At 40.4% G+C, this 71,511-nt stretch overlaps 6 protein-coding genes across 14 annotated transcripts in view; 4 read left to right on the top strand and 2 right to left on the bottom strand.

Moving 5' to 3' along the window:
* Nucleotides 1-30,521, bottom strand: part of hivep3b (HIVEP zinc finger 3b) — a 48,282-nt gene extending 17,761 nt beyond the window's left edge. For 3 of the 6 annotated variants that reach the window (XM_074654089.1, XM_074654093.1, XM_074654094.1), the window contains exon 1: nucleotides 30,217-30,521. The gene's annotated coding sequence lies outside the window, so the exon portion shown is untranslated. Of the gene's footprint in view, nucleotides 1-3,572; nucleotides 3,598-4,664; nucleotides 4,711-29,855; nucleotides 29,880-30,216 lie in introns of those variants that run through there. The other 3 variants (XM_074654090.1, XM_074654092.1, XM_074654091.1) reach the window with 3 other exon arrangements.
* Nucleotides 30,522-36,893: 6,372 nt separating this feature from the next.
* Nucleotides 36,894-44,632, bottom strand: serinc2l (serine incorporator 2, like). Its single transcript, XM_074654087.1, has 10 exons — nucleotides 44,498-44,632; nucleotides 42,587-42,748; nucleotides 42,235-42,422; nucleotides 42,043-42,122; nucleotides 41,741-41,878; nucleotides 41,402-41,571; nucleotides 41,225-41,315; nucleotides 40,139-40,313; nucleotides 39,843-40,052; nucleotides 36,894-38,599 (listed from the first exon to the last, which is right to left on the bottom strand). The coding sequence occupies exons 1-10, from the start codon at nucleotides 44,534-44,536 to the stop codon at nucleotides 38,461-38,463; spliced, it is 1,392 nt and encodes a 463-aa protein (XP_074510188.1). The 5' UTR covers nucleotides 44,537-44,632; the 3' UTR covers nucleotides 36,894-38,460.
* A 6,937-nt stretch (nucleotides 44,633-51,569) lies between these two features.
* Nucleotides 51,570-55,166, top strand: LOC141779327 (chemerin-like receptor 1). The gene is made up of 2 exons (XM_074654098.1): nucleotides 51,570-53,116; nucleotides 54,010-55,166. Exons 1-2 carry the CDS (start codon nucleotides 53,044-53,046, stop codon nucleotides 55,131-55,133), a joined length of 1,197 nt encoding a protein of 398 aa, XP_074510199.1. The 5' UTR covers nucleotides 51,570-53,043; the 3' UTR covers nucleotides 55,134-55,166.
* On the top strand, nucleotides 53,145-71,146 carry LOC141779326 (chemerin-like receptor 1). 3 transcript variants are annotated; one of them, XM_074654095.1, is made up of 2 exons: nucleotides 53,145-53,642; nucleotides 69,959-71,146. In XM_074654095.1, the coding sequence occupies exons 1-2, from the start codon at nucleotides 53,585-53,587 to the stop codon at nucleotides 71,107-71,109; spliced, it is 1,209 nt and encodes a 402-aa protein (XP_074510196.1). In that variant the 5' UTR covers nucleotides 53,145-53,584; the 3' UTR covers nucleotides 71,110-71,146. The 3 variants fall into 3 exon arrangements, with proteins under 3 accessions (XP_074510196.1, XP_074510197.1, XP_074510198.1); XM_074654096.1 differs by lacking the exon at nucleotides 53,145-53,642 and adding an exon at nucleotides 67,230-67,358; XM_074654097.1 differs by lacking the exon at nucleotides 53,145-53,642 and adding an exon at nucleotides 69,671-69,815.
* On the top strand, nucleotides 56,770-59,429 carry LOC141779329 (chemerin-like receptor 1). Of its 2 annotated transcripts, XR_012596260.1 has the most exons (3): nucleotides 56,770-56,839; nucleotides 57,246-59,039; nucleotides 59,213-59,429. XR_012596260.1 is itself a non-coding variant. In XM_074654099.1 (2 exons), the coding sequence occupies exon 2, from the start codon at nucleotides 57,260-57,262 to the stop codon at nucleotides 58,367-58,369; it is 1,110 nt and encodes a 369-aa protein (XP_074510200.1). In that variant the 5' UTR covers nucleotides 56,770-56,839; nucleotides 57,246-57,259; the 3' UTR covers nucleotides 58,370-59,429. The 2 variants fall into 2 exon arrangements, 1 of the variants encoding a protein (XP_074510200.1); XM_074654099.1 differs by having other exon boundaries at nucleotides 57,246-59,429.
* On the top strand, nucleotides 60,655-64,069 carry LOC141779823 (uncharacterized). The gene is made up of 5 exons (XM_074654858.1): nucleotides 60,655-61,122; nucleotides 61,849-61,958; nucleotides 62,046-62,192; nucleotides 62,752-62,853; nucleotides 63,761-64,069. The coding sequence occupies exons 2-5, from the start codon at nucleotides 61,887-61,889 to the stop codon at nucleotides 64,067-64,069; spliced, it is 630 nt and encodes a 209-aa protein (XP_074510959.1). The 5' UTR covers nucleotides 60,655-61,122; nucleotides 61,849-61,886.
* Nucleotides 71,147-71,511: the final 365 nt, after the last annotated feature.

The raw sequence follows: 71,511 nt of genomic DNA, 5'->3' as shown, positions 1-71,511 counted from the left end.
TCTTGTATCGCGGCCAATCAAAGCACATTCTGGGAATGGATGGGGCCAATCATAACATTTTCCCCGAGAAGCCATGCCCAACTGCTGACAGTTCCGGCACAGACTCATCCAGAGTATCAATCAACGCTTAAAGACACTACTTGCACACCCCCACCTCTCTGACTCTGCAGATCACTGAGGGAGGACGCCGTGTGTGTTCACCTTCTCTGCTGTAGATCTCTGTGATGGTGTAGACAGCGTGCACCACCTCTGGCAGCAAAGAGCATACCAGGAGAGAAGATAACAAGGAATTGGTACTGATACACAGCAAATGAAGGGAGATGAGAATGTATGGATGTTTTATAATATTACAGATATGCATATGAAGTGGGAGTGCGAGATGATGTGAGAAGAGGTGGGAAAGACTGAATCGGTGATCCGGTGGCTGAATAAACAGGCCCAGCAGAAGACTGCAGCTCAAGGTGCCAGCGGTGGCAAGGCAGCACTGACAGTTTTTTTTAATGAGCCACACTTTTGCTCTCTCCATGTGTCTAAAAAAAAACACCGTGCACAGTCAGCCTTCATTAGCGCCAGTTTACAGTGGGGGAAAAAAAAAGAAAGCGAATCAGTCTTCCTCTTGGAAACAACTTGACAGATTCTCGGCTCCGTCTTCTCCACGTCCCCCCCACATCTGCTGAGGGCCGATCATCTGTTTAGCGTGTGTTTCTCCAAGCAGACCGACGATGTGATTACGGCAGACTTTTACCATCAACACGCAGCAATTAGGCAGCACAACAAGCCGAATCAACACCAATTATAATTCTGTTTTCATTTGTTTGTCTTCCACCTTTTCAGCTGTACAGGCAGACGTTTCTGTCTTGAGTTGTTGAGCCAGAGAGACACATTACTCTCAGCCAGTGGGCTATCTCCAGGTGTGAGAAGTGAAGCCAATGTGGAAGTGCCTTAAACTTGCATTCTTTCTAATAGCCAGCAGGGGGCGACTCCTCTGGTTGCACAAAGAAGTCTGATTGTATAGAAGTCTATAAGAAAATGAGCCTACTTCTCACTTGATTTATTACTTCAGTAAACATTGTAAACATGAGTTTATGGTCTCAATCGCTAGTTTCAAGACTTCTTCAATACAGCATGATGTTCATTTAGTAAATTATGTTCCCATTTAGAGAAAATAGACCATAAAGCAGGGGATGCTTTAGGGTCTGACTACCTTGTGATTGAAAGGTTGCTACCACGGCGTTGTCCAGTCTGGGAGTTGTTTGTGTTTTCGTCTTAGAACTTTAACCCTTTCACAGTGTTTTCAGTTCATGAAAGATAATTATAACATTTTGGTCGCCTGAAAAGGTCTTATTCAGCGTTCGGTTGTACTTAGCTCCACCCCCTTGTGTCACTTCAGGTTGCAAAAGTCCAACATAGCAATGACCAAAATGTCGAACTCGAGGCTTTAAAACGGCAGTCCATGTCCACTTCTTATATAGCTTTCAAAGGTGTTCCATACACACTTGAATTTTATAAAAACATAAGAGAGGGCAACCAAGTTGGTTGTAAAACGTGAATGCAGCTGGGTGTGAAGAAGAAGAAGAAGAAGAAGAAGGACGATGCTGTGCATAGAAAATAGGAGGATTGAGCAGGAGGGAAAGCACAAAGAGCAAGACAAATTGTCTTCCTCGACCTCCCCTGTAATAAATGTCTCTGCTCGTGTAGGGTGCAAGTTTAATGATCTCTGGCGTAGCTGTTGATGCAGCCCTTAAACAGGGCGATTAGAAGGTTTTAAGGTTGGAGAGAGCGTTGCTTACATTATTCATGGCAGTCTAGACGTGCCAGCTCCGAGCGGGGAAACACACAGGCAGGGCCCTTGCCAGGAAGAAGGAAAGCCAGAGTCTAGCCTACATTAAGCCAAAACACACACACACACACGCACGCCCTACAGCACACGTACAGTGTACAGTATTACTCTCCCCAGAGCTGCTAACACACAGCAGATCTACTCCGACACATCGGACCAGCCAATCCGCTGCAGCGCCCTGAGGTGACCCCGGTTCCACTCTGACGATCCTGCTGCTCTCTGACGCGGGGTTTTCCTTTCTCATCATCCTCATTCCACACAGATGACCTGTTATCAGCGGCGCCTCTTACATGCAACACGGGGCGTATACAGTATAAACACACACTAATAGAAACAATGATAAGACCTCTGGTAAAACACACAGGTTACGTAAATGTGTCTAACCTTATCGATGAGGGTGGGGCAAGGGCGTTCTTCGCTCTGCTCTATTTTTAGACCGAGGTGCGAGCAGGAAGCCACCGATGCAGCTGTTAAACGGTGTCACATCAAAACCGCAAAGCTAATATTAGTAGCCAAACAACAAACACGGGAGCATTTCATCCCCCCTGGTTTTCCACCTCCAGTCCGTCATGACCCCACCGTATGATACTCCACAGAACAGTCTCATGATGGCGGGATTTGTTGTGTGAGTGAACTAGTTTCTGTGCCTAAATCGTGATTAACGACTGGTCCACCGAGAGAGGAGAAGAGAATGAGTGAGGAGTGTGTGTGTGTGTGTGTGTAAAGGGGCTTTGTCAGCAGAAACAGGCACTGATGATGCAGGTACCTGAGGGAGCCCTGACACGTGGAAGAGCTCACACACATCCACACACACACACACTGTCTCCTTCCATCATCTCTGCTCCGTCTATTAGCAGTTCTATATCTAAAACCGTAAATCCCATAAAACGAACATTTAGCTCAACTCCTGCTCGATAAGTAGCGCAGCAGCTTTGCAGCAATTTTTACAGTTAAAACTTCATTATCATGCACAGGAGGGTACGGCCAGGCAGAGTTTGTGCTCATTTCCTCATCAATACCCAGACACATTCATGCAGCTGGAAATGACGGATACAAAATATGGGCTAAACATTAAATTACCTTGTGCCCTGAGAACAGATACACTGTGTTGTTGTTTTTTTTGCTGTTGTACCCCTCCAAATGCACACACACACACACACACACATCTCCCCGTTCTCTCTTACTGGCGGTAGCCTGGTGCAGGTTCCCATGGAAACCAGCCTACTCTGAGCAACGGCAGATGGAGAGGGAGCTGGAGGTCTAAATTTATCTCCCAGCATCCTTTCTGACTACAGACGCACACTGGCAGCAGGAAGTGAGGAGGGGAAATGCTTGGCCTCGGCGCGCATTGACAAGCTGGCGTGACCTCTGACACGTAACCGCCTCCGAGTGACGACGGGTTGACATCACAGCAGATGAATGTGTACAGTAACGTCTGCTTGAACCGCAAGGGGTCATAATCTCAATGAAGCGATGCAACATTTGATACTGTGCAGGAGGCTCTGCAGCATTCCCTAAGTATAAGGTAAACGGAAAGTCAAATCACAGTCCTCCCCCCTGCCATCGCTGCCAAAAACAGAGCTGTCAATCAAGCTGCAAATCCTAGACAGTCGCACGAACCAATCACAGAACCACATCAAGAATTGGTTTGATAGTAAACGACTGGAACGGAAGACAGAAACAGACGCCGGAGAGAGCGTAAAAAGCCTCAGAGGCCAACGCTCACACTCACCCGGGGATATCACTGCTGTCAGTAGGAGCTGCTCGCTGAGGAGGACGCCGTCTGAAAAAACACCACATACCAGAGCTCTCACTCACTCCCTCTCAGCTCTGTGCACCTCTGCGGCGAGAGGGTGTAGAGAAGGATTTCACAGGGCTTTGATAAGACTGGCAGTTCACAGCCGTCGCAGTGTTCACTTTGATTAAACACAAGCCAGTGAACTGCGGGTCAATACCGGCCATTAAATCAAACACGGAGTGGCACGGCGGAGCCGGGTAATGCACACCTCCACGGCAGGAGAAGATTGAGCTGAGTGTTTTAATAATACCCCTGGCTGGCAGCGGAAAATCTGGTCCTTTTGGTGACATAATCAACTGTAAAAACAAACTGACCACAAGTCGGACTAAATTGCAGGTTGCTGGGTTTTCCATCATTTTATTTGCGGTCAGGACCTTTCACGGGTGGGAATCATCTTTTCGTAGTCACTTAGTTTGTCAATCTAAATGATATGGTCCAGAATTTGTTTCAGAGGGCTTTACCTCTGACTGGAGAGGAGCTCTATCCTGACACCCTCGATTCGGATAAGGAAGAAATTCCATGAAATTTCCAGAAATTCAGAAAAAAAGGCACAATCGACAGAGGAGGGATCCCTCTTCAAGAACGGACTTTCAACAGGAATCTCAAAGGAGACTCTTTCCAACTTTAAATAAATCTGTTCATTTGAATCCTGGCATCATAACGTCCATACAAAACAGTACAATTTGACGTGCTAAAACAACTCAGTTATGTTGTCCTTCAACAGAGTTTATGACATTCATAAACTTCAATCCTTTAACTTACAAAATACTCCTCTGGGTGCTAGATTATCACGTACCAAACAATCAAATGTACACACACTTGGAACAGCTGATGCAATAACTAAATAACTAATTTACCAGCTGACAAGTAAAGTAATGATAAGGAGGGAAAGAGAGAGAGAGAGGAGGGTGAGGAGAAAGACAGATGGATCTAAATAAGAGAGGAAGACAGAGAGCGAGAGACAGAGAGTGAGGGGAGGGGAGCGCCGAGAGAGAGAGAAAGAGAGAGAGAGAGAGTTTAGATTACCTGACAGAGCAGTCTGGTCTTCCCCCTCAGAGACGCTTCACAGGCACTGTGAGACAAGCAGGGAGAGCCAGAGAGTGAGAGCGGATATGACTGTTTGAGTGGGTGTGTTGCCGAGAGAGAGAGAGAAAGAGAGAGAGAGGAAGAGTGAGAGAGAGAGAGAGAGAGAGAGAGGCTGGGGGTGAGGCAAAAAAAAAGAGTGATGGAGAAAGAGGGAGAGGGGAAGACAGTAAATGAATGTTTCCACTGTACGGGAGGAGGAGGAAGAGGAAGATGCAGCACGAAGAAGAAACTAAAAGCGACTCAGCATGAGTAACATCCCCGAAAATATCACCCCATCCTCTGTGAAACCACAGTTATGGCATCAATTGTAACGTAGCAAAGTGCACGACAAAGCAGGAAACCAAAAACATGCACCTCACACACACTCGGTGGCTGGTTGCACTGCCGACAGATAGGGTTACAAACAGGTCTTACATGGGGTTTTCCCCTGTCACACACACACACACACACACACACACACACACACACGCACACAACCCTCAGGGCGATTCCTTGCAATTATCACCTCCTTATCAGCAAATCTATCTCGTTGTAGTGATGACAGCATTCTTCGGCAGTGACAAACCCTCTTAGCCGACATGAACACGTCTCAATTACGTAAACCTTTTCCAGCTCCAGCCGGCGTGCTGCATGCATCTGTACATGAATTCCAGAGTGGCATCCATTCAAGCAAGCCCCCGCATTACGCAGAACTCGGGCTGGGCCTATCAGCGGTGCAACACGAGAGAGAGAGAGAGAGGGAGGGAGAGAAACAGAAAGAGAAAGAGAGAATTGAGAATGAACGGAGGTCCTGCTGTTCCATAGAGCTTTGCCTCACTGGCAGAGCACAGGAAGTGTGAGTCACACGCTCTAAAATAAACACACTCGCACAGCGACGAGTGGATGGCTGGGCTGCTGATCAGAAGGCAGGCAGAGGGGAACATGGATCCTCACCGGCCAGCAACACGTGGTGGCCTGGTGGGACTCACGGCCAGATGACGGGAAAAGATGTTTCTATTACGGATGCACCGATGCCGGATCGGATATCGGGCCGCTGCTGACTCAAATAGCTGGATTGGACAATGGAGGCGATCTATTAAATTCAATTCTATGTTTATATGCTAAATACATTATATACTGGAAATTCACAAAATTTAGAGCGAGTTTGGAGCTTTATTTAACCTCCTTTGCGACAAGCTAGTAGGACATGGTTGGTACATGGATTCCTTTTCTAGTTTCATATGATGCTAGTATCCTCTCTTAGATAGCTTTAAAACTGAGCCGCTACAACCTCCGAAAGATCGATTGCGTTAATTTTTGCGTTAAAAAAACGATTTTGCATTAACTTTGACAGCCCTGTGTATGTATACATTACAATAAAAATGGAATTTGAATTTGTGTTTCAATTTTGACCAGTTTGTTGCTGCATTAAAATGGTTTACACCTGAATTTTAATTCCTGTTAATTTTGCCGATTTTTTTTTTCAAGTTGCTATAAAGAACAGTTCACTAAATTTGTATCTGTGTATTTTATTTGTTACATTTTAATTTACAAAGTTAGGAAAGCCTGTTGCATTACACATAAAAGAATGATCCCATCACTTCCACACAGTGAGGAAAACAGCTTATTAATTAAAGACCGGTATGGGATCTGTACTCGGTATCGGCCGATGACTAACGCCCTGGTATCACTATCGGTATCGGGCCTGAAAAAGTCGGATTGGTGCATCCCTAGTTTCTCTCCTTCTCAAATTGATCGATTATGTTTTTGTTTGTCTTTTCAACCTCTTCAACCACGCACCTGCTCATTTGCTCTTCTTCTCCTGCACTGTTCCTGGGTTGTCCCCCCCATTCTTCCTCCTCTGCTCTGTGTTTCCTCTCTTATTTTATTTGGTCCCCAGTCAATAGGAGTGTTGTTCAGGACTTGGTGATTACCCCTGGCTCCGTGCGGCTGCTGTGCTGGCCTGATGCTGGGCTTTACTCTCACAGGCTGCTGCTGGCTTTGCGGGCCGAGGCACTGTATTGTGTCTGCCTGAATGTGCTCATTGTCGCCCCTTACAGCACGCACCTTCTATACTGTACTTCCCTGCGAGGGACCTTCACCCATCCGTCATCCCTTTGTCCTCTGTTCCTCAGACTGAGAGGGGTTCTGACGGGAAGGTTGGAGGGGGGGGGGGGGGGGGTGAAGCAGAGGCCCGGGAACAAAACTGCCACTGTGGCGATGATTGACAGGAAAGTTGCTCTACACAGACGTAACGATTAGCGAGGCCGGGGACCGGGCTGCAGACACACAGTCTTGAACCAGAGAGAAAGCTGGGAGATATTAAGTTAAACAACCCTGCAAGCGACAACAGAGAAGATAATTTTTTGAAGAAAATGGGAAGTGCAACGATCATGAAGGTGTGAAAGCAAGCTTTCATAATGCTATAACCATATGTCAGGCTCACAATATGCAAAACTCTTCTCATTTACAGTAAATGGAAACAAGGGCTCCCCTGTGGTACGGTCACGTGAGGCAATTTCACGTACATGAACACACACCTCATATAATGCAGAGGCAAGCAACACCTCAAATGCACACATCATGCTTTATAAGAAACTTTGTGTTGTTTTGGAGCAGCCACAGACTATAATTTAGACCAAATGAGTGGTTTGCAGATTTACACACAACCATACAGATGACATATTTTCGGACTTTCACCCCGTAAACTGCAGACACAGGCAGTAAAACAGGCAAATACGGTAGTATTCAGAGAGGGTTCTCTCTGTTCTGAGGGAGTATTTCAGACGTGTGGTCTTCCAGTAAACTGACCCCCGTCCGTCCATAAGACTGTGGTATTATGATAGAAACAAAACCCATTTAAAGAGGGAGCCCACCTATGGTAGAAAAGCCACTGTGGCCTGCAGTGTTGCTCTACCTGTTTGCATTTATTTAAAAAAAAAAAAAAAAAAAACTGGGGTAAAACAAGACGTCCATCTACCCGAGTGGGCTGAGTCTTCTGGGAACAGCATGTCAAACCACTAAATCCAAGTCATTATGCGGGTAAATGTAGCTTTATCATCATTTCACGACATAAAACTTAAATACATACTTATCTGACATAAAGTTCCCAAAGTTTGACATAAACCTCGCCACTTTTCTCCCGAGGTAGCTACAGCTTTCATTTTGAGAGAAGACCATGACTGGATGGCACCAGCATAATGAGTGTGTGTTACTGAGCAGACAAGTGAGCATTGTGCAACTAATGTCAGATATAGAGCTGGAGAAATGTCCAAATGTTGTTGGCTGCCAATATGATCCCTATGCAACCAACAACCTTGTTTTTAGCCATGCTAACGGCGTGACTCTAGGTATGTCAATGTCAGTTGGGTGGTGCACCACTTTGGTCCCGACTGAAATATCTCAACAACTATTGGATGGATTGTCATCATTTTGTACATTTACTTTATGTTTCTCAGAGGATGAATCCCAATGACTTCAGTGATCGTCTGACTTTTCCTTTAGCACCACCATGTAGTAAACATTTGTGTTTTTTTCAACTATTGAATGAATTTCCATGAAATTTGATGCAGCATGTTCCTTCTCAGGATGAAATGTAATAACTTTAGTGATCCCCTGACTTTTCACGTAGCGCCATCATCACATCAACATTTCAATTTGTCCGAGACTTGTGTTTAGCAATAATTAGCATGCTAACACACTAAACTAAGATGTAGGATATGGTAAACATTATACCTGTTTAAGCATGTTAGCATGCTGACATTAGCCTTCAGTGCAAAACACTACTGTGCTTAAAAGTACTCTACTGAATTAGCATTACACTCCTATTTCAACCCGATCTCACAGGAAGGCATATATACATGTACAACATGTTTTAGGCTTTTCGCATGTTATTTGTATGCTTTGTACGACAAAACTAGTTAGGTTGAGGCAACAAAACCACTTAGTTAGGTTTAGAAAAAAATACGTCATGGTTGTGCTAAAAGTAATTAGCCTGCGTAAACTAAGTAAAATACATACGGAAAAAATGTAACATATGTACGGAAAACACGTCACAAACGTCACTAACGTCACTAACGTCATTAACATAACTTACAAAACAAAACACTGGTCTTGACCACAGGTCTCCTGGTTAAAAGATGTGTCTTTGTTGGACACTTCCACCTCAACTCCCTACGCTGTCTTTCTCGCTTTTTATTCTACGTCACTAGCTTTGAGCGTAGCATACAGTATTTACGCGGATGCGTTTACATTGCAGTCAGTACAGACTACATGGAGTACAAATGCCACGCCAAAAACTAGAAAGGCGTCCTAATTGCACGTTAAATGCAAACAAAACTATTTCTCAAATCAGGAAAAATTAGATCAAAGAATGAGCCAGGCAAAAAATCAAAAGTTATCGATGTCAACTTTCAGCACACTTGTTTGTGTATTTGGATTTGGCATTCAAATATAAATATGTACATCCATTTTCACACAAACATACACAGGCAGATATAATACAGCTAGTGGAGAAGAGCGGTCTTAGACATGCAACCAACCCGCCTGCTAATGGAGTCGAGCATGCTAGTCTTTTGTTAATGCCAATCGATAAGTATCCTCAGCAGATGTGATATCTGATCCTGTAAAACACTGAAAGACTGACCACCCTGTTTCACTCAGCAGCTCTCTATTCCTTTTTTTTTTTATCTTGAGGGGTTTCTCTGCCTCTATTTTCTCTATTTATCTCGCACAGAAATGCACAATTCCCTTTTTGCAGCCACTCTCCCCCCATTTAGCTCTCAATTTCAGCCTCGCAACCCACTCTCATTATCTTTTCCTTCGCCATGGCGCTGGAGCATTAATAAGCGCCACTGTCATTATTTGCGGCTAAGTAAACTTCATGTATATTATGAGGAAGGCTACCAGGAAATCATGTCTCCAGGGTCGCTATGGGTAGTGATTATGGAAAGTAGCCCGGCCCTGAGTAAAGTCACTGATTGGTAAGTGATACCTTGTACAGAGCTGATATATCATTAGCAATTTGTGACAGTATAGCGCAGGTTTTATGGTTTATACAGTATTTGTGTTTTTCTAAGTCTTAAGCATTAGGTTTGATTCACTGAAACAAATACATTAGGGACAGCAGCGGTGAACAAACAGACTCCGGGGCCTCGCAGGGAGTAACAAAAGTGAAACAGATACAGTGTGTCTGTCAAAGAAACCTCATCTGCCTTTGGACAGCTCGACACCAAACATCAAAACGCAGCACGAGTGGTGTGCAAATGAAACAAAAGAGTGACAAAGCATGGGGTGGGGTGGGCGGGAGCGGGAGCGGATAAATATAGAAAGAGGAACTGACATTTTCAAAAGCTGTCCTCCTTGCACCCACAAGTTTCAGTGATGCGTGGATGTCGAGATCACAGTGCAAATTCTCCCACGCAGCTTATTGGACCCGTCGTTCACAGTCGGCTGCTTTATGTTTGCTCTCTCAAGTCACGGTGCAGCTGAAGAGGAAGGGCTTGCGATGAGATGAACATCTTCAGTTAAGGTGATTGGAGAGGGGACAAATATGAAGCTCAATCTTTGTTGGTAGGTTAAAGAGAACGTTTTGCTATTGAATCTGCCTCTACATGCTGCTAAATGACAACTGTCTGTGCACTTGTACGTCAGCAGTCGTTTCAGTGCAGCTATTTTTGTTTCCATTTATCTATTTTTCTATGAAGTGAACCCATGTGGATTCCTCCCCAGCGATGATGGGAAAGCCTGTGCAAGTTCCTCTTTCTGCAGCTGCTGCTGTGCTGCATCCTGTGTGAAGCTGCAGCAGGTACTGACGTAGCACTGTGCATGACCCTGCGGCGCCATGCCTTATCTGCACATCTCAGAAACCTGTGACTATGTTCATTCGAGCTGTTAAGTTGGAGTTGCTGGCGCTTTCAGCGCTGCCTGCGCAAACACGGACACGGGGGAAGAGTCAACAGGTGGAAGCTCAGTCTGAGTATGTTCAAACACGAGGACCAGGCCGCAGAATGTATCAACACGGCCTCCGTCCCCGCCTCAATCTCGCGGCCTGGCAGAGGAGCACCCTTCTGATCAGGGAGTTTACTCAAAAAGCCAGGCCGGTCCGAGTAATTGCTACCCACCATGACAAACAACTCCATTCAGCCTAAGTGTCGGTTTACAGTTTACTCTCCCTCCTCCGCTGCGTGCCCCCGCTGCCCATTCTGCCCGGTGCCGCGCTGCATTAGTGGCCTGTCAACAAGAGGCTCTCCTGACGCATCAACGCCTCGTCAGCTGCCCTTCAAAACCCGGCGCACATATACAAACGCCATGTGCCATAACCCGTCTGTTTATGTGTTGGTTTCTCTGAAAGTGGAGGTGTGTGTGAGCGCATGTGTTAGGGAGAGAGTGCGAGACGGAGAATAACAAGATAGAGGAGAAAAACAGAAATAGCGTAGGAGAGACACAGAGAGAGATGGACGTGGTCATTTGGTTTTCTCGGTACATGGCTCGGACCTAGTTGTGACTCTATCTGCCAGCTGAGACAATCTTATAAAAGGCTATCAAATGTGCACGCGGTGTGCAGCCTCTACATCATGAGACGGCAGCTCCGAGGCTGAGTAGTGAGACGGCTCATCAATCACACACGACAATCAAGTAGCAGCTAAAACAGTCTCTTGGTAAATCTGTGTGTGTTTGAGTGGAGTTGTGAAATGCTGAATCTACAGAATACATGTCAACCATAAACTACACTGCTTATACTGTAGGTTTCTGTGTTTCTCTAAATTAATTGCGGACATCAATACAAAAGAGGGATCTGGTTCTTGTTTTTTGTTGCTGTACTTGCATAATTCCCCCCAAACCCCTGAACGATCATGTTCCCAATATTTCCACTGGTTATACCCTTAAAAGGGCCCAATTGCACCAGAACATATCTTCTAACTTGTGGTGTCTGGTCCTGCAAATACTTTTGGCTTGATTGGTCCAGATTTTGAGATATCCGTCTGAGTCCGTCAATATTAACATCTCTTTAGAGAAACAAGGTCCTGGTTACTCTGGATCAGCGATTCTCAAAGTGGGGTCCTTGGCACGACAGCGATGGGAGACCAAAATCCATCATGTGTCTTCAGGTGCTGGCGAACAAAGCCATGAAGCCGACCAAGCTAAAGCGACATCTGATTACAAAGCACCTGGAATATCTGGGCTAAACAAAGTGGTGTCAAACAGGTCTGGAGTATTTAGGTTGAAATGTTTTAGAATACAAATTATTCCAATGGCATCTAAGAGTAGAAATGGTAGTAAGCATATGTTTGAAAATATGTTCGAAAACTGTTCTGATTTTTTTTTTTTATGTAACTTTTCAATGCTTTGAGCGCCACAACAAAATGCACCTCCATTGTATTGAGATGTCTCAGAAATCTGTTAGACAGATATCTCAAAACCTGCATGGGCAAATACAAGTACAACTTTCTGCATGGATAGACACCAAAACATTGTAGTTCATTATGTGGGTGAACTGACCCTTTAAGTAGCTTCAAAGTTACATGACATATGTAGTCTTTATCCAGCTTGTTTCTCAGCCGAACATGTTAAATCATCATGCTGCTTTCACTGCGCTAATCTTATCTTTACAGTAACAGTTGTCAACAACAGAGTGCTAAAGATACAGAGCCTTACTGTACTGTAAACACAAGGTCAAGAAGGATTAAGGTGTCAAGATGAGTGTCAATACCTGCATGCTGCTTAGTAACAAAGCACAAGGGACAAGCAAACATACGCTGGCGTCCAATTTCTTTACCAAAACTCTGACTACAGGGAAGTCGAGTTACTGTCAAAGGAAATTATTTGATATGACAAAAAAGAAGGGATGCACCGATCTGACTTTTTTAGTCCTGATACCAACAGCGATACCTGGGCTTTGGGTATCGGCCGATATGGAGTATCTAGTACTAGTGTTTAATAAATAAGCTGTATGCCTCACTGTGTGGACGTGACTGGGATCATTCTGTTATGTGTAAGGCAACATCAGGCTTGACTTTAGGGCTGCAACTAACGATTATTTTCATTGTCGCTTAATCTATTGATTTTTTTCTCGATTAATCGATCAGTTGTTTGATCTATAAAATGGTGAAAAATGTCTTGTATTTTCACAACTCAATGATATCCAGTTTACTGTCATGGAGTAGTCAAGAAACTGGAAAATATTCACATTTAAGAAGCAAAAATCTGAGAATTTTTCTCTTTTTTTTCTCTTAAAAACGACTCAAGCCGAATAATCGATTATCAAAATAGTTGCAAAATAGTTGTTGATTAATTTAATAGTTGACAAAAATCTATTATTAACAAATAAATACAGATATTAATTTAGTGAATTGTTATTTATTATTAAAATAATAAATTGTACACCAACAACTTCTTCAATCTTCAAATTTAACAGGAATTACAATTCAAGTGTAAACCTTTTTAATGCAGCAACAAATTGGACAAAATCTAAACAGGAATTAGAATTCTAGTTTATAATAACATAGAACTGAATTAAATAGATCAGCCCCATTGTCACCAATACCCGATCCAGCTATTTGAGTCAGTATCGGCCCGATATCAGTATCAGTGCATCCCTACAAAAAAAGTACCAACACCTTCATAAGTCTGTGCTGTAAGTCCAACTTGGCCCACCATACTGCAAACCAAGTGGCCCACTTTACATCAGCAGACAGACAGAAATGTGTCGCTGGCTGCACTCATTGTTGCTGGGAGGTGCAGTCTAGTCGGGTCACTAGGGAAGGCCACACACAGCCACGCCGTCGGCTTCCAGCAGGCTATACGGTAACAAACCCATATTCCTGCACGCTGCTTCTTAATGAGATCAAATCATATACAGTATACGACACACACATTATAGATGGACCTTTTTCTCCCCTCTGACCAACCAGACCGTTCAAATTGCGCTGTAAGGTAAGCGAGCCCCGAAGGTCGCATGACCCGCGTTAGGGGAATTAGCGGCGCATTCCTCCAGCTGTCATCACCTCATAAAGATCTGGTTAGGAGAAACCCGACTCTGAAAGCCGGCCCGCCACCTCTTTCTCTTTCACTCTCTTGTTTCTCTCCCCGCCAACCTGCTCGTCCTCAGACAGAGCTGCATCCTCCTGCCTGAGTGAGCCCGATCATTTGAATACAAAGCAGAGAAACAAAGACGTCCTTAAAATAGAGATGCTGTGGCTTTCAAAGAAGAAACACACTGCAGAGACACAGCCAGAAAACACAGAGAGAGAGAGAGAAAGACATGGAGATGAGCAGGCTTATGGCGAGAACGTGAGACACTGTATTGATGTAGGATAGGTGGCTGGATACATTGATTTCCTGTTAGTTCTTGCCCGGTTACGTACGGCTGATTTGTCATCCAATACAGGTTGAAGCACTGTCTCTGAACATGCCCTAAACCAGGCTTCACACACATCGGATCATTATGTTACCTCAGAGAATGTTTCCCCACTGACGTTGTTTACTGTAAAAGCTTTCTGTCATGCCAGGTTACCAGATATCTCAGTGTAACCTCAGGTACAACATCAGCGCTGATCGGGTAATACCTGTTTGATCATGTTGTAAAACAATATAACTGACACCTGAAACCACATGCCTATTAATTTAATATGACGCTAACCTGAAATTACCTTAATTTGACCACAATCTCATAAAGTAATTTATGAGCTGCTTATCAAACAGGACTATCTTCTCTTCAAGCCAAACCTTCACATTTTTTATTTTATGATGAAAAATAAAGGGTTTCCCCCCATGGCAACCTGCGGGTCTGAAAAGTGAAGCCAATGCTGAAGTGCCTTAAACTTGCATTCATTCTAACAGCCAGCAGGGGGCGACTCCTCTAGTTGCAAAAACAAGTCTGATTGTATAGAAGTCTATGAGAAAATGCGCCTACTTCTCACTTGATATATTGCCTCAGTAAACATTGTAAACATGAGTTTATGGTCTCAATCGCCAGTTTCAAGTCTTCTTCAATATAGCATAATGTTCATTTAGTAAATTATGGTCCCATTTAGAGTCAAATAGACCATAAAACAGGGGATGCTTTAGGGCGTGGCTACCTTGTGATTGACAGGTCGCTACCACGGCGTTGTCCAGTCTTGGTGTTGTCCGTGTTTTTGTCTTACAACTTTAACCCTTTCACAGTGTGTTTTCAGTTCATGAAAGTTAATTGTAACATTTTGTTCACTTAGAAATGTCTTATTCAGCGTTCGGTTGTACTTAGCTCCACCCTCTCGTGTCACTTCTGGTTGCACAAAAACCAAGATAGCGCCGGCCAAAATGCCGAACTTGAAACTTCAAGCACGTAGTCTACAAACCAATGGGTGACGTCACAGTGACTACGTCCACTTCTTTTATACAGTCTATGGTTTCCCTACAAAGTTCTGGTCTTTCTACCACTTCATAGTAGGGGTTTCACAGAGTAGTCGACTATCAAAACCTCTTGTCGACACTGAGCATCAGTGTAGACTAATCATTCATCTGTAGTTTTAGCACAGTTCCGAATTAAAGCAGAAGCAATGCCTCCCACTATCCCTGCAAGAAAGGGTCATGTCTAGGTGGCCAACCACAAGTTGCAAAACCTCTTGCGTTGACTCACTGCCCGATGTGATGACTTATCCTAACCATAACTATTTGAGGTCAATGCCTACCCCAACCACTGAGAGTTTCACAACTTGTGTGAAAGTAATGTTACTCTTCTCCTCTAACTCTCCACCAGAAAGCCAACAAGAGTATTTTCCAAAATGTGGAACTACTTCTTCAAGGAAAGGAAAACTAAACCTGAAAAGTTGCACACAGCCAGAATGTAACATCTATTCAGGCTTTCATGTAATGACAGCAAACTGACATGTTTTTATTTCTTACTGGGTGAGCATTTGTACCATGGAGATATTCGGGACAGAAACACCTTCCTATGCAGACAGATTTTCTGGCACAGTTTCATTTTTGTTGGTGGGATTTCAATAGTTTCCATGCTTTGAATTGACTGTCTCTGTGGTCAGCGCGGTCCAATTCACCCTGCTCCAAATGATTCAGCTGCAGCGCTCAAAACACAACAGAAGTGAATTGGAGAATTGGATTTTATAGGAATCTGTACTGTATATGAGTATATTTAAGTATTAGAGATTTTCCCTTTAACCACAAACCTTTCAAACACACTGTACAGCTTGCTGTTGATGGGAAAAACTCCATTTTCATGCAGTATCATGTAGTCAAGTGTTCAAACATAGTGCCTGATTTCTTGCTTTGCTCAGCCAACTGAGGGTAATTGAAACCACACTGATGTTTGCCAAAGTAATAATATTTTGTGGTCGGAGCACAATTTTCTTTAAAGCCATTAAAACAAATATGTGGACGCGAATAAAAAAAAAGTGGTTCACGGCTTTTGATTTCCTCCGGATTAAAAATGCCTCTATATTCCTGTCACAAATAAGTCTCTGAAACACTGACTATACATCCAGACTGTAAGTTATATAATCAACAAGTCACTATAGAGGTTAATTAATTTCCTAGAGAGCTGACTGATGAGGGAAACCTGGATGACATGTGTGGTTAACAAGCTTGTCAGCTTACTTTTTGTGGTCTGGCACAATCAAAGTTTTCCACGTCTCCACGACAGTTTGGAGAAAGCAGTATCTATAGAGCAGCTGAATCTGAATGAATGATTGAAAGTTTTGTTTTCAGTAAATTATTCAGAGTTATTTAGTTTTTTTCAATCAAGCTATTTTAACTTAAATATGATAAAAAAAAACAGCAAAACAACAGAGTATGAAATCATACAGCTACAACCGGCCAGGTACTTCAGTAAAAACCTACAGCTGACGGACTAGCAGCAGAACTTTCTGGAAGAATAGAAATGTGTTTATAGTACATTTACATAGCAGATGAGGCTGTCATAAGTTTGAACCCACAAAACTTAAACAAATGGCAATATGTGCCCTCCAGTGGGAGTGGGAATCTAATAAAGACCAAGGAAATCTAATCTGGGGACTGGCAAGTAGGATAACTTTCATCGTCTGACTACAAATTGAAGAAAAACTCAAAACGGTGCATGCCATCAAAGTTAACCAGCATCTCAACAAATGAACAAACAGTGAAGAGCGAGCTCACCGGCTGAGGTTTGCGATTATGGAGAGAAGGAATTCAGTGATCAGATCAGATCAGATTCAGTGAGAACATTCCCTGGGTTTCATGGTCCGGCACACATATATATGCACACGCTACCAAAAACACCAACTGCCACAAACACAACAAAATCACTTTAGGCAGGTCTTGGCAGACCCGGTCTCGTCAGCCCGCAGTGTTCACTCGGCTCATTGTGGTCTGGCAAGACTCAACAGGCGTTTGGTTGGAGACGTCATTTAACGTTGGCTGTACGAAGGATGACTGACAGGTCTGGCCTTCACACATCAACATAAGCCATCTCCATTTAAGGGTAAAACGAGGACATAATTCACCTGTCTGGCAGTACTGTATATTGGCTTTGTTGAATTCAGTATCATACTGATGATGTGAGAAAAATGCTATAAATTTACCAGTGTTGAGTAGCTACAACAGAAAGTATGTTACTAGAAAGAATGTCTACGTTTCTGAACCAACAATACGTTGCATGAATATGTTTCATATCAGCCTTGTATCACGCTTGCAGAAATGCACAATGCCGTGTGGTTAATGTTGTGAAAGGATTGGTTAAGTTCAGGCAACAAAACTACTTGGTTAAGGTTAGAAAAAAAATCATGGTTTGTGTTAAAATAATAACATAACTACTGTAAATAAATACCAACCACCCTTAGCGCTCTATATATACTACGTCGCTTGCTCTGACCGAATGTACAAACGTAGACATTCAACGTATCTGTGGTTTGCAGTAACGGACAATGCCAATATTTTTTTCCTGGCAACTGGGTTGCACTATCTTAGTTTAATCTTGCTAATTAAACACAAAGTCCAACTCATTAGCTATTTGGTAATTAACCAAAGTAATGGACAAATCGAACGTTTGACATGATGATGGTGCTAGATGAAAAGTCATCTGCAGTGAATCTGAGGGCAATCCATCCCATAGTTGTCAAGATATTTCACTCAAAATGAGAAATGTCAACCTCATGGTGGAACTAGATCAGGGGTGCCCAAACCTTTTCCTTTGGAGGGCCCAAACTGGAACTCAATGGTTGGCCACGGGCCAAAAGTTAACACCTATTGTATTGTACTGTTAAGATGCAAAATGGTACGAGGATCCCAAGTTCCCCTAATTAAGTATTATTTTAGCTTTTACATAGTTAACCCCTTAAAATTCACATGCTGAATACAATTGGGCTCATTAACAGTCATTTTCATTCACATATCTTGAGGTCAGAGGTCAAAGGACCCGTGTGAAAATGGCCATGCCAGTTTTTCCTCACCGAACGTTGGCCTAAATTTCGAGCATTATTTAACCTCCTTCCCGGCAAGCTAACATGAAAACCAAGCATGCTACAGCCTCCGAAAGACTAGACTAGATGAAAAGTCAGGGGATCACCAAAGTCAGTAGGATTCATTATTTGGAAACAACACACGTCTGTATAAAATTTCATGGCACTTCACCCAATATTGATATTTTAGTCTGGTCCAAAGTCGTGGTATGACTGAAAGAACCAAAAAAATGACTGACATGAGATAGAGGATAGAAATAAGTACATCATGAAATTTGACCCTCACACTAAAGGCCTAGTCTGGCTTTAGAGGGGTAACATTTTTGAAAATCCTTATACAAGCTTGTTTGATGTTTGTTGTCACACAGACTAGAGTGGTAAAGACTTGGCAGAATACAATGAAACACAATGTTCACCATGAAAAACGGCACTGAGGATAATCTGATAACTCTGTAGTTACACAGAAAAGCAATAAACAGTGCATTACACAGATTGATGGGATGAAACACTGATACTCTCTGCAAAGCAAACTGCAGCTCGGGAGTTTTGCGGCTGCACTTGAGCAACAAAAGCAGAAAACGTTGCCCTTTTCTCTTCGTCCTATGCTATCCAACCTGTGACTTGTATATCCGTAATGCTGATAACAACATGACCAATCATGCAAAGCCAAAACAAACAACTGTGACCAATGAAAGAAATACTGTTGCAGGCTTAGCAACAGGGACAGCTCGCTCTCACAAAATCGGAAACGCCATCCCTCCCCCTCGCTGACAAAGAAACATTATGCTTTCACACTGACAAAAAAAAAAAAATCTACCATGGAATTTAGCTCATGAAGTTAAATTCAATTCAATACAAGTCAATCTTGTTACACCGCTTGTTATGAAGACAATTTCGAAATAGGGCTGTCAAACAATTAAAATATTTTTTCGCAATTAATCGCATGATTGTCCGTAGTTAATCACGATTAATCGCAAATTAAGCGCACATTTCTTTTCTGTTCAAAATGTACCTTAAAATGGAGATTTGTCAAGTATTTAATACTCTTATCAACATGGGAATGGGCAAATATGCTGCTTTATGCAAATATGTGTATATATTTATTATTGGAAATCAATTAACACAAACAAATGACAAATAATGTCCAGAAACACTCACAGGTACTGCATTTAGCATAAAACAATATGCTCAAATCATAACACGGCAAACTGCAGCCCAACAGGCAACAACAGCTGTCAGTGTGTCAGTGTGCTGACTTGACTATGACTTACCCCAAACTGCATGTGATTATCATAAAGTGGGCATGTCTGTAAAGAGGAGACTCGTGGGTACCCATAGAACCCATTTTCATTCACATATCTTGAGGTCAGAGGTCAAGGGATCAAGTTTGGAGCATTATTTAACCTCACACAGGTATGACATGGTTGGTACCAATGGATTCCTTAGGTTTTCTAGTTTCATATGACACCAGTATATTCACTATTATACTATATTATACTCTTTATACCATATTCACTACAGATTCAGTATATTCTAGCTTCAAAACTAAGCCCACTACAACCTAAAGATCACAAAGTTGTGTTAACGTGTTAAAGAAATGAGTGGCGTTAAAACAAATTTGCGTTTTGAGATCATGTAATTGCACACACAAGGCATTGTTTTTTTGTCTCATCCTCTTCTCGCTCAGAGACAAATTGATTTCACCCCCCCCCCCTCTCTCTCCAAAACTCTCAGTAGGGTTTCTCCTGATCTCCCTCTTCTGTGTAATTTAGGCACTCCCACAGTAATGGACACCCTACTCAGGGGCAGCGAGTGGGAACCAAGCCCCGCCGCTCCGGCTACTGTACTCTCAAAGAATCTTGATCAGCTTCTCAGATACACACTACTACAGCTTGGTAGTGAGACAAAGGAAGAAAGAGAGAGAGAGAGAGAAAGAGAAAGAGAGAGAGAGAGAGAGAGAGAGAGAGAGAGAGAGAGAGAGAGGGTCTTGGAGAACGAGGAAGAAGAAGAGTCGAGGGAGCTGAACCTTGTATCTCCTCAGCTGGTCACATGCTACCAGCCGTGCAGCTCCTGCGGTCTCCCTATGGGAGCGGGTGTCAGAGTGAAATATGGCGTTCACCCTGGAGATGCACCAGAAGCACTGTGCACCCACACAGCCTCTTTCTCCTCCCTCTCCCTAGCCCCCTTCACTGGCCTGTCAATCAGCTGACATCGGGGCAAGACTCCGGGTGTCCTCGGAGGGCGAGCGCGGTGCCATTAAGCATATTAGAGTTGCAGAGTGTTGATGAAAAATCAGAGTCTGCAGTGACTAAGCTGGGGTTGCTCCGTAGCGCCGTGCTGACGGTGCAAAGCAGGGAGAAAAAAAGAGGGAGGAGGTGGTGGGGGACTACCTGGTTGCAAACACTGGGACTGCTGACTGTATGAGGTTGTTGAGGACACGAGGATTACATAATAGAAATCACTGTAACACCTCCGACGGAGGAAGAGCTACCTACAGCGTTCTCTGTCCTGTTCCCCAAAATATATATATATAGACCATGTAGAGCTGCCACGATAAGTAGATTAATCGATTAGTTGTCAGCTATTAAATTAATCGCCAACTATTTTGATAATTGATTAATCGTTTTGAGTAATTTTTTTAATTAAAAAATGCTTCTTCAATGTGAATATTTTCTGGTTTCTTTACTCCTCTATGACAGTAAACTGATTATCTTTGAGTTGTGGACTAAACAAGACATTTGAGGACGTCATCTTGGGCTTTGGGAAACACTGATTGACATTTTTCACCATTTTTCTGACATTTAGACTAAACAATTAATCGATTAGTCGAGAAAATAATCATCAGAATAATTGACAATGAAAATTGCAGCCCTCCATCATGCATTTCAAAGTCAAAGCTTTTGTCTTGGTTACGGCTGCAAATCCTAAATTCATATAAAATGTATAATATCCAATTAGTTTATAACTTTACTGTTATGTGCCTCTATCCCAGTATGTGCTGGGAAACGCTGCAGATTCTGCACAGGATAAGAGGTTAGAAACTGGATTGATGGATGCACTTTCATGTGTTAGCCTCAACCGAGCGGCACCATCACCTGACCATTCGTCTTCCAACTGTTAATCCACCGTGACAGTGTGACAAATGTGACACGGGATTACTTCACTCAGGCTGCAGTGTGTTGTGGAGCTGGATGATTCACCTGCTGTCATGCCTTTTGTTTGACTATGAGTCTGGTGGAGGAACTCTGTCTCATAGAGGATTATTAGGGGTTTTCAGACAGACAGTTAAATAAGCAAATACGGGTTTGTCCTCACATGATCTCAGACTCACGCTAAAGCAGTCTGACTCGTCGCCTGACTGCTCATGTCTGCTGCACAGCTGGAGATATGAGATCTCAGCAATTACTTTTGCGAGTATAATGTTATCATAAATAAAATGATAGAATCAATGAACAGAACTACAAAAATTAAACAGAGTTGTAATAAGCCATAGTTTTCCCTTAACTAAAAATCATGTATACTTAACATTTCACTGACCGCTTTTGAACACTATGCAGTTTTAAATCTTTGGATGTATTTTCTCTTAGTTGATTAGTCGACTAATCGGCCGTTTTGTCTAGTCGACTGAGATCTCTTTAGTCAATTAGCCATTTCTTATGCTTTTTTCATGCTGAATGACGTATTTCCGATCCGTTGATTAAATCAACTATTCAATTAGTGGACAAAATCATTCGAGTGTTACTCGACTAACAATTTCTTTGGTGAAGGACATTCCTTTAACCAAGTTACAAAAATTAATGCAGATCTGATTAATTTACAAGGATGAATTACACAACTCAAGCAACACTCTGCTAACATAATCATACTGCACAGAAATGAATGGAAATAAGTGCATACCTAGATTAGTAAACAAAATACATGAACATTTCTAAAACACAGCAGCATAGTTTGCAGAATGGAGAGTTGTGATGTAAAGTATATGTGGTTTGTAGTAAATGAGCGAAACATGGAAAAACTACAGGTATAGTCTAGAGCTGCAACGATTAATTGATTAGTTGTCAACCATTTCATTAATTGCCAACTATTTTGATAATCGATTAATCGGTTATGATTAAGAATTGCAGTTCTTGTATAGTCCTTTATGGGCCTTTGTTTCTTGTATCTGCTGCTTTACAGTAGACCCAAGTAGGACTGATACTGGCGATTATTCTTATCTGACGATGATTTGTTTGGTCTATGAAATATCAAAAAGTTAACACAACTTTATAGAGCTCAGGGTTTTCGTCTGACCAAATGTCCAAAAATCACAAAGTATTCAGATTACTATAATATATATGACAAAGAGAAGCAGCAAATCCTGCCATTTTGAGAGGCTTGAAACACAGAATGTGTAATATTTTTTGCCATTATTTTTGCTTGAAAAATAACAAAAACAATCCCGATCAGTTATCAAAAGTTATCATTTTTCTCTCAATTGACTTATTGGTTAATCAACTTCAACTTATAGAGTCAAGCTACTCACAAACTTTGACTTATCTGATTCAAAAGATGTGGACCACAGGAATAGGCATCACTGGCCGACACTTGTTTTCCGTTTCCTGTCTTTTCTCTCTTCCAGTCACTGTTGCCGTTATGTTATTAATGTATTATCAAATAGGGAAATTCCCATGTATGCTGAATTTAATTACCCTCTTGCTATGTTTCTCAGAATCATTCACCAGCAGTATTTAGCAGGAGAACCAGAGTGCTTTGCAAAGTTTAGGCCTACACTTGGTTACACATTAGGCCTTCCCCGTCTCTTGCAGAATAATAGCGGGCTATGAAAGACCTTTCCACTGCTTTGGCACAGTACAAATGTACCGTAGTGTCGAGAGATAGGTTTGGCAGTGCTGGACTAGAATATGACAGGCACTCTGATTTTATTGAAGTACAGTGGTAGCCTGTGTTCTGTCTAGACCGAGCTAGGAAAGTTGTCTGTAGGAATGCTCATGCAAATATTGACCTTCAATTAGGTGAAACAGACGCCCTCGCTTAGGGGCTGCAGTATGGAAGCATCAGCAAAAACATCGTACACAAACAGTCACGGAATATATATAAACACGCAGAGACATACCTACACAGCGTACACAAACACGTCTTGGGTAAATACGTCTTCGTTTGCAGCGTGACATCAAATGGAAGACAGCTGCAAAGTGAGTTTGAACCTCAAACAGGATGTCAACACAGCATCGGTGGCAAAAACCACAACAAAAAATGAAAAGTTCTATCCCAACGCAACACACACACACACAGACCGAAATCTGTAGAGATTTGTGCCCTTTAATGGGGTGAGGAGCAAATGACCTTCCCAAGTGATGGCAGTCGACCACACTCCTGCATAATTAACAGCATCTAAAACGAGGTGTTCTTTATGTGACCTTACCTGACAATGTCAGGACGCAGCTTGCCTGCAGGGACTATATGCGGTAAATAATGTGCCGCTCACACATAGACCAACTTGTTTCAGATGTTTTGTATATTAGATTATGGATCGTAAAGCAGAGTATATGGCCCTGAATATAAAAGGGAGCGTGCCTCAGAGAGCGCCACGCGAGCCAACACATCTCAAAGCACGAAGGCATGCCAGGTAAGAGAGCGTTCCTCAAGGCTGAACATGGTACACCGCAGACTGACAGAGAGACAAAACACATGTGGATTGTACTGAAGGCTGCTCCACCGACTCCACAGGGCTTTTAAAGAGTGCGGCTAAAAGGAGGAGGAGGGGGCCGGGGGGGTCCAGGGGTTAGTTCAACCGCTCTGCTTCAGTGACAGTGACATGGCTGGGGAGGATTGTGCTGGAGCATCGCCTGCTGCCTTGATTTGCTCGGTAGATCCGCGGCAGGGTTGGAAGGATTTTCCTCCCAAAGCCCTCTTACCCTCCCGCAGAGCAGAAATCCCCTCCAATCCTCACTCGCTGTTACTGCGGGGGACGCCTTACACGCTGAGACAAAGGACTCCAGAGAAGGAGGAGAGGAGAGGAGAGGAGAGGAGAGGAGAGGAGAGGAGAGGAGAGGAGAGGAGAGGAGAGGAGAGGAGAGGAGAGGAAAAGGAATAAGAAGAGATTAGAGGACAGGATAGGAAAGGAACTAGAGGAGAGGAGAGGAGAGGAGAGGAAAATAAATGATAATAGAGGAGAGGAAAAGCGATGAGAAGCGAGGAGAAGAAACCTTAAGACAGGAGAGGAAAAGAAATTATAATAGAGGAGAGGAACAGAGAGGAAACTAGAGGAAAAGTAATGAGTGGAGAGGAAAGGAGAGGAGAGGAAACTAGAGGACAGGAGAGGAAAAGAAACAAGAAGAGAGGAGAGAAGACAAGCGGAGAGGAAAGGAACTGGCAGAGAGGGAAAAATTAAGAAAGGAAGCCAGTATAAGGACATAAATATCATTAGAAAACGTTATCCATTAGTAAAGTATACTTTACTGTCTCTCGCCATGGCACCGGGATAAGCAAGCAGTGGTGCCCAACATTTAAATGAGAAACACATTTTGGAGGAAGTAAAGCAGAGATTAACCACAAGTTCTCTCTGGAGGTGTTAGTTAATCAACACAGACTAGTGTGATGAGCAGACACCTGGAGGCTGCTGTGTGTGTGTGTGTGCAGATGCAGTGTGTGTGTGAGTGTGTGTGCTGAGGGGTGTGGTGGTCAGGAGGGACCCAGAGAGAGAAAGCGAGAGATTTGGAAGAGGCAGAGATATCTAGTCGTGAAATGCGATACATCGCCTGTGTCACCGATCAATGAGCACACACTGGGCGACGTGCATCTAGAGCCAATCTTTCAAGGCAAGGAGAGCTGCATGCCCGACCTCCTGAGGCTGGGTGAGCTTTAATTCCTTCATTCAAATCTGAATATATCCAGTGATTGATAAGCTGCCACTTGTGTTATCACTTTTTTTCGGGCAGTTGCCTGGCAGCCTCTCCCCAAAAAGCGTTACACAATGAGATCCTGGCCGAGCCCTTCACAGACATACCTGTGGTAAAAGCTGCGCAGAAGCTCACTATCACTATTGCACAACTCTGGCCACTGTGGAAAGTGAACACCTGCACAAAAATGCCCTAAATGTTCATACAAGAAGAAAACAGATTACACACAGAAGAGAACAATAGAAGTCTAGTCAGAGTGACATTTTATGTCCCAGTGAAAACTTCATGTAATAAACCTATTCTGAGGGAGGATTACCCCCTCCACATTCCACTTGGCTACCAACTTGTGCCGAAGCAGCTAATGATTAACTCTTATACGAAGGGGAGTGTTTGAATGAGTAAACCCCTCTGCTGCGCGTCCTCTCCTCTCCCTGTCGAAACCTGCGCCGCCTATCATCGTCCACACACATCATTATATAACCTGCGGGCTGGCACACATGGGAGCGGGGCCAGACAGAAGGCACACTAACACACATATACAGGACAGACTCTTGCTCTCTGGCAAACACAAGGAAATTCTATCTGCGTTTGAGAGGGGGGCAGCCAACACAGCGGCCTGGGCGAGAGGTTGAGTCGAGGCCAGACGCTGACAGGCAACCGCACCCCCCCCCGACACAAACACACACACTGACCCAAATGACACCAAAACTGAACTCTGACTACAGCGAAAACTAAATAACATCTATTCAGAATTAGGGCTGACAAAGTTAACGCGATAATAACGCGTTAACGCAAATCCGTTTTAACGCCACAAATTTGTTTAATGCATTAACGCAATTGCTCTTTTGAAGTTTGATGTGAAGATAGTGGTGTCATATGAAACTAGAAAACCTAAGGAATCCATTGGTACCAACCATGTCATACTAGCTTGTTGCGAAAGAGGTTAAATAATGCTGCAAACTTACGTTACATTTTGCGAGGAAAAACTGCCATGGCCATTTTCAAAGGGGTCCCTTGACCTCTGACCTCAAGATATGTGAATGAAAATGGGTTCTATGGGTACCCACGAGTCTCCCCTTTATTGACATGCCCACTTTATGATAATTACATGCAGTTTGGGGCAAGTCATAGTCAAGTCAGCACACTGACACACTGACAGCTGTTGTTGCCTGTTGGGCTGCAGTTTGCCATGTTATGATTTGAGCATATTTTTAATGCTAAATGCAGTACCTGTGAGGGTTTCTGGACAATATTCGTCATTGTTTTGTGTTGTTAATTGATTTCCAATAATCAATATACACATACATTTGCATAAAACAAGCATATTTGCAGACTCTCATGTTGATAAGAGTATTTACACTTGACAAATCTCTCTTTAAGGTACATTTTGAACAGATAAAAAAAAAGTGTGATTAATTTTTGATTAATAAAATATTTGAATCGAATGACAGCCCTATTCAGAATGCAACGGATTGCATGCAACTAAATTATTAGGCTAGTGGGGCATTTGTGAAGTTGCCAGACTGACACTCCTGGCCTCCATTTTGCATGTGTTGTATGTGTGTGAGTGTGTGTGTGTGTTTGTACAAGTGTGTATCCAAAGTCTTGTTCCTGGTTCACTCCGGTCTCCAAGCACTACAGTGGCTCTATTCTTCTCGGGTGCTTCAGAGAACAGAATTAATAGCCATCAGCAGGGACATGAAAAGGTTGTGTCCACCAGCCACCAGGATTTTACAGCCTTCAGTGGGTGTGTGTGTGTGTGTGTTTGTTTTCTTTGCAGGAGACTGATAACAATGCCATGCTTCTTGCAAAGAAAACTTTAAAACATGCTCGTACATGCCATTTAATACTTTGTGTCATCTGCGGAGCCAACAGCCGTGCGTGAAGCAGAACGGGATGCCAACTAACACGCTTGTTCACTTTTTTTTTTCTCTACAGGGTCACACCATCCGTGTAACACCTAAGAATTTCACATCAAGGGGTCAGACTAAACTGTCGCTCTCACTCGTGGGAGAAAAAAAAAAAGAGAAAAAAAACTGCAGATCATCCCCTGATCCTTTGCTCCAGCGTGGCCGCGGTTATCAGGCCGCGATTATCTGCAGGAGGTGTGTCTGAAGGCCTGAGCAAGGAACTCCACACGACCCTCTTGCTGCCCATGGCATCTCGTGAATTTAGACCAACAGGTCGCCACCTGCAAGGCTGACTCAGTGTGTGAGAGATGGAGAAGTGGAGAGGGAATGCCACGTGAATGAAAGTAGGGATAAGTTGTTGAGTGGATCTGCGTTAATTGGCTGAAAACTTTTCCCATGTGGCGTGTTGCCTGTGCCAGGGGAGAGACACACAAGCACACACGAACCAGCCTGACTAACTGACTGAGGTCTTCGGTAATCAGTTTTAGTGCTGACAGATTTGCTTTTATTGTACCAGAACAAACTCATTGCGCAAGTCCACAGCTACGATACTAAATACCAGAGCTTTTCTGTAATGAATTGGCACCGCTAAACGAAAACAGGTTGTGCAGCTATACACATAATAGCGCATTCACTTCCAGCTTTAAAAAATACTAATTATCCTCTTTACAAGCCACCTTCTAACATTTCAGCCAAGTTACAATGGTATAAAGACATCAAAGCAAGTCTGACTCGCAAGCTTTTATCCCCGTCCATGCCGAAACCATAAATGGCAGCGAGTTTTTCAACGATCAAATGCTTCACGATGTCAAACAATCTTGGAAATTTTGCGAGGAAACGGAGCGGCGCTCTCCTCGGGTGCCTGCTGAGCTGGTGCCTTTCTTTAGCCAGCAGCACCACAAGTGGTCTTGATCCAGGCCAGAGTGGAGCACTGTGAGGCTGCCACTCTGTGCTGATTCAATAAGAAGTAATTGCATATTGGCCTCTTTCCACTCATGGTGTGACACTTTACTGTATGTAAGTTACAGTACGGACCCAGAGTGAGGGGGAAGGAAGGACACTGCAGCATTGCTGCTATTGTTATGGCTACATTCTTTGGATTGCATGGGGGGTTGCATTGAGGAGATATTGAACCTCCACTTTGGGGATGTCCTTGACCAAAGAAATTCTTCGTCGACAAACACTCATACGATTTTGTCAACTAATTAGTTGATTTTATCGCCAAATCTGAAAAAAACTGAGTTTCTCCACAAGGAATCACACAAAAACACCACTTTAAATCCACACATGTGCTCATAAATTCCTTGGAAATAAGTCATTCAGCATGAAAAAAGCATAAAAAACGACTAAGCCACTAAAGAAATCTTAGTCTACAAGGACCAAAAAGATTGACTAAGAGGGGACAGCAGTACTCCACTGATATAAAAAAAAAGTATTTCTCAGCAGCACCTGGCTTTTGTGGTCTTCATCTGCAGAGAGCAGCACACTTCAAGTGCTTTCCGTACCTCACTTCCTGCCAAACTGGCATTAGAGACACAAAAAGTGCAATGACTCATGACAAGCATCTTATTTATTTGTGATTTCTTCACCTGATGTAGGCCTAATATCAATATAGACTATATCAATATTAGGGGTGTGAGAAGATATTGGAAATAGTGAGTATCGCGATATTATGTTTTGTGATACTGTATCCATTCTCAAAGACACTAGGCCTATAGCATGTTTTAATCAATGGCTTGCATGCAAAGATTAACTCAGTCAATACTTTATTTCGTTGGCAAAGAGAAGCACCCTCTCGGTGTATGTGCCGTCTGAAAGTAGTGCTATGATGTTGGATGTTACAGTTACTGTGATAAATGCATATCCCGCTGCTCTGATTGCATACAAAAGTAAACTTTTTTGTTTTTTAACTCTGATTATATGCATATGGTGGTGTATTCTTTATACTATGACAGTTTTCCTAAAATTATATTTTAAAAAATCACAATATATTGCCTTGTTTACAGTATCGCTACACATCACAATATATTGAATCGTAACCCCTGTATCATGATACGCATCGTATCTGCAGATTCTTGCCAATACACAGCCCTAATCAATATATCCATACACTCATGCTTCGCAACTCAAAGTACTGACAGTTATGAGCTCATAGATAGATAGATAGATAGATAGATAGATAGATAGATAGATAGATAGATAGATAGATAGATAGATAGATAGGGCTGGGCGATATGGAGAAAATCAAATATCACAATATTTTTAACCAAATACCTCGATATCGATATTGCGACAATATTGTAGGGTTGACTTTTGGTGCTGTTACGATGACATTTTTGAGAAATATTCGTCAGTAATGTGGATATAATGACTAAGTAAGACAATAAAACAGAACAGTCTGTAAGTTCAGAAAATGACATCACTTTACTGTAATGCAGCCTTTAAAACCAGGAACACTTATGCCATATTAGGATATTATGATATCCTATTGCCCAGCCCTGATAGATATATAGATATATAGATAGATAGATAGATAGATAGATAGATAGATAGATATCAAGGTTAAAACTGCTAACTCAAAGACTTCCTGTTACTCTATCCAGCATGTAAATGGTTTGTAAGGAAACTAGTTACCATAATAAACGTGTCAAACAACAGTCACACAGTCATTCAGTGTGTCTGTACGTAAATTCCCTGCTACCATAATATTATCATTATACCCAGCTAGGTGAACAGTGTGCTTGGAAGATATATTAACTTGAAGCACAGTTACTGATTGCCAAAATAAACCTTCACCATAATATCTCACATAAAACAGCTGATCAACAAAAAGCATGATGTCATCCCCCTTAAAAAATCCTGCAAGTGTAGGTGTAGCCCATCACAAATAAGTTCTCCAGAGAGGAATCTTACATTTTGTGCGTAAAAGCCTGCGTGCGTCAGTCAGTCAGTCAGTGCGCACTGTTGCTCTCTCTCCTCTCAGCCGGTTTGTTATTAAGGACAAACTGCTGCGTGATGAAGAAGCAGCATCTGCTGTCAGTCAGCTGGATGTGCAGCGACACACCGCCGCTGCTGCTGCTGCTGCTGCACACTGGAGTTACAGACTCTCACCAAAAATCCCTCTCAACTCACTGCTGCTGCATCTTTTCCTCCATCACATATCATCACAACAGGCAACTTCATGACTCAGTCTGACTGTGAAAACAGCAGCTCAACTTCACACCCTCCTCAACATGACAAGTGGAAAGTAATAAACATAATTTGCAATATTTACCAGCTTGCTACAGTGCTGCTGCAGCCATTTATCCCGGAGCGAATAAAGGGCCAGAAGTCCGCATTTCCTGGATCGCTCCGCGCCGGATGGAGCTGCTCTCCGCGGCCGTCCGCTGTGCTTCTGTGGAGGGAGAGCCGGAGGGGCTCGGGAGGCTTCCCACTGTTGTTGTTGTTGTTGTTGTTGTTGTGTCAGTCCGGACAGCGATGCCACATTCAGCTGATCGCCACAACAAAACAACATCTCGCCCCTACGCGAAACGCCACTCCAGCAGGCTCCAGCACCACCCCGCACGGCAGGTCCGACGAGCAACGCCTCTTTCTCGGCCTCCAACCAATGAGCTGGCACGTCGAGCACCGCTTCGTTAATATTCATAAGGCTGCAGAGGCAGCTATTGGTTGAGAGGAGAAGTTCCTGGTTATAATGCTATTAATTCTTAATTAGCCAGGCCAACTCTCATGCTTTAATAGCAGACTGATTGAGGTAATCATGTGCACCCTCTGATCTGAGCTTCTGCCTGATTCTGCAGCAATATTTCATCCACCACATAGTTATATTGTAACTTATAAAAAATGTGAGTTTCAGACATTCTGGTGACTTTTAAAGGGACTGTTTGTAAGAATCAGAAATGCTTCCTAACAGCGACACCTGTCGCCATTAAGTCAACGAAAGTCAGCGTCGGGTTCGGGCTTTTGCTCGCTCTACAAAGGCATGAACGAGCATCGCTCAAAACAGTGAGGCGACACACGTCAGCTAAAACCACAATATCACTCTATATTTCACCTGCTCGGCAGTAATGTTAGCTGACCAGACGAAGGTCTCTCCATGAATCACCGCTGATCCTAGTGTTGGCTTTTCCTGCTTCAGCCTCCCAACCGCGTTCGGAGGGAACTGGGGAGACACCGGAGTTTTTGTCAGAGACGATAACGTTTCTCGCTGCGGAGCCCCGTCACTTCACAAGACACGGAAAACCTCTGTTGGTCTGGAGGAGCTGCAGCAGTTATTTCTGCACAAACGTCCGCTGTACATTCACTAGATATACTCAGAGCTAAACTAACTGTTCTGCAGTGTGGAGTGTGCGCGCATGCACGTGAGGTGGAGCGAGCTGAGTGAAGGCAAGCAGGCAGAGGAGCAGAGGAGCAGAGACTCCGGCCCTGGAGACCAAAGCTACGGTCTCCCCAGCGTCCTCCGACCGCAGCCAACACTGTTTAACTTGCGAGCGCAAGCGTGAGCAAGAGGACGCTGACTGTCGTTGACTTAACGGCCACAGGTGTCACTATTAACAACCAATTTCAGCTCTCCCCCACCAGGAAAAGATATTTTGGTGTAGCTCTATTGCCGTCCGGGTGGAAACAGTAGGGCTTATACACGCTGTACAGTGCCAGAGACAGGTTGAGATAACGAAAAGGAAAAAAAAAAGATGTACCATAAATTGGGAGAATTGTGACCCTGGGAGGAAACCGGGAGTGGGCAACGAAAAAACAGGAGGCTCCCAGGAAAATCGTGAGGGTTAGCAAGTATGCTCCTGCCATACCGCAAGAATGAATAGGCTACCTGAAGAGATGCTGACACGGCATCACACGCAAGAGAGATATAATGGAGGTCAGGATGTGAGGCCACAAATCAATTAACTTCCCCTGGATGACTGCGTGAACTGTTAAAGGGCCACACGGGCGGTGTTTTGCAATCGTTTGCACACAGCTCTGAGTGAATTTCCTGCATCTGACCTCCTCATACCATGAGGAACCAAGAGTGTGGCGGGGGGAGAGATGAGGGTCAGATTCAGTAAAGGCCACTAAGAGAAGCAGTCCTGGTATCCTTGAGATCAAATGGTGCTCTAAAGGCCAGCGCACATCAGAGCTCACAGGTGGTGGCGACTGGCAGCACACCTCATCTTTTCACCATCACTGTCATGGTGCACAGCACAGGTCATATAAGGACAACAACAGCTACATTTTTCATGACGTCTAGGTGGAGGAGAGACTGGTGTAGAATAAGAAACATTTCATTCTAACGTACAGTTAGTCCCGCTCTTTTCTGTCTCGTATTTTTCAGAGCCTGTCTGTGCATCTGCATCCAGCACGCTAAACTCTTTGTTCCCGGTTGTTGAGAGCAGCAGCTCCGCAGCAAAAGGTGGGAGGGAAGGTGGGGAGAGAGGTGTAGAAAAAGATGAGAGCGAAGAAGACAGTGGGAGGAAGTGAGAGACGGTGCAGGAGACGGTGGAAGGAGTGCAGGGACACGCTGTGGTGTGAGCGCTCCGTGCTGCTACAATATGACTCTGACAGGCTTATGTAACCAGACTGGCCTGGCATTTGGCTCACAGCAGACGCCGGCTGCACTGACTGTTATATAACTGCATTAGCTGCTCCTCTGAGCTGGGGGAGAGCATGCGCACAGGAGAGCCCTACACACACACACACATAAACAGACTTTCAGACTTTTAGACTTCCAGCTTAGTGACTGCATTGCACTGCGGCCAGAAAGAGAGGATGGAAGTGATCAAACAGAAATGAGAAAAAAGCCCTGAAAGTCCAGTGGAAGTTCAACAATAGATCAGAAACAAACAGATCGACTAGTGCCCACATTTTATTACACAATGAGTCTGACAGGCATCGGTATCTTTGCTTCCCTCCATCCAGCAACAAGTTTCCCATCCTGAAAAGCCTAATTGGGGTTTAATGTTGGGTAAATGTTTCCAGTGCACATGCAGTATGCCAGCAGGGCTCAAACTCAATTAGCTCCCCTGCATGCTGCACATAATTTAATGGGCCTGGATCCCACTCTTAAAACCCAATTACACCTCAGACAGGCATTTCCAGTCATCCTGTCAAAGAGGTGGTCAGGGATGCACAATGCTCTCCCAAAACAATGCTTATCCAAGTCAACATCAGGAGCAGTGGTGCTATTCAAGCTTCGTTGTAATAATAAACGGCGAAACAGTGCGATGATCTGCGTGTTTCACCGTAGAGAATGACCTTCTTCTTGACAAGTGAATGCAAAACGCAGCTAAACGCTGACATTTCCAGGCTAATGTGGGTGAAAGGGAAGCGAATAAGATTAAGGTCAGGGATAACACTGCAAGTGATAACCATTGTTTCCGTCAATCTGCAATTATTAAAAATCCCAGGATGCCTAACCAAGCATGGCTGCAGAGCCACACTAAGTGGTTCATAATCAGCACATTACGGCCTCTGATCTCTTATTACAGCGACAAATTGCATCTGATGATAATGGAGGAAATGAAGGTGGGATTTATGACACTGGAGCCAATGGCCAAAGATGGAGAGTGTCTTAAATCTATCCTAGGAGAAAAAAAAAAACGAGTTCATATTTGTACACCTGATGATAACAGGGGAAATAAAAGTGTGATTTATGACACTTAGCTAATTTGTTCTCAGATGCTGTTGCCTGCGTTCAGAGGCTGTTCAATTTAAGATGGGACTAATGGAAGAGTACAGTGCAAAGAGTTCTTTAGTCTCATCAAACTCAGTCTGGTGCTTTTACTGTATTCTATAAATGCTTCAATCACTGACAGAGAAAACAAAATATGAGGTAAGTTTACAAGAGTGAGAGCAGTTCTTTAAAGAGTAAAGAGTGAGACTGTGGAAAGGCTGGCCAGAGCAATAAAACTGAAACAATTAAAGAGGACCTAATATGCTTTTGTGCTTTTTCTCTTTCCTTTAGTGTGTTATATAGTTTTTTGTGCATGTAAAAGGTCTGCAAAGTTACAAAAATCCAAAGTCCACGTCAAAGGGAGTTACTCTCCCCCACAGAAACACTGCTCCCAAACTGCCTGATACACCTTGCTTGAAGTCCTGCCTTTTCTTCTGTAATGTGGTGATGTCACCAAGTAACCGATTTGCATAATACCTGCCTAGCGGCTAGTTTGGCACGTCCTCAAACAAAGCTAGTCAGAGCAGAGCTGGAGCGTAGTCCAAAGTGTTTAATTTAGTTGACCAATCACAACAGAGTGGGCCAACTGACCAATCAGAGCAGACTGGGCTTTCCGGGAGCTCAAACAGAGCGTTTCAGACAGAGGATGAAAAGAGGTGCTGCAGCTCAGCCGGAATGAGAAAAGTTAAGCGTTTTTTGAACATTAAAATATGTAAACAAGTTCAAGTAGAAACCCAAAATACAAGTATGTACCTGAAAATAAGCATAATAGGTCCTCTTTAAGGTCAAAACACCAGAGATTTGGTGGAGATGCTGCCTGTCTCTTCCCGTTAGAGGAGTGACGTCATCAATTTACCACAATGTGCATTTAACAATGATCATCGCACTGTGTGCGTCAGGCCAGTGTGCAGTGCACTGCTACAAAGACACAAGACAGGACTTCCACTCTGCAAAACATTCATGCAATGTGTAGCGTCCCAGCTCCAAGACAAGGTCAGTGCAGGTACACTGAGACAGCCAGTGAGTTTACACAAAAATGACTAAGCAACTTTCAGCGCTGAAAGTTATATGTTTGTAACTTTTTCATTACATTCGTTGCTCTAGTTTTTGTACATTTTTTTTTAACATCTTGCATCAGTGCTTTTTTCTCCCCTACCACATAGCAAATACAATCTCATCGTTGTTACCAGCCGTGACAGCGACGCTGGTATTGTTTTCACCTTGTGAGTCTGTGTGTGTGTGTGTCATCATGGCAAAATGTGGTCCTGCAGACACCTACTCTAACGGGAACTACCACAGAAGAATGTCTGTCTAACAGATTTTGTCAACGCAACAGTGTCACAACCGTGCAAGATGCAGTCACGAAACTTTACAGGTGGCCCCCCACTGTACGCCCCTGGCCAGATTTGGTGTCGCAGCTGGAATGATCCCATCGCAAGGTGGTCTCTAATTTTTTGCAGTTGTGTGCTGGTGTCCTCCCTTCAGTGACGGGGGAAATCTTTGTTTCCTCCACTACATGGAAAGACAATGACAATTCATTTTCGCAACTAAACTGTGACACGATCCACCAACTCAGGATTGTCGCGGATAGGCTGAGCGAGGGGTGGCGTTGTTGGGAGGGTGGAAGTCGACAGGAGGTAGTGTGTCCTGAACAGTTTCAGACAGTGCCAACTGGTTGGAGTGACTGTAGCGGCCAAAACCAACAGGCCCCGTCTGCCAGCCAAGCGAGAGGGAAATAACACAGCAGAGGCTGCGAGCACTGGCACACACACCGCTCTGTCTGTGTACCAGAACAGGGGACACGTCACACACTTTTTACTGCTTCGGTTTACAGTTAGGCAAAAATCTGGTCAAAGCTATAATTATTATCGGATACACACGTTTTTCAATTTAGCTTTGGACTTGTGTCACAGGGAGCTGACTGCAGGGCAAACACTCAGTTAAGGGTCAAGACGTTAGTGGCTGATGTGTGTGTGTGTGTGTGAGAGAGAAACAGTGTTAGAGTTTAAGCAGCAAACAGGGAACCACAGTCACAGTAAGGCCAAATAGTCAGACAATCCAGCAGATGTGAAGTGCTTGCAGTGAAGCAATGTGCCAGGCATATGATTAGCTTGTTTTGGACTGTCATCTATACACATGATATACTTCACCCACAGTAGAGAACATGCTGTGATGCGTCTATCAGCCCCTCCTTTGGTACCTCATGACCTAAATCTATGGGGTGATGCACAGAACACATCACACTATCTGCACCCTGGTGACACATTAGAGATAGGGAGATGTTACGTAAACTCAATAACATCCATGGGGCTCCTAAGTGTTAACATATAAGGGGGAGACACATTAGGTGAATAATGTAAAAAAAATAAAAATAACTAATAGATATCACCATGAAACTTCCCCAGTTGATTACTTACATTAAGACAATTTTTTTGTATTACAACTTTTCTGAAAATGTATGTTTAAATTTGCAAATGAGGCATTATCTTATTAAATATGTGCTAATTTGCATACATTTCAAGAAGAGACATCTGAACATTGGATAAAGCCATGTTCAAAATTCCTGTTTTATTTTGTTGACATGATAGGGTCAAATGTTTTTACAGAGGGGATTTTGGATATCTCTTTTTTATCACTCCATAAATCAGGAAAAAGAAAAATCAAATTTCGCCATGTTCTTAGGAATAAAATGTTCTATAAATCAGGCTATGAATGGTATATGAACAAACCCCTCTTTAAAAAGAAGGGGATATAGATAGGAATGAAACTGGAAAGTTTGGTGTATGTAAGTGCTAATGAAGAGGAGATTTCTGGCTCAGAGTCTGAGAAAAAAAGTAATTGTATTACAAGTTTTCTGAAATTGTACAGTATGATTACATATGCAAATAAGGCATTATCTAATGCTAACTTTTGGTGAATTTAGGAGAAATCTACAGACACAAATAGACAAAGTGTAGTAAAATAAACACCTAAATGTGTATTTTGTGTGTTTTCTTTCCACTAGTCTGAAAGAAGACATGTTATGGAAGCAAAATAGCCCAAAATCTCAAAATATACCAATGCATGAAAAACATTTTCTTTGCCTGGAGTGTCTCCCCTTAATTACATTACCAGTAATTATTATACCCAAGTAAAGCTAATTAAATGTTTTTAATCAGATATATTTTGTATTAAACTCCATCTTCATAGCATCCTGATAAGGATAATCTTGCTCAATGTCTCTATTTGACATTTTCATGGGAGTGGAAGGCTTCTATTGAGGCTCCATCAAGACAAAGAGTGAGTGATAGGTTTTTTATCTTTATTAAAAACAGTATACGTTAATTACAATATTAGTTCATGTCATATCGGCCTATGCCTTGTGGGCATGCAATGACTGACTCACCACAATGTAAGGCAAGGTATAACGAGCACACGTCAGCATTAGTGTTAAATTCTTTTTGAAACGCAGGACTACAAAAAGGCACTTCATATTGTTTTGAAATAATTACATTATAACAATTCTGCCTAAATAATCTCCTCAGTATAGGGCAATAATAATAATTGTGAAATGTACAATACATTTGACAATATTTGAGAAAGAAAATGAATATAAAAGATATTTAAAAATTCCACTCACAATACTCATATGCAGCCAGAGAAACAGGGAATCTGATTCATGAGCGGGAAATGTTTGAAAAGGAACATAATACAGACAAACATTTTCAGGATTGTACCAAAAACATTTACAAGTACAAAACCTACTGGTCTTATTTTAACTTATTCCATTCATTGAAATTGAGGTAACCACTATATAATGCATAATATCATTGTACCACCATCACAACCATCGACATACTTTGAAAGTCATTACCATTTAACAGCAATTTATCACTTCTGAAATGTTCTTGTTTTGTACACTGCGACAATTAAAAATTCCTTCTTTTTTTTTTCACCCTCTCAACTCAATAACACGCTCCGTAACATTCCTGAAATAATGGCATTTGTGAGAGCACGGTGGACTTCACGCCATCACCTCCTGAACCGTACCGCTGCACATTGCATGATGCCGACTGCTATGGATCAATACATGTCTCCCTGCTGCAAACAGACCGCTATACAGGTATACAGATTGATGCCCGTGGCTGTACACGGCCAAACACAGTCAGACATTGAGAGGCGTAGCACCAGAGATAAATGACCCTGCGTTGGAAGAGCTGAGATTAGACTGGTGGTCTAATTCGGACTCTGGCTCAAGGTGTGATGAAGTGGATTTGTGTACAGCCTGGCAGCAAAAAAGGGAAGCCCTGTTATGATGTGTAGGGCGTGTCATATCAGTCTTATCTAACTCTCACACTCAACTCACGCTGGGGCTCCAGAGGAGGGTTCCCCTCGTTGCCCCCCAGCACTAAGAGCATCCAGCTAATCAGGGATTCCAGACGTGGCCAATCAGAGAAGAACATCTCACAGGCCCTTAAAAGGGAATCTGTTACTGAGGTATCGAGAAAGTGCCTTGTTATTGAGTCTTTGTTAAGACTACGACAGGCGGAAGGTAGGGGGTTGCCCAAGAAGATGAGTCACTGGCAAAGAAAATAACTTCTTGTAGCCAAAACCCTCATCAATCAGCCTAACTAGAAAAATCCACTTACATTATCAAATATCTGCAGTGATTACCACACTAAATAATCATACAAGGAGAGGTAAAACAACACAAGCACAATAACGGCAGAGGCGATTAATTGAAAAAAAAGGAATAAAAAGAAATGTATTTCCTTTATAACAGCCTTCCCCATTTCCTTCATAGCATCCTTCACACTGCCTAGTACACTAGGCAAGACACTAAACAACTAAATACAGCTAGAAGACAAGGCGTACTCAGTTGAAATCCCTGTCGGGGAAGATGAGAGGGGCGATGAGGGTCCAGAGGTAGAGCCCCAGGCCCAGCCAGCTGGAGCTCATCTTCACCCACACAGCTGGCATGTGGCTCTGCATGGCCTGGGTGGTGGTGTCCGGTCTGAGGGAGGACACAGAAGGACATTTAGTAAAAACCAATTCATCATGTGCACCGAAATTTGTGTACTGATATTCTTCAATGATTAGAAACAGCACTGTAGAGGGTGAGCTTTTTGATTTTTAGAAATGCAATTCAAGCTGTGTTCAAGGAGTGGATAACTTTCAGGTAAAGTAATGTGCCCTCTGGTGGCCATGCTGGAGGCCTACAATGACTGTGCAACAACTACTGATATCAAAATGTTTGGGCATCTCAGACGCATCAAATGTGTTTAAATTCTTGCATGTTTTTGTCTCAGAATTGATCATTTTTGTCGCTGACATATCTGGAGAATTGTGTGATTAAAAGCTGTCAGTTTGGGTGGTAAAGCTGCTTATTTGTATTTCTATCTGTTTCACATATTGTATCTATCCATATGTTTATCCATTATTTTAACAGGCAAAATTCTGTAATCAAACTCACACCTGGATGTTGTCCAGTTCAACCTCAATCTTGTCTGTTGATCCAACCCCCGTCTCCGACAAAATTACGTTGCCATACAACAAAACTGCACAACCAAAATACGTTTTGAAGGAAACATATTTTTTCTCCTGGATTACGGTCGTAGTTTTAAACACGTGATTAACATTGTAAATGGAAACAAAACAAAACCAAAATGCAACAAAACTAAACTAAACTAAACATCATGGTTTGGCTTAAAATGACTTAAAAACGAAACGAAAATGCAAGAAATGACTACGTTTCACACGGGACACTAACTCCTGGGGCTCCTGGGGGAAAGTCCTGTGTTTGTTGGACCCACCCATCAGTAGTAGACTTTCTCACTTATTATACCCGTTATTATTCAATAACGTTTTTATTCAACGTATTTTCATTCACGGTCGCTCAATATACTACGTCACCTGCTCTGCGCGTCGCTCGCTGTACTACGTCACTCGCTGTACTACGTCACTCGCTGTACTACGTCACTCGCTGTACTACGTCACTCGCTGCGGCTGTCTGCGGACTTACAAAGGTATTCGTTATATGTAAGAGATAAACGTAATCCGCAACAAAATACGTTTCCTTCCAAACGTAATTGAGTATGCAATTTAGTTGTATGGGAATGTAACTTTTAGGAAACAAGGCTGGTTAATCACCAGTACAACGATGCCAGTGAGCCGGCATGCACAGTACCATGACCCTGGAACTAGCTGAACTAAATGGAATGCAGTTGTTTAATAATCTGTAGGTGAGCGATACTTACTGGTACCAGTTGGTGAGAGTCATCATGATGTACAGGGAGGCCAAACAGAGGTGGAAGTGGAAAAAGGAGTAGCTGTAAGAGACTTTCTCCTCCTCGTTGTCCACGGCCCTGCGTATGCCGTCCTCTCCCACCACTCCCTCTCCACCTGACCCTCCGCCCTCCTCCGTCTGCATCAGCTTGTTTACCGTGGTGTTACTGGACGAACGGATACTAGGGAAGACACGGAGAGAGACAGTTTTACAAAAATATAAATAATACAAACTGAACATGAAATTTGTGATGGGTTTTAAACCTACCTGGCATATAGAGTGCAGAAGAGGAAGATGATCAGACCAACAATGCCCTGAGCGTCCCACCACTGCACCTGTCCAGGGGTGCTTTCACCAGGCAGTCCAGGGGTGCTGTCACCAGGCAGTTCAGTGGTGGTGACGTTTGACACTAGACTCAACAGGCTGGGATTACACTTTCGATCTAAGACATCAGAGCACACACACACATTAGACACTTCTTTACATTATAATAGGTTATGAGAAATACATCATTACACAGTGAGCCTGTTTACACTTGACAGAATCGTGTATTAATCCTGTAAATATCCATACAAATGTTATAATTCATATGTAAATTAACTTAAATTTTCCGCAAACACATTTGAAGGTGATAAGAGATGCATTTGGAAATATAAACATATTAATAACAAAGTGTACATGTTTTCTAGTTCATAAATACATTACTCTCCCACATTGAAATAAATGCAAAAATGCTGTTTTTCTCTAAACAAGAGAATTTTCAAAGTGTTTTCTTAAATGTCATTGTCAACAGTGAAACACCAAAACAACAGAAAGTTTTTGTGCTACTGTATTTTCCTGTTGTACACTAACTAATGCTTTTAATCAGTCCACTTTGCAATATAAGATAAGCAGCTGTTGCCTATGATATCTAGCAAAGACAAAAAGTGCGTGCAGTGTTACAACATCAGTAAACTACGAAAGAGGTGGTTCTACAGAATGACACGGATTATTAGCATTTTTCAAAGAAAGGTGAAATCCAATTCTATTTGGGTTGTAGAGATGCATTTCCAATGTTGTGTATGTAAATGCATCTCAAATGGCTACGTGTAGGTAAAACTAAGCCTACAGTCACCACAAGCGTGCCCATTGTTGCCATTCACTTGGGAAAGGCAAACAAGGAAGGTGTGTCAACTACTAGCAAAAAGCACCTCTTTGTTCCTAAAGCATGCCGTGGAGAACTCACCAGTATGATCAAAATGCTGCAGCAGATAACCAGCAAATACATATATTGACAGAAAACAGTGAGTATAATCACAACTGAACATGCAACCAAAAGCTACAGAAAAGAGCTGAAGGTAACAGGCGACTCACTTGGATTGTTGGTCATTGCAGACCAAGTGACATACATGGTGTAGAGGGAGATGAGTGAAGGCTGGAGCAAACCCGAGTGTGGCTGGACTTCCTGTAACAAACAGGACAAACATACACTAAATGTGTTTTCATATGTATCTGCATGAGTATGGGCTTGTACTGGTCCACACACTGTACCTGTATCTTGGGCAGGATGGAGACAATGGAGATGATGATGCACAAGATCAGGTTGAGGCTGATGAAGACCTTGTGCTCCGTGCAGTCGTCCGGCTGTGTGTAGTAAACGTAGAAAAGCACCACAGCAGTGATAGCCAGCGCGTAGTGGAGGACGGTGAAAGACAGCAGGCCTGGAAATGACATGGACATACATTCACACGAATGGCTTAAAACCAGAACTATAACAATGCGCTGCTGACTTGGCCGGCAGAGTAGATTAGTCTAATCAAATATTACCTCAAGAGTATAATAAATCATTTAGCAAATATGTGAAAAGTCTCTTTCAAGTCAATGCTGTACCTGCAAACCAGCATTTGTTGTCACTATTGTCAGCATTTTCTACCCACACCTTGTTCCAGGAGTGGGCAAAGTCGATGAGAAGAATAAGTTGGATTAGAATGAAGATGAAGGATCCCACGACTCCGAAGTAAAACCACACTGTGAAGTAGAAAGGAAAAATAGCTGATGCAGCTTCCTAAAACGGTTGAACAAAAATAGATATTTCTCCTTTGCCTAAATCAGCTATACAGCACAAAGTGTCTGCTCTAGAAAAATGTATGGTATATTACTGTTTATAGTAATCCAACAGAGCATGTTAGTACCGGTATGAAATGTTCCATCAGGGATGAAGAAAGCTCCCACTGTAATCCCAACCAGGATCAGAAATTTAAAGAACCAGAACCTGTAAAATAAACAGTCACAAACCCTCCATCAGTACAGCAGACAGACGAAAGTAGCACATCCCTCCACCCTCATGCACATGTATTCCATGTAAGCTCAATAAAAGCACTTACCCATTTTGAATAGCTGCACGTGGGTCCTTGCTGCTACGGACGCGAATCATGATGGCGAAGAACAGAAAGAAGAAGCAAGTCATGGCGAAGCACATGCGGTACACAGACTTGTAGCCCACAATGACATCACAGTTAACCTGGTTCTCGAAACCGGGTATAGCACTTCCTCCCTGGCAAAATCCTGGGATCTACAAAAACAGCAGAGGACAAATGTTATCTAGAGAGTATTCCTAGAGAGAATGTGTAACAATACTTAACAATATCACTGCAGTAAACAGCATCTAGCAAGTCAATGCAATACAACCCTGAACACTTGTTATACAATCGCAATGAGGAGGAACAGTGATCTCACTTTACTGAGCTGTGCCTCCATGCCAGGAAGGATCATGATGACAGATACCATGGTACCCATCAGCAGGAAGAAGGAGAACACCAGCCGTGTGATGGTGGAGCTGTTGGAGGAGGGACAGCAGCCACACAGAAGACATGGTGCTGAGCCACACAGACAGGAGGCCTGTGAATGATGGAGAAGGATGGCAAAGGAGTGGAAGGAAAGAAAGAGTTAAAAGCTATGGACAAGACAGGCTTTTACAAATAAGAAACAGTCAAATGAATGTAGGCAACTGCTTTGGCAGAATTTCAATCATAAATAGGGTTTTGTTCCATTAGAGACAACCACAACAACAACAACACATAATAGATGTAACTCACACTCTGCCTTTTATTTACTCCTCTACTTCATGGTTTTTTTTTTTTACATTTATCCTTTGGTATTGCAATATATTGTTAGTAATTTTTTTTTTATTTGTTTGTTTGTTTTATTGACACAACAAACATTAATTACTTCTTTATTGTTTTCTTCCATGTTCTTTTTAAATATCTATAAATTGTCATTTGCTTAATGAATTGTATATATGTATATATATATATAAATATGTTTTTTGTTTTTATTTTGTTCGTTTTTTTATTATTGAATTGATGCTTTGGCAATATTGTTCACCTGCCAGTCATGCCAATAAAGCAAATTGAATTGAATTTAATTCTGAATAATATATAAAGAGTTAAAGCTATGGGCAAGACAGGCTTTTACAAATAAGAAACAGTCAAATGAATGTAGGCAACTGGTTTGGCAATCATACATAGGGTTTTGTTCCATTAGAGATACTGGACTGGTAAATTATTTAGTGATAGCGAATTTCCTTTACTGGCTTCAAGTGGATAAGCATCACCCACAGATCTGACTCATCATCACCATCTAACATTACCTGGCTAAGTTAGATAACGTTATAACATGCTGATCACTCTGTGCAATAATTATATAATTATCTGATGGACACTTTGTGCAATAATCTGGCAAAACTGTCATCTCATCAATATACATATTGTATTTTTTTATTGTATTATCTTTTATATTTTTTTTTAATGTTTATATTGTACTATCTCTTTTTTTATTGTATTATCTTTTATATATTTATATTGCACTCTTTTTTTATTGTATTATATTTTATATATTTATATTGCACTCTTTTTTTATTGTATTATATTTTATATATTTATATTGCACTCTCTTTTTTTATTGTATTATATTTTATATATTTATATTGCACTCTCTCTTTTTTTGTATTATCTTTTATATATATTTTTTTATATTTATATTGCACTCTTTTTTTTTATTGTATTATATTTTATATATTTATATTGCACTCTCTTTTTTATTGTATTATCTTTTATATATTTATATTGCACTCTTTTTTTATTGTATTATCTTTCTATATATATTTTTTTATATTTATAGTGCACTCTCTTTTTTTTGTATTATCATTTTTTTTAGCACCTATGGGATTGTCACAATCTAATTTCGTTGTACTACACAATGACAATAAAGGGCTTGAATCTTGAATCTTGAATCTTGAATCTTGAATCTAGCTAACTCAGCTAGGTTAAATATTTCTATCGTGAGTGCAACTGGCCTGTTCTGACCACAGACTTCACTATTTGCATTGCTGATTCATTATCTTGCAAAGCCAACTTCCTCTAAATGTATACCAACATATGTCCAGTACAGCCAGTATTCAACGTAAAGCCCAATAACTTAACTCACATTAACTTATAGCGAGAGCCTTTAACTGTCACGTAGCGCTTATTAACGTAGCCTTTAACTCCTTTAGCTCACCTCAGTTTAGCTCTCCTAATATGTACATATGGACGACGACAGTGAGCTGAAGCTTAGTTAGTATGTAAGATATTAGATTTAGATACTTACACAGCTTGCTACAGAGCACAAAGCCAGACAAGCCCCCATGTTGACATCAAAATACTGATCTTAATGGTAGTGAGAGTCCCGTTGCTTTTCACCTTCCTGTAATAGTATACACAACAAAAACAGCCGGAAGCTGCTTCACTGCTTTTCAAAATAAAAGTATTTTTTCAAGATTCATGATTCAAGAGTTTTATTTGCCATTTGCACCGAATATAAGTACATTGGAAATCTGAGCAGTTTACACCCAGTCAGCTTTAAGAAAAGAAAAAAAAGGTAGAAAAGGCACAAGGTAATTATAGTGCAAAATAAGTAGCACATTCAACTACAACACAATAAATCAATAAATTATTAAAATATAAAACGCCCTCAGTGTAGTCAATAAATAAACTAAACTACCCTCTGCATAGGAACAATACCCCAGAATACAAATATACAGTATATGCTCCATGACCATGTTAAAAGAACTCTCAACAATATTTAAAAAAATAAATAATGAATATATTTCAGACAATTACACAGTGGAAGGCAGCATATTGCACAGCATTACAGTCCATTCAGTTCAGGTGTACTGTGTGTCAATAATGGTATGGAGGTGTGGTGTGGGGTATTTGTGTCCCTCTTTAATGTCCTTTGCCACCAGTCTTATTGTAGCTGGGAAGAAGCTGTTGTGAGACCGTGCTCTTCAGAACCGTTTCTCTTCAGAAAAAATATATTACTACAGTTGTTTAGTGATAAGAAACCCTCTATTCAAGGCTGGCATAAAGTCATATTTGAGATGGTCCCTTTGGAATATCTTACAAATATTCTACATGCCAAAGTAGATCAGTTCCACAATATTTGGCAGCCCTATCTGAATTATATTGGACCTGATCTCTCCTCTACTATCTCACAAGGAGTCTCTTGAACATGAACTCATATATCCTGTGACTTCCTGCACTATGGACTATTTCCTATGACCTCCTTTATACATGTTTTGATCTGAGCTGTACCAGTGTTTGTTTGTTTGTTTGTTTTTTTATTATTATTATAATTATTATTTTTGTGAAAATAAGAAAACCCAATAAACATATTATAAAAAATATTCACAATAACCTGAAATGACAGGAACACCTAAAGTGTAGTTTGCTGGACACCACCAAGATATGTTAGTTTGAGTAGGATGAAAAGAATTAGGTAACACTTTACAATAAGGGTACATTAATTAACATTAGTTAATGCATTAATACGCCTTAATTAACAGTTAACAGTAACTAAAGTGTCTAATAAGCATTTACTAACGGTGTTCATGATAAGGTATTAATTTATACATTATTTAATGCTTTAAAATACGTTATTAATGAATTAATAAGTCTTAATTAACAGTAACTAAAGTGTCTAATAAGCATTTACTAACTTACTTCATTAACATGTAAACCCTTAATAAATGTTGACAATAGACATTTGTTAACAGTTACTTAATGGTTATTATCTTATTACTTAACTGTTAGTTAATTTTCATTACTGTATTAAGAGATGTTAATAACTTATTTTAAAGCATTAAATAATGTATAAATTAATACCTTAGTAAACATGAACACCGTTATTAAATGCTTATTAGACACTTTAGTTATTTTTAATTAACTGTTGATTAAGGCTTATTAATGCATTAACTAATGTTAATTATTGTACGCTTATTGTAAAGTGTTACCAAGAATGGCTTTATCCAAAATAATCTCCGCCTTTGCGAATAAAAATTGTACTGTTGTTTTTCTTTTTAGGAAAAAGCACATCAAGCTGTTGCCTATGTGTGTTGTGGTGGGACTGTTTATTTAATTCCGCCAATCAAATAGTCTAGTTGTGTTTGTAGAGCATAGTAGATAACAGGACAGTAAATATGGGGACTTTGAAACCAACCTTCTGTCCTCTCGCTCAGTGTATGTTAAAAACTACATGGATAGCAAGAGAGAGAGTCTGTCAGGTGCGGACAGAAGCCTCTTCAAAGCCCCGGCTGTTGGTAGTGCACCAGCACAGCAGGGAGCCAACAGTGATTGGGTTATTAATAGACTCTTTAATATCTAACCTGGAGAAAGAAATATGTCAGTGCCAGACACTCAGTTCATTCTTCACAAGTATTGAGTTTATAGTTGAAAATAAACCCACAAGACACAAAGTGGCCATGCAACAAAGCATGAATGTGATTAAGCCTGCAGTAGGCAGAATGTTTTCGGCATCGTTGGGGAAAAAAATCCCATAATAACCTTTCAGCATATTGTAATTCAAGTACTAGACATCAGCACGTTCTCATGGCTCTGTTTTTAGGCTTTAAAAAATCTAGCCCGTGACGGGAGACTTTGGCCAATTACAGGTCATTTCAGAGAGAGAGCGTTCCTATTGGCTGTTCATTAAACAGAGGCAGCTGTCAATCACTCACAAACTCCGATCAAAAGGTCAAACTATCAAATATGAATCAATATTCTGTTACTGTAATGCCTATTTCTCGCCTCAAATGTTTTCAGAAACATCTTGTAGTGTACTGTTTAGCTGTAAAATGAGAAAGTTTGCTCCGGCTGGTGGGCTGTGCTTGGTATTTCCTCAACTTTTCTCAACATGGCTGCTGGGTCACAAACTTTCTCATTTCACAGCTAAACAGTACACCACAAGATGTGATACATGTACAATATGAATCATATTGCCTTTATTGCCTTTCATATTGCACATAACTAAAAACTTGCATTGAGTAGACCATGGTGTCTATTAAATCCACACTAATGCTGTCTCATTATGGGGCTATGGGGCTATTATGGACACCCAAAGTCCTATGCCCATGGAAGTATTTTTGCCCTCCCAGCAATGAAATACTTTTAGAAAACGTCTAATACCAATAGTAAAATACCTGTAACTGTTACATATACATTTAACTTATAAACACTTCTTAAATGCTCCATATATTATGTGAATTACAGACATACAGTAGTTTTAAATGCATTTTAAATTTGGATCAGGTTGATTCCAATATCCAACTCTAGGTGGCAGCATTTAATCACCATTTTATATTACTGACATTCAATTTAATGAGCTCCTATATTTCACCTTTCAACAGATTAACTGTCAGTAATAATTTTACAGTTAAATTAAAAGACAGTTCTTATGGTGGGCCTGGTAGAAATGAGTTTTTTCCCCAAAGCTGTAAAGTATGTAAAATTTGTATTTATCTTTTAATGCCAATAAAATTGTGTTTTTCTCAAAGGACTATTTCAACCCATAGTTTTCACCTTCCGAAAACAAATTGCAGCTTGTACCTGGTCACTTAAAGTTTTGTTTTTGCCTCAGAATGGTTTGATTTCATTCATGAGTATTATATCTGACAGACCATAGCCCACTCAATCCTTTTTACCTTCTGAAATTCCTCTAAAGGACCATTTCAACCCATAAAATACAGTTTTTCACCTGCCAAAAACTGATTGCTGCTTCTACCTTGTGACTGAAAGTTTTTTTCTGTCTCAGAATGGTTTGATTTCATTCATGAGGATTATATCTGACAGATTATAGTCCACTCAGCCCTTTTTACCTGCTGAAATTCCTTTAAAAGGACCATTACAATTAATAAAATACAGTTTTCACCTGCCAAAAACTGATTGCAGCTCCTATCTTGTGACTGAAAGTTTTTTTCTGACTCAGAATGTTTTTATATCGTTTATGAGGATTATATCTAACAGATTATAGCCCAGTCCTATTTACCTGATGACATTTCTTTAAATGACCATTACAACCCATAACATACAGTTATGGTACCAAGTTTCATGACTCTATGCTGTTCCAGCTCATAACAAATTGAGCAAAGGCAAAATTTAGCATATAATGCAAAATAGGCCACGCCCACATGAACCAATCAATATGATACTTCAGATCTTGTTTAATACTTGCCCCCAGAGCTTGTGCACAACATTTGATGAAATTCTGTCCACAGGATGTTGAGGTACAAGTTTTTGGTATTTGTGGCGCCCCCTATATTCCACTCGACCGAGTGGAAAATGCTTTGTACGCCTATTGATTCAAAGATTCAAGATTCAAGATGTTTATTGTCACGCCGGTTATACAGGTACAATCGTGTGAAATACTTTTTGCTGGGAAGCTCCATTTAAATAATAAGTTATATTACATTTACATTACAATTACATTTACATTACAATTATAAAAGGAAATGCTTTGTACAAGGGCATATTAGGCATATTAAGAACCTATACATTAAGAACATATACAGTATATACAGTATAAGATATATTTTATATATATATATATATATATAAAACAGTATATATATTAAACAGTTTAATGAGGCAAGACTTCAGGAGAAAACTCTTCTTATCATACTATGTCATTATTGTCAGCCATGGGGGAAATGCTGATTTACCAGAAGATAAAGGAAGAAATAAATCATATGTTTTCAGTTTTACTCAAGTTATGTTGATTTCCACTGTAGCCTATAGTCAAGGTGACATGTGATGTGACTGCTCTGCTGTCTGATATGAACCTCTGTGCTGCACAGAACGAGGGTGCTGTAATCTATCGATACAATGTTTACGTCCTGCAAAAGCAGTACACAATATCAGGAATCCTCTACTAGTCATTCTGTTAGGAAAGGGGTCTCTGGAGCCACATGCGGCTCTTTAGCTCCTCTCCAGTGGCTCCCTGTGGATTTATAAACATGGAAATAAATAACAGTTTTTTTTACATTTTCATATTTTTTTTTATCATTGTTGTAGGTCTATGGTACGACGGAGTATTAGGGCCACATTGAGGGGGAAAAAAATCTGAGATTTCGAGAATATAGTCATAATATTATGAGAAAACAGTCAAAAGTTCATGAGAAAAAAAGTTTTACTATTATGTGAATAAAGTCAATATTATAAAGTAGTAATTTTACGAGTAATTTTCTTTTTTTCTCGTATAGTTATGACTTTATTCTTGTAATATTAAAAAAATATTCTCGAAAAGTTATGACTTTATTCTCGTAATATTACGACTTTATTCTCATAAAGTTATGACTTTATTCTCGTAATATTACGACTTTATTCTTGTAAAGTTATAACTTTATTCTCGTAATATTACGACTTTTTTTCTCGTAAAGTTATAACTTTATTCTCGTAATATTACGACTTTTTTCTCGTAAAGTTATGACTTTATTCTCATAATATTCCGACTTTATTCTCGTAACGTTATAACTTTATTCTCGTAATATTACGACTTTTTTTCTCGCAAAGTTATGACTTTATTCTCGTAATATTACGACTTTATTTTTGTAAAGTTATGACTTTATTCTCATAATATTCCGACTTTATTCTCGTAACGTTATGACTTTATTCTCGTAATATTACGACTTTTTTTCTCGTAAAGTTATGACTTTATTCTCATAATATTCCGACTTTATTCTCGTAACATTATGACTTTATTCTGTAAATCTCAGATTGTTTTTCCCCTCAATGTGGCCCTAATATTCTGTAGTACATTTGCACTTGGGCCCTCACTGCATTAGACTTATAAACTATAGTCCACCGATAGTGGAGCGGATAACATACATTTTTCAGTCAAATCGTGCAAATAGTGATACAAGCACCAAATTTGGCATGATGATTGCTGAGGGGTCACTAAGCAAATATAAACGATTGGCCACTTGAAAATCCAAGATGGCCGCCAAATTAAACTGCCGATAATGGTTTCTCTCATAGAAATTCATCTACTTGGTCGATTTGAGTGATCTTGGTGTCAAATTATATGTTTTCTAGCATGCTGGATCTAATTTTGATAGTTTTAACCATTTTTAACTGCAATGTGGCAGCCAGGGAATCAAGCATCAAGACCGAGCCGTTTCATTTTCCCGCCGAGAAAGTGTGTGTGAAGCTGAAATATCTTGCACGGTCATTGCGACACAAGGAGACAAAGCCATCAGCACCAATAGGAAGTCGCGTGATGCTGTGACCCCGTGCTCAAAAGTTACAAACAGTCCCTTTAAAGCTGCCATCAATAGGAAAAAATCTGCATTCTTTAGTGGTGACAAAGATAATATTAAAACTGCTCAAAAGGAGCTGAAAGTAATAATCAAACAGGCTAAGTGTAAGTACAGGGATAGGGTTGAAGGACAGATATCCAATAGTAACACACGGGGCCTTTGGAACGGCATGAAATCCATTTCCCGCCTATGGGACCAGTAATTCCAGATCCCTTGGCTCTGGGATAAATGTTAATGAGGCAAATCAGTTTTTTGCTAGGTTTGATGAATTTGATTTTTCTGCTTCTCATGAGAGCATCCTCTCATCTCTTGCACAGAGTAGTCCTGAGGACTGTAGCCCAGCTATTGTTATTGGTGTTGATGATGTTCGACAGCAGTTAAGGCGCCTGAATGCTTACAAAGCAGCAGGCCCTGATGGTGTCCATCCACGTACTCTAACAGTCTGTGCTGACCAGTTGTGCTCAGTTCTTCATTAGTTGTTTTCCTTGTCTCTTTCTTAATCAATAATTCCAGTAATGTGGAAAACATCTTGTATTGTTCCAATCCCTAAAAAACCCAATGTGAGTAGTCTTAATGATTTTAGACCTATAGCCCTGACATAACACAGAATTAAATGTTTTGAAAGGGTTATTCTGGGTCACATGAGTAGACAGGTCAGAGCCACAGAAAGGATGTGGGAGTAGATGATGCGCTACTTTTTATGTTTCACAGTATTTACAGCCACCTTGAAATAACTGCCATCTCTATTAGGATGATGTTTTTTGATTTTTCTAGTGCTTTTAATACTATTCAACCACACATTTTAGCTAACAAGCTGATGGATTTTAAACAACTCAACACAACCATCGCCTTGGTTTTAGATTATCTTTTATCTAAACCTCAGTATGTTAGGCATGATAAAACATGGTCTGACAGCATTTTAACTAAAACAGGAGCCCCACGAGGCACAGTTTGATCTCCTTTTTTATTTACACTCTACACCGCTGACTACAGGCAGAGTCAGGCGTCTTGTCAAATCCAAAAATGTTCAGACGACACTGCTCTAGTGGGTCTACTTAACCAAGGCAGTGACCTGGCCTACAAAACAAAGATTGAATCATTTGTCAGCTGGTGTGATAAAAACTTTTTAAAACTGAATGTTGGGAAGAGCAAAGAGCTGATTATTGATTTTAGAAGGAAGAAGGAGGAGGTCTCCCAAGTGGTAATCAAGGGTCAGCCGATTGAGATTGTCCAGTCCTATAAATACCTACGTGTCCACCTGGACAGTAAATGAAACTGGAAAAAGAACACTGATGTTGTATTCAAGAAGGCCCAGTCAAGACTCTTCTTCTTGAGAAAACTTAGATGCTTTAATGTCAGCAAGACCGTTCTTCATGTTTTCTATCAAGGTATTTTAGCTAGTGTTCTTTTTTATGCCGTGCTCTGCTGGGGGGGCAGCATCACTGTGGATGATAAAAACAGGATCAATAAGTTGATCAGAAAGGCTGGCTCAGTGATTGGTCTTGCACCAGACTCACTGGAGGTCACTGTAGAAAAGAGGACAAGGGCCAAACTTAAAACATACATGGTGTTTTTAACGGACTCAGAAGCTCATTCAGTGAGCGACTAGTGATGCCTCAGTGCTCTACTGAACCATTCAGGAGGTCTTTTGTTTCAGCAGCGGTCCGATTTTATAATGAACATTTTAGACATGGCCTAGATCCATGGTACCTCTCAGCTGTTGATTATGTCTCAAAGGACTTCTTATGATGTTATTTATTTATTGGTGTATTGTAAATACTGTGTTTTTGTTGTTTGTTTGTTGTTGTCTGACTTGGGATAGATAAAGCTGTCTATCTATCTATCTATCTATCTATCTATCTATCTATCTATCTATCTATTTAACTATCTATCTATCTATCTATCTATCTATCTATCTATCTATCTATCTATCTATCTATCTATCTATCTATCTCATACTGTGGCTAAGGTTTAAATACACAGTGTGATTGCTGTTAAGTGGAAACACTTGTTTAAGAAACAAAAGTAGAAAACACACTTAAAGTTTAAGTTAATATTGTTTTTGCCTTCAATTAAAGTAAGAAATTACTTCCTTCTATTTTAAAATGGTTTCTGGGTGTGTTTATTATCTCAGAGGTATATAGCCTACATAGACTGCGGTGCTTATACATTGTGCTAAAGGGTTAGTACACTCAATTATTTGCTATTTTGTGGTTTCCTAATATTTAGTTACATCCAGGATGAGGTGTCTATAGTGACCCAAGATAAATAATGTTGAGTAAATCAGAGTTACTCTACAGAAGTTAATTGTGGAAAAGAACTCAGGGCCCCGTCTACATACATGGAGGGTAGACGGGCTAGACTAGCCTACTTCTCGTTTAAGAAGGATAAAGTTGCTTAATGTGAGTAGACTCTGATGACTCATCAACTTTGGCTCCTGTTTTATACTGTATGTGCAAAAAAAGAGGACATTTTTTAAAATTGGCAGAAGAGACTGGCATGAAAAGTTCAGAAACATTTTTCATTTATTTTTCATGATGTCATTGCAGGTCTCAAGACAACAATGGAGAGAAATACTACTGCACCTTTCTATCACATCAATACAACAGATGTATCAGATGCAAATGGCTCTTTGGGTGGGGGAATTGTGGAAACATTTCAGCCAAAGCCATACCGATCGATGTGTATATATTTATTTGATTGATAATAAAGTACTGCCAGTAGTGTTTGGGGGAACGTTTTGTGCTCGTGCAAAATGTAGTTTAGAATCTATCAGTTCCTGATGATAGAGGACATTCAGTTCCTCTACATTTCAGAGGAAATCTGATTACGAAAGTGTAACATGTGATTGCCCCACCATTTTTTCCACCTAAAAACTGATTAGAGATCTTTAGGCCCATGTTTGTTGTGTTCAACAAATAAATTCTATAAATAAACAATAATTATTCTTAATAATAATCATTGAAAAAAGTGGACTTGCAGAACAACTGGAATTTGTCATGAGAATTTCTGAGAATTCATGATTTTTTGTCATGATTTACTGCGTGCTACATATGGTCCCGCCTCGATGACACTGATATCATATCAGGAGTCTAATCTGTAGCATGAGGCTTTACTGGTGCTGCAGACACATCCTCAAACGACTGATGATCATTGAGAAAGGTAACTGTTATCCTTAGAACAACAATATGGCAATATTCAATTTAATTAAGGTAATATATATACACATCTATATATATATATAGATGTATATATATATAGATGCAAATGATATATATATGTGTATATATATATATACACATATATATATATACATATATATATATATATACATATGCTTATATTAGCCTACTTCTCGTTTAAGAAGGATAAAGTGGTTTGATGTGAGTAGACTGATGACATTTTGATGACAACTTTGGCTCCTGTTTTATATGTGCAAAAAAAAGAGGACGTTTTTTAAATGAGCAGAAGAGACTGGCGTGAAAAGTTCAGAAACATTTTTCATTTATTTTTCATGATGTCATTGCAGGTCTCAAGACAGCAATGGAGAAAATAACTACTGCTCCTTTCCATCACATCAATACAACAAATGTATCTCATGCAAATGGCTCTTTGTATGACGACGACGAGTATGACAAGTATGCAGAGCTGGAACAGTCTGTCCACATCATATCCTTCATTGTTTACTGTCTGGCCTTTGTCCTTGGTGTGCTCGGGAATGGAGTGGTTATCTGGGTGACCGGGTTCAAGATGAAGAAAACCGTTAAAACAGTTTGGTTCCTCAACCTGGCTGTGGCCGACTTCTTTTTCACAGCAATTCTAGCCCTGTTTGTGACCAACACAGCTTTGGATTTCCACTGGCCTTTTGGCAAGTTCATGTGCAAACTTCGTATCACTATAACCGTCCTGAACTCCTTTGCCAGTGTCTACATTCTGATGGTGATCAGTGTGGACAGATGTGTGTCTGTGGTGTGGCCCGTCTGGGCCCAGAACCACCGGAGTGTACGCAAGGCGTCCTGTGTGAGTCTGGGTGTTTGGGTACTGGCTCTGATTCTCAGCACTCCATACTTCATCTTCAGGGACACTGAGCCTATTGGTAAGAACGTCACCGTCTGCTTCACCAACTTTGCTCTTTCTGGTAATGAAACATCGTCTGGGATACAGCTTCGTGATGAGGCCATGACCATCACCTTCTTCCTCCTGGGATTTGTTGTCCCCTTCACTGTCATTGTCTCCTGTTATGCTGTGATAATCCATCGTATCAGAAGAAACCGCACCCTGGCCAGCCAGTCAAGTCGCCCCTTTAAGATCATCGCCGCAGTTATCACCACTTTTTTCCTGTGCTGGGCTCCGTATCACATCATGGAATTAATTGAGATGGTGAATTCCAGGTCTAATTATGATAGTGAAACATTACGCCTTGTCACTGTTTTTGGGTATCCTATAGCAACCAGCCTGGCCTTTCTCAACAGTGGCTTGAACCCACTGCTGTATGTGTTCATGGGACAAGATTTCAAAGACAGAGTTCATAAATCCATCCTGAAGGTTTTGGAGAATGCCTTCCAGGATGAGGTTTCTCGCTCTCACACCAACAAAAAGTCTACGGTTATCAGCAGCAGCAAAGACAAGTTAGTTGGTGACACTGTGGTATGAAGTTATCCATGATATGAATAAACAAATACTGTAACTGTAAATGATTTCCACACCTGTAAATGTAAAGAACAGATCTACCTACATGGTTACTATGAGCTAATAATGTTCCTGAGGTTTTCCATTTTTTCTTAACGCTTAGACAACATACAGTTAAACCACAGGAAAGGAATGGCCGGCTTATTCTTTGTATGACTGTGGTTATGAATATTGTCATATGTATGAACCTGTCTATCAAAGCTTGATTCTAATGTATTTCATTTTAGTTTTATTTGAAACTTGTTTTTACTCTTCAATGAATCTGTAAATGATAATAATGCAATCCTTTTTTTCCATTATTAAAATATTATTTGGACCACCCATAAGACATACTGCTACATGATTGCACATAATTTCTCTTGTGATACATATAAATAATAATATAATGTATGTGTCACGCACACAACTCATCTTATAACACCTCATGATAATTTATCCAAACTATCAAGTTGCAAATCACAGAATTATGATTTGATCAACAGTTATTGATGGTCTTTTCTATTTATCATTATAGACTGTTTTCATAATGTTAATTGACCAGCAGAGGGAACTGTTTTACATCTTAAAGTATATTTCAAGTCAGCGTGGCTGACGCAGGTCATTTAATAGTGCCTGTTTGCATTAAAGAACAGTGTGTAGGGTTTATGGGGATGTGTTCGCAGAAATGGAATATAATATTCATAACTATGTTTATATCTAGGGTGCAGGTCCTCTTCACAGAGTCCGACATGTTGCTCTGCCATGTTTCTCCAGTAGCCCAGAACAGACAAAACAAACACTGGCTCTAGCGAGGGCCTTTCTGGTTTTTACATTACCTGAAGGCCACCGTAGTTCAGTTTATGCCTTCGACCTTCCTTCTTTTGTGATATTGATATTTTTGTTTAATGTACGGAAAAAAATAATTCATTCATCCTCCATCCATTCATCCATTTCCTTCACTCAATAAAGGGCTCTTGGATCCAGTCAACCTTATACTCAGATTATGAAGTCTGTTTTTAAAATAGTGTATGAAAAGTATTTTTAAACTAATGAGTCCTCTCCAACACCCTAAAGATAACAGTTGCACTTCATGTGCTTTTCTGAATTTCACGGAAATCTGATTAAGATTGTGAAACAGGATGCTGACAGAAAGCAACATGCATGTAATGTAGACCTGCGAAATGACCCTATCAATTCAAATAAAATGGTAGGAAAAGATATATTCTTACTTCAGATCTCTTTTGCTTGCAGGGATTGATCAAGGCAGCCTAGTTTATACCTCAAGCAAACATGAGCTCAACCCACATGGAGAGATATACATTATACAGCAGGATCATTGGTGAACATGAGTAGTTGTAGCTCCACTCCCTCTCAGGCATAAGTCTTAGCAAGAAATTCAGTAGCAGATTCTTGAGAGCAGCTTTTGCAGATAAGTTGATAATAAGGCAGCTAACACTGAGGACACTGAGGTTATGTCCTTTGTATTTTTTATGGGAATCTAAGGGCTTTAGAATCCTTCTACATTTAAAAAGCATTAAAAGACAAACATTAAACGTGTGGGAGGAGTGTTACATGTGGTCCAGCCTCATGACGTCACATTTCATGAGACTTCAAAAGGAGTCACAGTTAGACCATGAAGGGTCACTGGCGCTGCGGACACATCCTCATCTGACTGATCAACTTTGACGAAGGTACTGTGATATGTTATCCTTTGAATTTAATTTAATCGAAAAAATTAGACTTTGAATAAAGACATCTGATGTTGGCCATAGCTACCCTGACAAACATCTTACCTGGAATTTAATAACAAAGGCATTAATTCAAATGATTGAATAAAGCGGGCCGACATATTTCGAAGAGTTCATTTATTTTCTAAGAGGAGAAAGACTTTTATATGTATTAATATATATATATATATATATATATATATATATATATATACAGTATATATATATATATATATAAACACAGTTCAATTTAAGGCCATATCTACAAATCGTATCACATCATTATATCATTAAGGACTGTTGTTGACATCTATGTAAGGAAATAAAAGGAAAAAAAGGTTCATATTGTTTCTTCATGTTGCCATTGCAGGTCTCAAGACAATAATGGAGATGACCAATGCCTCTTCCTATCACATCAATACAACAGATGTATCTAGAAATAATGGCTCTACAAATATTGACAAGTATGCAGAGCTGAAAAAGTCTCTCCGCACCTTGTCCCTCGTTGTTTACTGTCTGGCCTTTGTCCTTGGTGTGCTCGGGAATGGATTGGTTATCTGGGTGACCGGGTTCAAGATGAAGAAAACCGTTAACACAGTTTGGTTCCTCAACCTGGCTGTGGCCGACTTCCTCTTCACAGCGTTCCTGCCTCTGAGTGTGACCTACATCGCTTTGGATTTCCACTGGCCTTTTGGCAAGTTCATGTGCAAACTTGCCACCACTATAAACTCCCTGAACATCTTTGCCAGTGTCTACATTCTGATGGTGATCAGTGTGGACAGATGTGTGTCTGTGGTGTGGCCCGTCTGGGCCCAGAACCACCGGAGTGTACGCAAGGCTTCCTGTGTGAGTCTGGGTGTTTGGGTACTGGCTCTGATTCTCAGCATTCCGTACTTCATCTTCAGGGACACTGGGCTGAAACCCAGTAAGGACGCCATCATCTGCTTCAACAACTTTGCTCTTTCTGATGACTATAAAACACCGTCTGTGATTCAGCTGGGACAGCTTCGTCATGAGGCCATGACCATCACCCGCTTCCTCCTGGGATTTGTTGTCCCCTTCACTGTCATTGTCTCCTGTTATGCTGTGATAATCCATCGTATCAGAAGAAACCGCACCCTGGCCAGCAAGTCAAGTCGCCCCTTTAAGATCATCGCCGCAGTTATCACCACTTTTTTCCTGTGCTGGGCTCCGTATCACATCATTCATTTAATTGAGATGGTGAATTTCAGGCCTACTAATCGTAGTATAACATTGCGCCATGTCACCATTATTGGTGGTCCTTTAGCAACTAACCTGGCTTTTTTCAACAGTGTCCTGAACCCACTGCTGTATGTGTTCATGGGACAAGATTTCAAGGATAAAGTCTGCAAATCCATCCTGACTGTATTGGAGACTGCCTTCCGGGAAGAGGTTTCTGGCTCTCACACCGACACAAAGTCAGCGGACACCAGTCGGAGCAGAGAGATGTCAGCTCTTAATACTGAAGTTTAAGTCCGTCCATGACATGAAGAAACAAATGCTGCAACTGCACAAATGTTTTTTCATAAATGTAGCTGAATATAAGAATAACTTGTATTGCTTTTATCAATATATGCTGTGTGTGTATATGTAGAGAGAATATAGACTGTAAATGGCCTTATGGAACAGATTTTACTGAATATAGAATCTACATGGTGAAATATGTTTTCACACTGCAAGTTCATTTTGTACAGCATTGTCTCAACACACAACTTTCCTCTCACACCCACCTCAACCCAACTTTCTCTGCCATCAAGACGTGAGAAAAATTGGGCACGATGACAATCCCCACAGAAACCATCTTTTGGTTTATCTACACCATTTTGTGATGTATATCTTGCATTGTCATTTCCTCTTTTGGCATGTGTAGTCATTTTCACATGGCCAACCACCCTGAAATGTTCATTTCTCATGGTGCACTGGGTACCTGAAAACCACTGATTGACATTGATCAACACTGTATGTGGCAACATCATAGAAACCTACTCAACTAAGTTTTGACTGATACATACCTACTGCATTCTTTGATAAACATGTTATTGTATATTTTTACTGTATGTAAGCCTAAACTTATGGTAGTTGCTATGAGCGTGTTGTGTTCCAAAAGCAGCATCCGTTTTTACTTGGATCAGTTTGATCTTTTGTTTTTTGTTTGCTACAAATTTGAGATACTTGTACTTTACTTGAGTATTTCTCAGAGCTAAATATTGTTTTTACTCCATTACATTTGTCTGACAGCTTTACTTTTCATATTACATTTTTCAACAAATTCTCGTACTTCTTAAGCTAAATAATTTAAAAATCCTCTTGGATCAGCTGAAAAAATGCATCATCTCAACGCTGAAAACAGGGCTGTACATAAAGTAGCTAAAATATTAAACAACTTTTAATGTTTTCATCTGCATCCTTTTACAAGATCATTTTGTGGTGTATGCAAGTTTTTTTTAAATAATCATCTATAATTTTTTGTATCAGTGTTATGATGTTGTTTTATACAAAATCTTACTATAATAAAGATATATTTGTGGAAAAACTTTTTTTTGTGAGTGGGACCCAAGACCATAGCCTGCTACAGAGTAAATTAATTAATTAATTAAATTAATAAATTCTGTAATATCCAGTAATTCAATAAAGCTCTGCATTAAATTGATAGTTAAAATCTTCGTCGTCAAGGGGTCTTAAAATTAAATAAAGAGTTAAATGTGTGCTGTATGCACTGTAAAAACTGGGATTGGGGTTAATTAATATTTAATTAATAAATAATAGTAACTTTTACATAATAAAAAAGACTTTATGCAGTTTGGAATCAAATTGAGCTGAATTGAACAAATTATAATGATTTATTAATTGCATTTTACTTAGTTTTGTTTGAATAAAATCAGCTTTGAATCACTGAGTAGAACTTAATTATATTTTATCAGTTATATTTATCAGTATTAACGATGCAGAAAATTTATAAATTTTACTCATTGGGATGTCTTTGGTTTCAAACACTTCACTTCCGCCCACGGCATTTTGGCGCCACATGGACTTCCAGCATTGTCTGCCACACATTGAGGGACCACTATTTTACCATTTTCACAAAGGTAAGACCTGTTTAATTGTGTTTAGTTATTAACTAACAATTTATAGCCAAGTTGCTGTAGCAGTTTAACATTGTTTTACGTTACTGCAAGTAACCAAAAATTCCAACTTTACTGCACTGTGAGTCAAAAATCAACTAGCTAATGTTAACTTTAGCTAGGCCTGTATTCATAGTCAGTCTGTGTTATCTTTGATTCAACTAAAGGCATAAAGGACTGAAAAAGAGATTGACTCAGTGTCACAATTTCATGTGACTTTCCCAGGTGTAACGTTATAATATACCAGCTAATCTACTTTTACACATGTTCATAGGAGCTTCCACTCATCCCCACACTAACAAGCTAGCTAACGCCAGCAAGTAGCCAGACCCCACACCTGTTTAATTATGCATTAACATGCACAATTAAACTTAAACAAACTTTCCTGCTCTCAGAGGTGATTAATTATAAGAGATATTTGATGTTACTACATTTCGTTTTCTCAAGTAAGCTGTTAAAAGCAGTTACCAACTTGTCAGCTTTTGTAGCCTATAAATCAGTAGTTTAATCAGGGTTTGTCATTACATTTTGGTTATTTCCTCTTTCTCTCTCTCTAAAGTTCGTGATTGTGTTTAGTGCATGTTCTGGCTGCTGTTAATCACTAATTCACAGAGCCTCGCAGTTTAATGTCTCTCTTCACGGTGCTATGAGGCCACAGCGGGATTCAGATGGTAGAACCGACCCGCTTTACTTTGACTCTGTTGGAGTAGCGTTACTTTCAAACAGTGTTTGCAGCTCATGCGGACAGATTACACCAAGCCTCGTTAGTGAATGCGGATTTGAGGTCAGTAAACTAGTTACCGCTTGAGCAGCGCAGCGTGGCTGCAGAGCTGAGTCTCTTCTACAGATTACTGGTCTCGTCTATTGTTTTCCTTGTGCTGCTGTTCACAGCAAAGATAGACAGTCAAAATGACCGTTTGACATTTTATTGACATCATACCAGCAACATTACTACAGTTTCAATGTCTAGACATCTGTAGAATATGCCACAGACGGTGAAAGTGATCTTTTGACTGTATATTGACATACCAGCTACATGAATTAAAGCTAATATGAATGTCTTTCCAGGTGCATCAAGAGTCTTTGACTGAAATCTATCAACAGGTATGTATCACACTTATATTCAATACACAATGTGATGTGATACAATGTTTCACATACAGTACATGTTGTGAAATGTTTTGTACACCGTTTGTTTTGCAATACAAAATTTGGTTAATACTAGCTTTTTTTGTATCAACTTTTGCAGGTTAGAAAGCAGATTTGCTTCAGTTTTGATTATCAGTGATGTTCAAAAATCCCTGTAGTTCCAACCTGAATTTGAATTAAAGCAGCAGAAAATGTAAAATACTGATCACTCATTTCTCATAGACATATAATTAAGCTATGATAACACATGGTTTGTGCATACTTTTCCACACCCTAGTTACAATTTATATTACTCAAATTAATCACATGTTCTTCTTGTAATATTGTAAATAATAGTAATAATAATTTATTCTGAATTTTTTTTAGATTTCAGACAAAAACCCTATAAACTAAATTTTAATGTAATATATACAGTATCAACACATACTAAACAACAAATACTAATATTACAATTATGTTATTGATTAAATACAGAGTAAGGAAATATTTGTAATTGGCAAATTTAAATATACTTTAATTACATTAACAATCTAATTAATAAATTAATTAGTTCTATTTTTTTTTCTATTCTGGTGGCAACACTCCAGCCTCTTAATTACGTTACTCACTGTATGTCTTGTCTCATCTATAAACTTCTGCTTGTGATGCTATTGAACTTTTGTCTATTCACATTCTTGTCAGGCTGGCAGAGATGTAGGCAAAGCTCCGAGTGATGATTGATGACCGAATTGAGAAGTTGGTACTTCCATCAGGAATCCCGCAGTGTACAGTCAGATGATTTAACCCAGAAGGTAAACAATCAGCAAACATGGATGTCATAAAATTGTATAATAGTAATATTTGAGGCTTTAAAGCTGGTTTTATTACTGGTCTTTCAGATCCAGGATGAGTTTCACAGAATCACAACTGTGCACCTTGAATCAAAGTGCATGTCCAAGCTGGATGAATACACTCCCAGGCTTCTGAACCTCTTCTACTCCAAGGGCGGAACCATGGGGTTGAGGCTGCAGGCTATCCTACTCAAGGTATCCTTCAATGAGTATTATGTTTGTTAATATTATTTTTTAGGAATTTTGTGATCAAACCGCTGGAAGATAATTTGGTAGATGATATCAGATTGATATCACTCACATGTCTGTACTATAAATATGAAGCTACAACCAGCAGCATAGCTTATCATAAAAAACTGGAAACAAGGGGAGACGGTCCAAAGTTACCAAAATTTGCCTACCAGCACATTGAGAGCTCACTGATTAAAATGTAATGTGTTGTTTGTTTAATCCATACAAAAAGAAAGGTGTAAATGTTGTAGTTTTATGGGAGTTTATGTGCTATGCACTCTTTCTTTGATGGGACCAATGACCTCCTGGAGTCCCCGCTGGTTCCCTGGAAACCTCAGTAATAACGGGAAGTGTTTCAGTAGACTGGTCACTTGGACAGCACATTAAGGATGCTTCATAGGAGTTTGTTAAACAGTAATATAAGCCACTTAGTGTTAAAAATTGCATCTTCTGGCCAGTTTGAGGTCAGTGGATGATTTTTACTTGAATAGAACTTGAACTATGTTTATTTTTGTCATTCCAGGCCCCAAGCCTTCCAAGCATCAACATGACCAGAGATGTTGTCATTCAGTGTTTGATGGTGTACCTTGGGGAATCGACGGATCAACTCTTAAAAGAGTATGATGTAAGTTGAATGTTAAAATATAAAGAAACTGATCTCTCTCTCTCTCATTTCGCACCTTGTACAGTATGTCTTGGGAAGGTCAAATAACACAATACGATCTTAACTCTATTTCTTCAGTAATTTTTGACAAGGTTTTTATAGGTTTGTTGAGTCTTGTAAGTAATCATTGTTCTCTCTGTGTGTAAAGTCTTTGTTTTCCATTACGGAATTTGTACGTACTACTGTAGAAATAGGTGTTACTAAATGCTCACCATTTCATTCTGATTTTACCAACTGACATAATTCAAGTTATCAGTAGTTGACTTCTTCTCTTTAAAATTTGGCCCTAAAAGTTCCTAGCTAAGAGTTTCTTCCTAAGAGCTATTCACAAAGCAGCTGAGAGACAGTTTTACGGAGAGACTGAGGCAACTTCTAAAATAAATTAAGGAGCAGAGTTGATCCAGTTGCTGTGGATTACTTCAAGTTTCAGGAGTGAGCGTACACTGCCATAGAGGACTGGTTGACAGGTGACCAGCCTGTGTTGGTGAATGTAGAATAATAATATAATAATATTCATCAATACACAAGTGCAAGGAAGAAATTAATTTATGGAACACTGGATTGATTTAATTTCAAAAATTTCATTTATAAATATTTACAACTGTGAGTCAGTTCAGACCATCATCTCTGGTGTCACTGAATTGTTTTGATTTGTTGGTGATCTGATTGGATCTTTTTTAACTTACCTGGCATAAAAATATGCTTTTGCAAATACATTATTTCAGATTTTTCTAAAACACTGATGTGCAACAGCTTTGACAGCCCCAGATTTTCTTCTCCAAAGGGTTAGAAGCAATTTGGGAGATGTTCAATTAGGACCTTCTCTATCGGCTGCATACTCTGAAATACAATGTTTGTGCTATTTCAGGATGCTGATGAAGACAGTGTGTCACAGGACCTTGCTGTACAGAGGATGAAAATCTACAACATCAAGACTAATACTTCAGAGGTTCCCGGCGACATCGGTATTGTGATCGAGGGCATGAAAGTTCTGACTGCTCTGGGTAACTTTCCAAGGGCTTGCTCCTTGCTCGTTGGGTTGGCATATGCAGTGAACCTCGCCTATCCAAAGGAGCTCAGGTACACGCTTGAAGTCTTCCAGAAACTCTTCCTCAAGCTGGATTGTTTGAATTTGCCCCCAAAAGTGAACAGCGTCAAGAATAAGCTACTAGCTTAAGAAAATGGACCCTTGCAGAATGAAGGGAATTGTTAAGTAATTGTGAAAACTGTCACATTGTTACTTTCAAGGGTTAGTTATTTTTGTAAAATGCACAAGTTTCAGTGTTGCAGGTGGTTATTTAGAAAGAAACAATCATACTCATTTGAGGGGAGTGGTATTATGTTTTTGACTTAATAATGCCACAGGTAGCTGTTCTTGTACCTTGTGATTCTACTGTGTACACCAGGGATGCAAATTTAATAGGTTTTAATTGGGGAATTTTAACAAATGAATAATGTGATTGTCCAGAGTCCTATTTTAGCCAGTAGTGAAGATGTAAGGCAAATGTAAGCACTTGACCTTACCCCAAACTGTAAGTCAATTAACATGTGATATTTTATCGCTTACTTTTAGCGACATAATGGCCCTGAGGATTTCAATTAGTGCATGTCATAAAAAAATATTTCATATTCAAATTTTAAAAAATAATTGCAGTCTGAAAACATACAACGTAATTTAAATGCAATAAACTATCAGGACTAAACCTTTAATCACATCCAAAAAAAGGAATCTGTGCCTGTAATAAAGTGATGGGCAGAGGTTATAGGTCATTGTGCAGTTTTGGTAAATTTAGCCTTTTCATCACTCCAAGTCTGTCAAGTAGTCTCAAGTATACATTTGTCAGGTAAATATTAATTGTATCCCTGTTGTACACATGCATGGTTTCTTTCTTTGTTTTATTATAGCCCCTCTCTACTTTATTGTTGTATGTTTGCACTTTGCACTTGAAAAACATTGGAGAAACTTAATAATTTATAAATGGCTCAAATAAATGTTTACCTGCTGTACTTATGCATTGTGATCTGTTGGCCCAACCGAAGTAAACTGGCACCAAAAAGGCATGACATTTAGTAGATTAGACATAGAAAATTTGTGGCAACAAAGTGACAATATTATTGAGTAGATTAGACATAGAAAATTTGTGGCAACAAAGTGACAATCAATATTATTGAATGAATTCAAGCAACAATGTGTTAAAATGTTAGTTGATATTATGTATTTTATATAGTGAATCCAAATCATTTTTACCCAAATAATTAGTAAATATAAATCAATTTTACCCTGATATTCAGTAAATATAAATCAATTTTGCTCAGATAATTAATAAATATAAATCAATTTCACCAAGATAATTAATTGATTTAAATCAATTTCAACCAAATAATTAATAAATATAAATCAATTTCACTAAGATAATTAATTAATATAAATCAATTTGACCCTGATATTCAGTAAATATAAATCAATTTTGCCCAGATAATTAATAAATGTAAATCAATTTCACCAAGATAAGTAATTAATATAAATCAATTTTACCCAAATATTCAGTAAATCTAAATCAATTTCACCCAGATATTCTGTAAATATAAATCAGTTTTCCTTGTGAAATTAATTTGGATTTACTTAATTTATTCAATACTTTTTAATCAAATTTGTAGTAGTAAAATCTACTCAATTATATTACGTGTCACTTTGTTGCCTTAATTTTTTTAAGTAAACCATTGATCACATTTTTTAGGGTGTGGGGTAAGGTTTTCTCTTTCGTATTGTGCGTAAATACGTCATACACGTTTGCACCGTGCGTCATGATGTCATAGCTATACCATTTTAATATGCTCTGGGAGGGATCGGATAGCTCCGGCCTGCAGCGAAAAATAGTCATCTGCCACCGAGCAGTACTAACGGATTCCTGCATATAACATTCACTGTAGAGATGTACCAGATTGTGTGGTAAGTTATGTCTTCATCGAGATATGGCGGTCAGGGAATCAAGCATCAAGACCGAGCCGTTTCATTTTCCCGCCGAGAAAGTGTGTGTGAAGCTGAAATATCTTGCACGGTCATTGCGACATAAGGAAACAAAGCCATCAGCACCAATAGGAAGTCCTTGGATGCTGTGGCCCCGTGCTCTCATGAGGAAGCAGACACTAAACAGACACAAAATGGCCGCCATATTGCTGTTAAAAATTGTTAAAACTATCAGAATTAGATCCAGCATGCTAGAAAACATAATTTGACACCAATATCACTCAAATCGACCAAGTAGATGAATTTCTATGAGAGAAACCGTTATCAGCAGGTCAATTTGGCGGCCATCGTGAAAAATGGCGGCCATCTTGGATTTTCAAGTGGCCAGTCGTTTATATTTGCTAAGTGACCCCTCGGCAATCATCAAGCCAAATTTGGTGCTTGTATCACTATTTGCATGATTTTTCCACTATCCGCTCCACTAACAGGAGCTTCGTCTGAACTGTTTCCGACCTGGAAGCGAGAGACAACACATCAGGAATACTCAGAGTTCCTCTGGCATCGCTGGATAACCACCAAACTCCGTGATTATGCCCACGTGATGCCCTCGTGCTCGCGGACACATGCCTATGGACTGGTAACATCTCTGGAGAACCGCAGAACTACAAGAACGGTACCAACCATCCTGCTGAATATTGCTGTGTGCACAGTGTGTGTTTGGTCACTGAGATAAGTTACAGGCAAGCCAATTGATTTTGGCTTGATGTTGAAAATATAGGCGCCGCCCCCTTGAGCTGGCGACTCTGCTACCTGTGCGTCGGTGTTCTATGTTTTATGTGTTTTCTAACGTTTTTAAAGCCTTATGATTCATGATCACCAGCGGGATCAAACTCTGACGACGTGATTATGGCTGCACTAAATAGTCGCGCTGTGATTTGCCTTCTGTGGCTTTAGGCAATAACTTTTTGGAGAGCCGCTCAAACATTTCAAGGTCAGGAGCGAGCTGGGCCCACCTTCTATCACCTACACTCGGCAAGAGCTTCTTCAGCTGAGGCCTCCTGTACCAGATGGACTGGATCTCGATGTCGACTTGTCGGAGATCAGGAGCAAGACTAGAGAGAGGAAGAGAGGCCGCAGAGGAGGGGTCCCAGCCAGGAACAATCGGCGGGGGTACAAACCCGTGCTGCCCTCTGTTATTATGGGGAATGTGCGCTCCTTGGTTAATAAGGCAGATGAGTTGAGAGCGTACTTGAAGTATGATCGCCTATACCGACAGAGCAGCCTACTGTGTTTTACGGAGATTTGGCTGTCTGACAGGATACCAGAGTCTCATGTGAAAATGGAAGGTTTTTCACTACACAGGATGGACAGAGACCCAGCTAGGGACGGCAAAAAACAGGGTGGAGGTGTTTGCCTTTACATTAATGATCGGTGGTGTCATCCTGGTCATGTTACGGTGAAGGAGAGAGTACGTGACCCGAACATTGAGCTGCTTGTGGTGAGTTGCCGACCCTACTACTTGCCCAGGGAGTTTTCTCATGTGATTGTCCAAGCAGTTTACATTCCCCCATCGGGTAACGCAATGCTGGCTACAGAGACAATATCGAGAGTCACTGACTGGACTGTGTTTTTTGATGACGATGATGATCTGGACAGTATCTCTGACAAAGTTACCAGTTATATTGATTTCTGTGTCGAGTCTGTTATCCCACGTAAACGATTAAAGATGTTCCCTAATAATAAACCCCGGGTGACAAGTGAGGTTAAAGGGACTCTTTGTAACTTTCAGAAATGCTTGTTAACAGCGACACATGATTTTAGACCTATAGCCCTGAAATCACACAGAACGAAATGTTTTGGAAGGGTTATCTGGGTCACATGAGTAGACAGGTCAGAGCCACAGGAAGGATGTGGGAGTAGATGATGCACTACTTTTTATGCTTCACAGTATTTACAGCCACCTTGAAATAACTGCCATCTCTGTTAGGATGATGTTTTTTGATTTTTCTAGTGCTTTTAATACTATTCAACCACACATTTTAGCTAACAAGCTGATGGATTTTAAACACCTCAACACAACCATTGCTTGGGTTTTAAATGATCTTTTATCTAAACCTCAGTATGTTAGGCATGATAAAAAATGGTCTGACAGCATTTTAACTAAAACAGGAGCCCCACGAGGCACAGTTTGATCTCCTTTTTTATTTACACTCTACACCACTGACTACAGGCAGAGTCAGGCGTCTTGTCAAATCCAAAAATGTTCAGACGACACTGCTCTAGTGGGTCTACTTAACCAAGGCAGTGACCTGGACAAAACAGAGGTTGAATCATTTGTCAACTGGTGTGATAAAAACTTTTTAAAACTGAATGTTGGGAAGAGCAAAGAGCTGATTATTGATTTTAGAAGGAAGAAGGAGGAGGTTTCCCAAGTGGTAATCAAGGGTCAGCCGATTGAGATTGTCCAGTCCTATAAATACCTACGTGTCCACCTGGACAGTAAATGAAACTGGAAAAAGAACACTGATGTTGTATTCAAGAAGGCCCAGTCGAGACTCTTCTTCTTGAGAAAACTTAGATCTTTCAATGTCAGCAAGACCGTTCTTCATGTTTTCTATCAAGGTATTTTAGCTAGTGTTCTTTTTTATGCCGTGCTCTGCTGGGGGGGCAGCATCACTGTGGATGATAAAAACAGGATCAATAAGTTGATCAGAAAGGCTGGCTCAGTGATTGGTCTTGCACCAGACTCACTGGAGGTCACTGTAGAAAAGAGGACAAGGGCCAAACTTAAAACAGTTCTGCATTTTGAAGGTCATCCATTACATGGTGTTTTTAACGGACTCAGAAGCTCATTCAGTGAGTGACTAGTGATGCCTCAGTGCTCTACTGAACCATTCAGGAGGTCTTTTGTTTCAGCAGCGGTCCGATTTTTTAATGAACATTCTTAGACATGGCCTAGAGCCATGGTACCTCTCAGCTGTTGATTATGTCTCAAAGGGCTTCTTATGATGTTATTTATTTATTGGTGTATTGTAAATACTGTGTTTTTGTTGTTTGTTTGTTGTTGTCTGACTTGGGATAGATAAAGCTGTCTATCTATCTATCTATCTATCTATCTATCTATCTATCTATCTATCTATCTAATACTGTGTCTAAGGTTTGAATACACAGTGTGATTGCTGTTTGGGGGAAAAAACTCATGAGAATATTTAGATCCTCCTGTATAATTTCCTTATGTAATTTTCTGTGTGAAAGATATTGTTTACATCATTTGTCACTTTTAAATTAAAAAGAGGCGACATTAGATCTGTGGGTGAATTGTGGGAACATTTCAGCCAAGGCCATACTGTTGTATATTTATTTATTTGATTGATAATAAAGTACTGCCAGTAGTGTTTGGGAGAAAGTTTTGTGCTCGTTCAAACTGACACGCAGTTTCGAAACTATCAGTTGCACGTCAGTGTTTCTAAATTTCAGAAGAAATTTGTCTAAAAAAGAGTAACATGTGATTGCCCCACCATTTTTTCTACCTAAAAACTGTTTAGAGATCTTTAGGCCCATGTGTGTTGTGTTCACAAATAAATTATATAAATGAACAAAAATTATTCTCAATAATAATCATTGAAAAAAGTGGACTTGCAGAACAACTGGAATTTGTCATGAGAATTTTTGAGAATTCATGATTTTTTGTCATGAATTACTGCGTGCTACATATGGTCCCTCCTCGATGACGCTGACGTCATATCAGGAGTCTTATTAATAGCATGAGGCTTTACTGGTGATGCAGACACATCCTCAAACGACTGATGATCAATGAGAAAGGTAACTGTTATCCTTATAACAACAATATGTCATCCATTGAATTTAACTAATGTAAACTATATATATATATGTTTATGTGTGTGTGTGTTTAAACTAACCTACTTCTCGTTTAGGAAGGATAAAGTGGTTTAATGTGAGTAGACTCTGATAATTCATCAACTTTGACTCCTGTTTTATATGTGCAAAAAAAAGAGCACTTTTTTTTAATTAAGCAGAAGAGACTGGCATTAAAAGTTCAGAAATATTTTTCATTTATTTTTCATGATGTCATTGCAGGTCTCAAGACAACAATGGAGAAAATTACTATTACACCTTTCTATCACATGAATACAACAGATGTATCAGATGCAAATGGCTCTTTGTTTGGCGACGACGAGTATGACGAGTATGACGAGTATGACGAGTATGACAAGTATGCAGAGCTGAAAAAGTCTCTCCACATCATATCCTTCATTGTTTACTGTCTGGCCTTTGTCCTTGGTGTGCTCGGGAATGGAGTGGTTATCTGGGTGACCGGGTTCAAGATGAAGAAAACCGTTAACACAGTTTGGTTCCTCAACCTGGCTGTGGCCGACTTCTTTTTCACAGCATTTCTGGCCCTGCTTGTGACCTACACAGCTTGGAATCGCCACTGGCCTTTTGGCAAGTTCATGTGCAAACTTCGTTCCATTATAACCGTCCTGAACATGTTTGCCAGTGTTTACATTCTGATGGTGATCAGTGTGGACAGATGTGCGTCTGTGGTGTGGCCCGTCTGGGCCCAGAACCACCGGAGTGTACGCAAGGCGTCCTTTGTGAGTCTGGGTGTTTGGGTACTGGCTCTGATTCTCAGCACTCCATACTTCATCTTCAGGGACACTGAGACTTTTGGTGAGAACGTCACCGTCTGCTTCACCAACTTTGCTCTTTCTGATAATGAAACACTGTCTGTGATACGGCTTCGTGATGAGGCCATGACCATCACCTTCTTCCTCCTGGGATTTGTTGTCCCCTTCACTGTCATTGTCTCCTGTTATGCTGTGATAATCCATCGTATCAGAAGAAACCGCACCCTGGCCAGCAAGTCAAGTCGCCCCTTTAAGATCATCGCCGCAGTTATCACCACTTTTTTCCTGTGCTGGGCTCCGTATCACATCAGGGAATTAATTCGGATGGTGAATTTCAGGTCTACTTATCCTAGTGAAACATTACACCATGTCACCACTATTGGGTATCCTATAGCATCCAGCCTGGCCTTTCTCAACAGTGGCTTGAACCCACTGCTGTATGTGTTCATGGGACAAGATTTCAAAGACAGAGTTCATAAATCCATCCTGAAGGTTTTGGAGAATGCCTTCCAGGATGAGGTTCCTCGCTCTCACACCAACAAAAAGTCTACGGTCATCAGCAGAAGCAAAGACAAGTTAGTTGGTGATACTGTGGTATGAAGTTATCCATGATATGAAGAAACAAATACTGCAACTGTAAATGATTTCCACACCTGTAAATGTAAAGAACAGATCTACCTACATGGTTACTATGAGCTAATTATGTTCCTGAGGTTTTCCATTATTTCTTAACGCTTAGACAACATACAGTTAAACCACATGAAAGGAATGGCCTGCTTATTCTTTGTATGACTGTGGTTATGAATATTGTCATATGTATGAACCTGTCTATCAAAGCTTGATTCTAATGTATTTCATTTTAGTTTTATTTGAAACTTGTTTTTACTCTTCAATGAATCTGTAAATGATAATAATGCAATCCTTTTTTTCCATTATTAAAATATTATTTGGACCACCCATAAGACATACTGCTACATGATTGCACATAATTTCTCTTGTGAT

The sequence above is a fragment of the Sebastes fasciatus genome, chromosome 12 (genome assembly GCF_043250625.1).
Source record: "Sebastes fasciatus isolate fSebFas1 chromosome 12, fSebFas1.pri, whole genome shotgun sequence".
Taxonomy (NCBI): Eukaryota; Metazoa; Chordata; class Actinopteri; order Perciformes; family Sebastidae; genus Sebastes; species Sebastes fasciatus.
This window is presented reverse-complemented; position numbering and strand designations above follow the sequence as displayed.

Excerpts from the sequence above, each read along its gene's own strand:
- serinc2l (XM_074654087.1), bottom strand. The coding sequence starts at position 44,536 with ATGGGGGCTTGTCTGGCTTTGTGCTCTGTAGCAAGCTGT. Across the intron at positions 42,123-42,234 it reads CGTGCAGCTATTCAAAATGG|GTTCTGGTTCTTTAAATTTC; the intron begins GTAAGTGCTTTT and ends TTTATTTTACAG. Across the intron at positions 41,316-41,401 it reads CCATCCTGCCCAAGATACAG|GAAGTCCAGCCACACTCGGG; the intron begins GTACAGTGTGTG and ends TGTTTGTTACAG.
- LOC141779327 (XM_074654098.1), top strand. The coding sequence starts at position 53,044 with ATGGAGAGAAATACTACTGCACCTTTCTATCACATCAATACAACAGAT. Across the intron at positions 53,117-54,009 it reads AGATGCAAATGGCTCTTTGG|GTCTCAAGACAGCAATGGAG; the intron begins GTGGGGGAATTG and ends ATGTCATTGCAG.
- LOC141779326 (XM_074654095.1), top strand. The coding sequence starts at position 53,585 with ATGAGGCTTTACTGGTGCTGCAGACACATCCTCAAACGACTGATGATC. Across the intron at positions 53,643-69,958 it reads ACTGATGATCATTGAGAAAG|GTCTCAAGACAACAATGGAG; the intron begins GTAACTGTTATC and ends ATGTCATTGCAG.
- LOC141779329 (XM_074654099.1), top strand. The coding sequence starts at position 57,260 with ATGGAGATGACCAATGCCTCTTCCTATCACATCAATACAACAGATGTA.
- LOC141779823 (XM_074654858.1), top strand. The coding sequence starts at position 61,887 with ATGACCGAATTGAGAAGTTGGTACTTCCATCAGGAATCCCGCAGTGTA. Across the intron at positions 62,193-62,751 it reads TGCAGGCTATCCTACTCAAG|GCCCCAAGCCTTCCAAGCAT; the intron begins GTATCCTTCAAT and ends TTGTCATTCCAG. Across the intron at positions 62,854-63,760 it reads AACTCTTAAAAGAGTATGAT|GATGCTGATGAAGACAGTGT; the intron begins GTAAGTTGAATG and ends GTGCTATTTCAG.